At 36.8% G+C, this 71,093-nt stretch overlaps 6 protein-coding genes across 8 annotated transcripts in view; 2 read left to right on the top strand and 4 right to left on the bottom strand.

Moving 5' to 3' along the window:
* Positions 1-1,876: 1,876 nt before the first annotated feature.
* Positions 1,877-23,913, top strand: kif20a (kinesin family member 20A). Of its 2 annotated transcripts, none has more exons than XM_067375823.1 (19): positions 1,877-2,039; positions 2,358-2,541; positions 5,388-5,510; positions 5,609-5,728; positions 5,898-6,036; positions 6,133-6,308; positions 7,251-7,356; positions 7,865-8,077; positions 8,223-8,334; positions 9,297-9,371; positions 9,537-9,680; positions 9,786-9,954; positions 10,061-10,210; positions 11,062-11,201; positions 11,306-11,408; positions 16,017-16,266; positions 16,387-16,478; positions 19,213-19,350; positions 22,918-23,913. In XM_067375823.1, the coding sequence occupies exons 2-19, from the start codon at positions 2,368-2,370 to the stop codon at positions 23,263-23,265; spliced, it is 2,772 nt and encodes a 923-aa protein (XP_067231924.1). In that variant the 5' UTR covers positions 1,877-2,039; positions 2,358-2,367; the 3' UTR covers positions 23,266-23,913. The 2 variants fall into 2 exon arrangements, with proteins under 2 accessions (XP_067231924.1, XP_067231926.1); XM_067375825.1 differs by lacking the exon at positions 22,918-23,913 and adding an exon at positions 21,068-21,247.
* Positions 23,914-23,971: 58 nt separating this feature from the next.
* cdc23 (CDC23 (cell division cycle 23, yeast, homolog)) lies at positions 23,972-38,481 on the bottom strand. The gene is made up of 16 exons (XM_067375826.1): positions 38,343-38,481; positions 37,589-37,661; positions 37,218-37,355; positions 37,090-37,132; positions 36,905-37,010; positions 34,466-34,598; positions 34,174-34,351; positions 32,942-33,039; positions 30,903-30,984; positions 27,396-27,549; positions 26,340-26,459; positions 26,179-26,254; positions 26,023-26,084; positions 25,846-25,924; positions 25,575-25,694; positions 23,972-24,263 (listed from the first exon to the last, which is right to left on the bottom strand). The coding sequence occupies exons 1-16, from the start codon at positions 38,450-38,452 to the stop codon at positions 24,096-24,098; spliced, it is 1,740 nt and encodes a 579-aa protein (XP_067231927.1). The 5' UTR covers positions 38,453-38,481; the 3' UTR covers positions 23,972-24,095.
* Positions 38,482-43,046: 4,565 nt separating this feature from the next.
* Positions 43,047-50,379, top strand: zgc:56585 (uncharacterized protein LOC393297 homolog). Of its 2 annotated transcripts, none has more exons than XM_067375981.1 (8): positions 43,047-43,177; positions 43,338-43,444; positions 45,459-45,582; positions 45,736-45,842; positions 47,569-47,665; positions 48,372-48,448; positions 48,562-48,725; positions 49,350-50,379. In XM_067375981.1, the coding sequence occupies exons 2-8, from the start codon at positions 43,349-43,351 to the stop codon at positions 49,498-49,500; spliced, it is 816 nt and encodes a 271-aa protein (XP_067232082.1). In that variant the 5' UTR covers positions 43,047-43,177; positions 43,338-43,348; the 3' UTR covers positions 49,501-50,379. The 2 variants fall into 2 exon arrangements, with proteins under 2 accessions (XP_067232082.1, XP_067232083.1); XM_067375982.1 differs by lacking the exon at positions 43,047-43,177 and adding an exon at positions 45,146-45,196.
* A 22-nt stretch (positions 50,380-50,401) lies between these two features.
* Positions 50,402-63,700, bottom strand: wdr55 (WD repeat domain 55). The gene is made up of 8 exons (XM_067375980.1): positions 63,639-63,700; positions 63,338-63,480; positions 55,487-55,587; positions 54,058-54,145; positions 53,758-53,937; positions 52,707-52,806; positions 51,592-51,761; positions 50,402-50,743 (listed from the first exon to the last, which is right to left on the bottom strand). Exons 1-8 carry the CDS (start codon positions 63,675-63,677, stop codon positions 50,404-50,406), a joined length of 1,161 nt encoding a protein of 386 aa, XP_067232081.1. The 5' UTR covers positions 63,678-63,700; the 3' UTR covers positions 50,402-50,403.
* On the bottom strand, positions 56,430-63,327 carry zgc:113019 (uncharacterized protein LOC550590 homolog). The gene is made up of 2 exons (XM_067375979.1): positions 62,742-63,327; positions 56,430-59,050 (listed from the first exon to the last, which is right to left on the bottom strand). The coding sequence occupies exons 1-2, from the start codon at positions 62,980-62,982 to the stop codon at positions 57,834-57,836; spliced, it is 1,458 nt and encodes a 485-aa protein (XP_067232080.1). The 5' UTR covers positions 62,983-63,327; the 3' UTR covers positions 56,430-57,833.
* A 5,842-nt stretch (positions 63,701-69,542) lies between the features above and the next one.
* Positions 69,543-71,093, bottom strand: part of chm (CHM Rab escort protein) — a 97,305-nt gene continuing 95,754 nt past the window's right edge. The window contains exon 15 of the mRNA XM_067375819.1: positions 69,543-70,328. Within this exon, the coding sequence (XP_067231920.1) occupies positions 70,059-70,328 (270 nt within the window). The 3' untranslated portion in view covers positions 69,543-70,058. The remainder of the gene's footprint in view (positions 70,329-71,093) is intronic.

Below are 71,093 nucleotides of genomic sequence, written 5' to 3' on the forward strand. Positions count from 1 at the left end.
AGATGACAGAAGAATCAAGACAAAGAACATAATCCACATAGACACCGAACAGGAACAGGAATCACGAGACTGGCACGCCAAACAGGAACAGGATGGTAGACACAGCACAGAGACATCAAACAACAATCTGACAAATGAGATGAGATATGAGTGAGTATATATAGGGTGAGCAAATGAGCTGCAGCTGGTGCTGTGATAGGTGTCAGCTGGAAGCGCTGATCATCCAAGTGGCTCAGGCACGCCCACAAACACACACAACAACAAAGACACGAGACAAGCAGGAAACAATGCATTCAAATACCGTGACAGCAGTGTTATGAAGAAACGAGAATATTTTTTGTGCACAAAAACAAAACAAAAATAACTTTATTTAACAAATTTGTCTCTCCCATGTCATTCTTATAGGCTGTTTATGTTAAGCGCTTCCAGGTTCTACGTCAGAACGCCAACTCAGTATTGGCTGATGCTGTACATGTGAGCAGCACGACGCATGCGTGTGATGTTGATGCAGGATAAGTCATTTTGTTTTTTTGGCGCACCAAAAATATTCTCATCTCTTTATAATATTCATATTGAACCACTGTACTCACATGAACTGATTTAAATATGTTTTTAGTACATTAATGGATCTTGAGAGAGGAAATGTCATTGCTGGCTATGCAGGCCTCACTGAGCCATCGGATTTCAACAAAAATATCTTAATTTGTGTTTTGAAGATTAACAAAGGGCTTACATGAGGGTGAGTAATAAATGACATTATTTTCATTTTTGGGTGAACTAACCCTTTAATTTGGGTCCATATCAATTCTCAGTTAATCGTGCACCTGACAACTGCCCCCCTTCGATATCCCTTGTCAGAGCACAGCATCCTCTTCTCCATGACCCACTTCAATTGACAGCCAGGTAACGATCATGTTTGCCCTAAACTTTGGCACTGTTTGTCACTGCTGTGAAATTAAACCACTTAAAACATCTCAATCATCTCATTTTTTGACGAACTAACCCTTTAAATAAAAATTAAAATATAAAATAAAAAAAATAAAAAAATGGTTTCCAAAAAGACCACTTATATAGTCAGATGCCAAAAGGGCATGTGCTTGAGCACTACTTGAGGTCTATCTGCACTTTCAGAAAAATTTTGCAAAAAAAATTATAATAATAATAATAATTTTTGGTGAACAACAGCTTGACACTGAGGCATTCCCCTCAAAGAGACATCTTTGTACCTATTTTACCTCTAAAATGTTAGTACTATTATTCTAAGGTACTAATATGCACCTTTTAGGGGTAGATAAGGAACAAGGGTACTGTGGCATTGCCCCAATGACAAGCTCCTCTAAAGTTATAATTTGTGCACATTTTTTTCTGACAGTCTGTGCACGCGCCTGCTGCTTCTGATTCCTGAGCATTGATTGGACGAACGCAGCCTGCGCGACTGTACAATCATATTTTTTTCCTGAATATACATTTCGGACTATAATAAAACAGGTGAGAATAATCTTCACTAACCCTAACGCGTTTTTCGTCAGCATTTGACATTTCACAACCACCGCAAAGGGATGTTCAACCGCAATGCAACGTACATACAGAGGTTTTAATTTTAAATAAATTTAAAAGGCTGAACTATTTAACTAAAAACTTTAAACATGATTTAGAAAAAAAAATCACAAAGTAAAAAAAAAGTGTCAAATTATAAATTATGGAAAACCGCCGCTGGCAACACCCAGAACCGGCTCTGTCAATCAACAGCCAAGTATTTCCTCCGGCGTATCCGATTGGCTGGCAAGAGTTGCTCTGGTGCGCGGTGATTGGTGGAGCGCACTGACCGCGGTGTTCGAATATGTTGTTGTCTCAGTAACCGTTGGTGAGCTATGCGCTGTGCAGGTGAACAGATGAGTTTAGTTTAGTTTAGTTTAGTTACAGTACTAACTGTGTGTTCAGGTTAGATGTTCTGATTTTCGGGAGCTGTAGGAGTAATTTATACAACTGTAAAATCATATTTGGATCGTATTTTCCTCCAGAGGACATCTTAAATCAAGGTAAGAATGTAAAAGTCTTCAAATATGCGGTGCTAGCTGCAAAGAGCAAACACAGCTTCCGGTTAGTCAAAAAAATGTTTCTTTCCTGTCGAAATGCTGTTTTCTGCTCATCTATTCTCGTCTTTTGGTGTTAATCGTATCATAGTGTCTCATTGTTTAACAACCAGCACAAAACAGCGTCTTTGAACGCGAAGTGTAGCTAGCTGGCTAGCCGATTGACTTTGTTTATAAGTAGTTTCCGTTCATAAACTTACTGAGAGTAAATATCGAATTACCCGTTTATTGTGAGTATATAATTCTCCATGTTTTCATTTCTAGGTTTGTCATAATGGCTCTGGCGTCTCCATGCGGGGTTCTGTCTGATGAGGATGAGTGTGGTGCTGTCTTTGAGTCCACAGCTGCTGATATCGGAGCTCTCTTGAGATCTCGGCGGTTTGTGTCTCCTCTGCCAGAGATCTCCGTCATTACCCCTGCTGCAGATTCCCAAACACCCACTAAAGAGGTATGATAGTCAGTAGACTTATGCTCTGACAAGTAGTCTTCATGTTTGGAGACTCAGTCAGGTCTGGCATCGGTGATCATGTTTCTGTCGACTGTAACTTCAGAGCTGAAAAACTAACTATGGATTGTCAGATGCTGACTTTTTAGTGATAGTCCTTTTTATTATACCAGAATCGTGGATTGTGTACATGCTTTGAAATCAGATGCCCACAACATAACGATTCATCACATCATGTGGCAAGCTATTTGAATAATTAAAGGGTTAGTTCACCCAAAAATGAAAATGTCATTTATTACTCACCTTCATGGCGTTCCACACTCATAAGACCTTTGTTAATCTTCGGAACACAAATTGAGATATTTTTGTTGAAATCGGATGGCTCAGTGAGGCCTGCATAGCCAGCAATGACATTTCCTCTCTCAAGATCCATTAGTCCACTTTTAAATAAAATTTTCTTCATAATTTACTCACCCCTATGTCATCCAAGATATTCATGTCTTTCTTTCTTTAGTCGAAAAGAAATTAAGGCTTTTGATGTAAACATTCTAGAATTATTGTCCTTATAGTGGACTTCAATGGCCTCCATACGGTTGAACGTCAAAATTAGTTTCAGTGCAGCTTCAACGGGCTTTTAACGATACCAGACGAGGAATAAGGGTCTTATCTAGCGAAACGATCGGTCATTTTAAAAAAAAATACAACTGTATAAACACATTATCGCCTTGCATGTGCTTCCGCTTTCCGCATTCTTGAAAAAGCTTATGCCGTATGTCCTACGCCTTCCCTATTCTACTTGGGGCAAAAAAACGAAACTGGCGCCGCATTCGTTCCTTATTCCTCGTCTGGTATCGTTTAAAGCCCTTTGAAGCTGCACTGAAACTGTAATTTTGACCTTTAACCGTCTGGAGGCCATTGAAGTCCACTATAAGGAGAATAATCCTGGAATGTTTTCATCAAGAACCTTAATTTCTTTTTTTTTTTGACTAAAGAAAGACGGACATGAACATCTTGGACGACATGGGGGTGAGTAAATTATCAGAGAATTTTTATTTAAAAGTGGACTAATCCTTTTAATGAACTAAAAACGCATCTAAATCAGTACATGTGAGTACAGTGGCTCAATATTAGTATTATAAAGCGATGAGAATATTTTTGGTGTGCCAAAAAAAAAACAATAACGACTTATAGTGATGGCTGATTTCAAAACACTGCTTCAGGAAGCTTCGGAGCGGTATGAATCTTTCATGTCGGGTCGCATGTCAAACGCCAAACTGCTGAAATCACGTGACTTTGGTGCTCTGAACTGCTGAGTCGACACAAAAGATTCATAATGCTCCGAAACTTCCTGAAGCACTGTTTTGAAATCGGCCATCACTATATAAGTCATTTTTGTTTTTTTGGTGCACCAAAAATATTCTTGCCACTTTATAATATTAATATTGAACCACTGTACTCACATGAACTGATTTAAAAATGTTTTTAGTACATTAATGGATCTTGAGAGAGGAAATGTCATTGCTGGCTATGCAGGCCTCACTGAGCCATCAGATTTCAACAAAAATATCTTAATTTGTGTTCTGAAGATGAACGAAGGTGTTACGGGTGGAATGCCATGAGGGTGAGTAATTAATGACAGAATTTTCATTTTTGGGTAAACTTACCCTTTAATGTTTTATATGTGGTGTTTTTAATGTTTTAAGACAAACCATGTGCAAATTCATAAGTCAACACCATTGCTGAGTATTTTCTCTTTAAAACTAAGTAATAAATGACAGAATTTAAATTTTTGGGTGAACTAACCCTTTAATTCTTAACTTACTAACATCTATTGTTATGTTACTAGTACTTTTTTATTTTTATTTGTGTGACATATATTTGTACTGTACAAGCACTTATTTGAGTAGTGACAAGTAACTTCCTTTGTTACTGGTTACAATTTTATTGAATTCTACCAAGTAAATAAGTTCATTTCAAGCCCTGTAAACAGCTTTAGGCTGTCGACACTAGATGCAAAGTTTTCTGCATCACAGAAACTATTAATTCGGTGTTCTTAAATGTTAAATCTGCTTGCCATACTTGCCCCAGGCTTACGTTTACTGTTTGTTCAGTCAACTCTTATGTCTCAGATGGTCATATTGCCAGAAGCGGCTCCTTCACAATCATTCTTTTCATTAAAGACAGCTGTAAGTAATATGTTTTTCCTCCGGTCAACACAAACTGCTTACTTAATGGTTAGTTCCTCACCTCAGGCTTTGTTCAGATTCAGGCTACATCTACATTAATCCAGATACATTTGAAAACGGTGTTTTAAAATACTCCTCGTCCGTACTAACATTTTGAATCTTGCTCATCCATGCTGACACATCTGAAAATACTTAAATCTCCTTACTCTCACTTCTGGCACAATCTTTTTATTTGCAAAATATCCCACTACTCACTTTTGCCTCAGGACAGCATTTGCAAGTAAATTTTCTGTCATCTTTGCAGGAATGTAATATGGATATTCTACAAAGGAACATTTCTTTAACAACACTATGAAAGTAAATAGCAGCCACAACAATGCCGGTATAACCATAGATATTATTTGTATGAATGCATCACTTGACTAAACCTGTCATAGTTTTCAAATACCTCAGTATTCACAGTCCACGCTACAACGCGAAAACAACGTTTTCAAATGTATCCATTTGGAAGAGTGTTTTCAAAAAGCTTCGTCTTCATTGATCAACACGTCTCCGTGTGGACGGAAGGCCAAGATGGAGAGAAAAAGATTTTTATTTTTTTTTCCCAATGTAAACCTATTGGTGTGGACAAGTTCTCAGTTCTTTCATTTGTGTGACTGGCAGCCTGTGCAGGTCAAGAGTGATGTCAGCAGAAGAGGCAGCGCTGATGATGGATCAGAGAAGCTGAAGGTTTTCCTACGGATCCGTCCTCTTACCGAGGCAGAGAAGGAGCGGGGAGAGGAGCAGGTAAAGGAATTTGACAGACTTGTGAAACACTTTTTAAAGCAAGGAAAGACTTGGTTGACAAACATTGACGTCTTTATTGCTCTGTTTGTGCTGTTCAGGGTTGTGTAAATGTGCAGTCTGAGGGCAGTCTGCTTCTCAGAGCGCCAAAAGACTCCCGCAACATGAAGAGTGCTGAGAGAGGGGTCTCTCAAAGCCTGCACAAGTTTACCTTTACCAAGGTAATGCATCCACTATTAAGGAAATCATCAAATATAGCATTAATATAGCATAGAAATGTTTCACTGGCCAATACAATAATGTTCTTAGACTTCTTACTGAAAAGCTTCACCCTAGATGCAGCATCATTTGAATTTTTTTTTTTTTTTTTTTTTTTTCCCTTTTGTGCAGATTTTTGGACCACAAACCCCTCAGCAGGAGGTTTACGATCACACCATAAGGGAGATGGTACGAGATGTTCTGCATGGAGAAAACCGCCTCCTCTATACTTATGGTGTGACCAACTCGGGCAAAACCTACACCATACAGGGTAAGACGGCCACAACACAACAGACTGGATTTTAGCGTGTTTGTTTGGTGCATGTATTTATGTTATAAGAGTACTAGTGTTGCTTTGATTCAACAGGTGCTGGTGGAGAGGCGGGACTGCTGCCGCGGGCATTAGTGTCTGTATTCCTGAAGCTGTCTGGGCGGCTGTACTCCGCCATGGACCTCAAGCCCGTACTGAGCCAAGAGGTCCGTAAGCTGGATGCTGGTGAGGTCCGTGCTGAGGAAATGCGCCGTGATGCTTTGCTGAAAGAGGTAACAAAGAATTAGAATGGTTGAATAAGTAATTTGCTAAGTGATAATTAGAGATGCTTATTTAGACAATGCTCATGTGCAACCTTCTATGTGCAGATTGGCAATAGTATAGCAATAAGTGTGGAATAAAGTGGACCGTTGCTCCTTTTCTGTTTTCTGAAATATAAAATTTCTAAAAAAAAAAAAAAAATGCATCACGCAAGCAAAGTGTTTTCATGGCAAAAGTTTAGTGATTGTCAAACACAAAACTGTTTGTCTTAACCATAAGCGAGTCTGTTTTGAACTTCATTAAATCAATGTGTGTGTGCCACTCAAACCAGCAACAGAAAGGAAGCAATCATCTAAATTAGACTGTACTTTGATGTTTGGTCATCGTGCAACATCCAACCACATTTACAGTATCAAACTAATGTGTCAAATGTAAACATATGTACGTTTATAAAACGTTTTAGGCTTCTTCTCCTCATGTAAGCATATTTTATCACTTTGAGGAAACCAATGGAGGAAAAAAAGAGAATTATTTACAGATGACTGTACTGTTTACCAAAAATAATGCTGTATGAACCATTTGTTAATTATGTTCTAAAAAAAAATCGTTTGGAAATTTGAGTCTGGAAAAGTATTGAATTTTGAAATAGAAAATGTGTAAGGAACCTTGAAGATTTGTTCATCTGTGATTATCATTTGAAAGCATAACTAAACTCAAGAAACATCAGTCAATTAAGCATTTTTATGAACTTTAGCAATTAGAAATAAAATGTGGCAACCATGTATGAAAATGTGTGATTGTTATATTAAACAGAATTATAAGCTGGTGGTGATTCTTGAGATATTATTCAATGTTTCTATTTTTAAAAAAAAGACAGTAATAGTAATCCTTTTTGTCCCTCAATATTTTCAGATTTTTCTTGGACAGTTTCTAATTGTCTTCCTTTTGTTCAGGAGGAAAGCACAGGTGGACATCATTCTAGGCTGCGTGCAGGTTTGTCCTGGGACAGTGGCATCAGTGGACTCTCAGCAACCAGTCACATAGCAACACAGCTGGAGGGTAAGGAGTTATCTGACCCTGAGCTACTTCATACTTAAAAAAAATTGCAGAAATAATGACACTTGTCCCATTCGCCAGGCAGTCTTGTCCCAAACGCTAATTGAGTCAATATTGATAAGTCAGGCCACTCAAACAAAGAGATTGGAATTCATATTGGGGGGTGATGACAAATTCCAGCTTTAATTTGTCAGTAACCTTTGAGATCTCGGTAATGTTTGAGCTACATGTTGTAGTTCTCCCTATCATATCAGGTGCAGTCACAAAAGTGAAATTTTGCTGGCAAAAAAGGTCAATTTTCCATTGTATGAAGCACTGTTTGCACAGAAGTCACTTGTAGACCAAGCAGCTTTCTGTTGGTCAGCATGGCGAATTTGTGACCAATTTGAAACCCGATGCAAAATCGGTGGGGAAATCTCACTCTCACTTGCAACATTAATCCAAATGTAAAATGTATGAGATTTCTTGTAAGCAGGTGTTTTTTTTTTTTTACTTTTTTTTTTTATTACAGATTCAGATGGCATTTGTTTGGAGACAAATGGCCTGTGTCTCAGTGGTGGGGAAGACCTTGAGGAGGGGGTACAGTTCTCAGTGTGGGTCTCGTTTTATGAGATCTACAACGAATTTCTTTATGATCTCCTGGACGCTCCACCTTCACTTCAGTCCCGCAAGAGAGCCACACTACGCCTCAGCGATGACAAACACGGAAACCCATACGTAAAGGGTAAGAATCACAAAGAGCATAGAAATGACCAATTCCAATTTCTGATTTAAATATATAACCATTTATTTATTTATTTTTTATTATTATTATTTTTTTTTTACTTAGCCATTTTAATTATATTGAATCATTTATGTCCTTCCATTAGATCTGACCTGGATTCAAGTACAAAGTGCAGAAGAGGCTTGGAAAGTGCTTAAAGTTGGACAACGCAACCAAAGTTTTGCCAGTACTCACCTAAACCACAACTCCAGCCGCAGGTACCTGCTTAATGTCATCCATTCCCATTATCCTGTGAAAAATTTACTCCACTTTCTGAATGCATGTTGTTGATCTTATTGTGAACAATTCATCCATGCGTATGTTTCATTAAAAGATGTTTTGACCTTCTAATGTTTAATTAAATTGTCATAACTTGATCTTCTAGAGAAAATGGCTATGTTTTCACCCAAAGTTGCACACAAAATATCACATAAAACATTTGCAAATTGCAGTCATGGCAAAATGGATAGAGAGTCAGACACGCACCGTTATGAATGCCCTTGTGGCCGTGCGCATTTTCTTTTCTTTTTCGAATTGGCAGCAATTGCTTGAATGTTCTGGCCTTTAAACCTGTTCCTTCAAGCCCACGTTCATCTGCCTCCAATTTTGAGTGCCATGCCCACATCTCAAAATCCAATCAACAACCGATACACAGAACCAAGTCCTGCCCTACATATTTTTTTTTCTTTTTTGATAATGTTACCCTCATGATTATGTTGCAATATGGAAGAAAAGACCAGTTGTTATTTAAGTTTCATTGCGACTAAGGTGTGGTCGCATTTAACGTTGTTCTGAGAATAGTCTCTGGTAAAATCCAGTCATTTTAAAAAAAAATGTACATGATTGGGAATTTCGCGTAAGGGTGAGATGTTTCCCCAACACGGATTTTGCAACAGGTTCAAGTTGGTTTTGTGGATTTGTCACTTCTGACTTCTGTCAGCTGTGCTTTAAACATCTCCATGCCATAGACAATCAACAATGTACCCTTTTCATCTAAGAATTGCGACCAAACCTACTCTTCTGTCCAAGTTCTGCCCAATCGGAATCTTTTTATTTGGAATATATATTTAAAATTTACATGCTTTTATCTTTTCATGTATGCAAGAATACCTGAAATAAAAGTATGGTTTATTCAGTTGAAAATTAATAGAATCATGTGTATTTTTCTCTCCATTTTTAGCCATAGTATCTTTACTATCCGTGTTCTACATGTCAAACCAAAAGCAGAGCTGGGACAAGTGACCAGAATCAGCGAGTGAGTCCTTCAACATTGCTGTGTGCTTCTTCATAAGTTTTTTTTTTTTTTTTTTTTTGGTAATTTCAGCCATTTTAGTGGTGTATTGGACTGAACCCTTTAGAATTACCCTGGCAATTAAAAGACAAAAGGTTTTGATTTTGAATTATCTGCTTCTTCCGGCAGGCTCTCTGTGTGTGATTTGGCGGGGTCTGAGCGCTGTAAAACCCAACAGAATGGCGAGAGAATGAAGGAGGCAAACAACATCAACACCTCTTTGCTGACACTGGGGCGCTGCATCACTGCTCTGAGACACAATCAAACCAATAAGTGAGTGTGACACAATTTGCACAGTGTGATGGGTCATGATGGTCCACTAGTTGTCCAACAATTGTCAAAGCAATTAGGGACGTCATTACACTGTCATTGCCACAGGTCTCGTCCTCCGCTGGTTGTTCCATTCAGAGACAGCAAGCTAACCAGGGTCCTCCAGAGTTTCTTCTGTGGTCACGGGCGCTCTTGCATGGTGGTCAACATCAACTCCTGTGCCTCCACCTATGACGAAACGCTCCAAGCGCTCAAATTCTCTGCCATTGCCACACAGGTAGAAAAGATGCTTCTGTCTCTGAAAAATGTTCATACATTTCCTCTTCTGGACACCATACAACATTGTTTAAATGTCCATTTACAAATATCTTTCAAATTTTTAGCTGGTACATGGGCCGTGCAGCAAGACGCGTGTGGCATACATCCTGTCGTTGCTTCGTGAGGAGCCGGCTCATCCCAACGACACCACTTTACTGGAGGAGGATGAGGAGGAGAGTGATGAGGAAGGAGACATCACCATGTTTGATCCTGAAGTAAATCCAGTTTGATTTGGTTAATTGTAAGAGAGAATAATCGTTGGTGATAATTTCAAGGATAGTTCACACAAAAATGAAATTTCCAAACCTGTATGAATTTTAAACACAAATTAATATATTTATCAATTTTCCAAATTGACATTTTTAATGAAACCTGAAAACTTTCTTCAGTGTCCAGGTAACCAAAATGTAAAACACTCAAAAAGGTTGTAAAGGCATCATAAAACAAATCCATATGACTAAAGCGGTATAATCCAACTCTTGTGAAGAGACAAAAATTTAATTTAGGCTTTCATATGCATCTAAACAATGATTGACACGCATATGGTAAACATGGAAGCTAGTGCATGTGTCAACACACTAGAACAATAACCAATGGTGTTCTAGCGTGTGACATGCCCGAGCTTCCTATGTGATGTGCTCTATGTATGTTAATATGTGAATAAAATCCTAAATTAAATCTGTTCATCATATAAATTGATGATATCTCTTCACAAGACTTGGTTTAAACTACTCGATTCATATGGATTTTGTTTTAAGATGCCTTTTATGACCTTTTTTTTTTTACCTTAATTTCAAAGATTAACCAAAGTTTTGTGTGTTTGAAACAACATGAAGGTGAGTAAATGATGAAAGAATTCAGTTTTGCGTGAACTATCCCTGTAGATAGTAATTGTAGAAAATCGCTATGACTGTTGATGGACTATATAAAATGTCATGAAATTACTTTCTATTTTCTTTTGTGTATATCTCAGAAACTATATTCTCCAGAAAAGCATAAAAATCTTTCAAACCCTACTGATAGTGAAATATTTCATAATTCGGCTGGATTTCTTTATGTTGGGTAGGCGCTCCTGAAGGCCATTGATGTTCTGAAGCGCGAGGTGCTGCGCCAAAGGCAAGAGAAAGAGGAAATCGAGGCCCAGGTTCGAGAGGAGGTCTGCACTGAGATGATGGAGGTCATCAACCGCATGCAGGATGACTTCAGGTACCTGACTGATGATTTAGTGCATCTCTAGTGCATATGTACTGTAACACAATATAAGTTGTTGTTACAATTTAGACGTTTTAAGTTGATCCCTTCTTGTGCAGCGAGACACTGGAGACAGAGAGGGATCTGATGGAGAAGAGATGCGAGAACAAAATTAACAACCTGAAGAGCAGCCTGAAGAAATATTACAGCCAAGAGCTAGAGGTCAGTGATGTGAAGGGAGCAGTTATAGTACAGTCATCTAATTTTTCCCATTAATGTATTAAATTATTATAATTATTATTATTATCGGGCTAGTATTATCAAATTAATTACAATTCCCTAATTTCATAATGTCACAGCATAACCATACTGATTAGAGCTGGGGATTGACACAATTTTCACTATTCGATTTGATTTCTATTCACATGCTTTCGATTCGATATCGATTTATTTTGAATGTATATCAGGTACAGTACAGTACAAAAATCTCTCAACTAATGCTCTAAACTACACATGGGAGTCAGCTGGTACTACATTACTATAATATTTAAGGTTAAAATTAATTTTTTTTTATATACAAACACTTAAACTAGTTTTTTTTTTTATTTTATTTTTTTTATAAAGTTTAGAAGTACATAATCACATTTCTACTAGTTAGTTTTTTTTTTTTAAATATAAATATTTAAATTGTGGCTGTCATAACTGATTTATTCAAAAATGCAATAAATATTGAAGAACATTAAAAATTATAATGAATTTGTAATGGTGCATATATTTATCAGAATGCTGCTCTCTAGAGTTAATTTTGACTAACGAGTTTATGGTCACTGAATATGGTAGATGAGGTTAATGTGGCGTTACGTGACATCGTTCACAAGCTGTTTTATTGACGTCTTTCCGAAAATTGATTCAAATCGAGAAATCAAATGGTTATCTATTCACTAATTGTCAACTGTGCTTTTTATAAAAGATGCGTATCATTCTTTCATTCTTATACAGTTGTCAAAACACAAGACAAGACAAAACAAACAAAATAAATAAATTAAAAAGAGTAAATAAGTAAATTATTTCACCCCATTTTTTTTTTTCAGTAAACCTGTAAACATCGAAACCCAAATTTGATGTTCCTTCACTTCTGGTCTCAAAGAAAACTGAGTCAAATCTTCGGGTCCCAGGAGTTTTAACTTTATTGACAAGCAACAAAGTGAGATGCCAGCTGCACATCTGAATCTGTCTCTGGCCAGTGTGCAGTTCTTATACATTTTTTTTTTTTTTTTTTTTTTATCTGTTAAAGGTGCCCTAGAATCAAAAATTGAATTTACCTTTGCATAGTTGAATAACAAGAGTTCAGTACATGGAAATGACATACAGTGAGTCTCAAACACCATTGTTTGCTCCTCCTTATATAAATCTCATTTGTTTAAAAGACCTCTGAAGAACAGGCGAATCTCAGCATAACACCGACTGTTACGCAACATTCGGGATCATTAATATGCACGCCCCCAATATTTGCATATGCCAGTTCGTTAAAGGCATTAGACAAGGGCAGCCAGTATTGACGTCTGGATCTGCACAGCTGAATCATCAGACTACGTAAGCAAGCAAGAGCAATAGCGAAAAATGGCAGATGGAGCAATAATAACTGACATGATCATTGATATCATGATATTTTTAGTGATTTTTGTGAATTGTCTTTCTAAATGTTTCGTTAGCATGTTGGTAATGTACTGTTAAATTTACCGACGTTTCTTACTGTATTCACGGAGACGAGAGCCGTCGCTATTTTCATTTTTAAACACTTGCAGTCTGTATAATGCATAAACATTCTTTATAAGTCTCTCCAACAGTGTGTAATGTTAGCTTTAGCCACGGAGCACTATCAAACTCATTCAGAATCAAATGTAATCATCCAAATAAATACAATACTTAAGCGGTTAGACGTTGCATGACGAACACTTTGTAAAGATCCATTTTGAGGGTTATATTATCTGTGTGAACTTTGTTTATGCTGTTTAAGGCAAGCACGAGCTATGGGGCTGGGTAGCACAAGATTTAAAGGGGCTGCAGTCTGTATCGGTGCAAAGTTAATGATGCCCCAAAATAGGCAGTTAAAAAAATGAATTCTATGGGGTATTTTGAGCTGAAACTTCAGACACATTCAGGGGACACCTTAGACTTATATTACATCTTTTGAAAAGACGTTCTACGGCACCTTTAAATCACAACAAAGTGGCATTCTCTGGTAAGATTCACCACTACAGATCTTTCCCATGATCTCATTTATAGGTGCTCTTCTCCCTTTCCCTTTCCTGGAGTCTCCCAAGTACTCCCCAACATTTTCACCACAGTCACATCATTAATTAAACTGCAGGTGTTGCTTACGCAAGAAATAATTCATTTGTAAGGGTTGCCGACTGCCAACTAGTCTGCAACTTTTGACTTGCTCCCTAATGGTGGAATTCTGCCAATTGAGGCTAAATGAAATACTGTATCAAAGACAGTCATCACTCCCCGGAGGCAAGAAGCCTTCACATGACACCTTTTAATAATGATCTTATTCATTTCACAGCCACCTATTGTCTGGTGGAAAACTACCAGCAAAATATGCTTGGTGGCCAATCTAACTTCTCAGATACATTTGACCTTGTAATCAGTCACGTAGGCCATGAGGCCTCAAAACACTTCTGGCTTTTATAGTAAGCGAACTAATTCTACAATTGTTTTCTATAGGATAGATAAAATATTTCATCATGTGTAGCACTTTGAAAAAAAAAAATGCAATGCAAGATTTTAAGTAATACTTTTTTAAAAGTCTAATGCAACCAAGACTGATCAAAAACACAAAAACATTAATATTGTGGTATTTAAAAAAATGTTAAAATAGAAAAAAGTTACCTTTTAATATAATTTATTCCTGTGTTGCAAAGCTGAATTTTCATAAATTGTCACATGAACCTTCAGAAATCATTCTAATATACTGATTTACTTCTCAATAAACATTTCTTATTATCAGTATTAAACCGTAAGTTTGAACAATTTAATTCATTGTTGCTGAACAAGTGTTAATAACACTTAAAAAAAAAAAAAAAAGTCTATATGCAGGTGCTGGTCATATAATTAGAATATCGTGAGAATTTTTTTTTTTTTTTTTGTAAATTATTTTTAAAAATGAAATTCATATATTCTAGATTCCCTACATGTAAAGTAAAACATTTCAAACGTTTTATTTTTTTATTTTTTTTATTTTGATGATTAGAGCGGTACAGCTCATGAAAGTCCAAAATCCAGTATCTCAAAATATTAGAATATTTCATAAGATCAATCAAAAAATGGATTTTCAAAACAAAAGTTCAAGTTCTTTAAAGTGTGTTCATTTTTACACTCAATACTTGGTCAGCAGCACATATTACAGCAAATGACTTGCTCCTAGCACAAATTACAGCATCAGTGAAGTGTGGCATGGAAGTGATCAGCCTGTGGCACTGCTGAGGCACTATTGAGCCTTCAGATCATCTGTATATTGTTGGATATTGTTTCTCATCTTTCTCTTGAAAATATCCCATAGTTTCAGGGCTCAGGCATGTTGGCTGGCCAATAAAACACAGTAATATCATGGTCAGCAAACCACTTGGAAGTGGTTTTTGCACTGTGGGCAGGTGCTAAAGTCCTGCTGGAAAAGGAAATCAGCATCTCCATAAAGCTTGTCAGGCAGATGGAAGCATAAAGTGCTCCAAAATCTCCTGGAAGATGGCTGCATTGACTTTGCACTTGATAAAACACAGTGGACCAACACCAGCAGATGTCACGGCCCCCCAAATCATTACTAACTTCAGAAACTTCCCACTAGACTTCAAGCAGCTTGGATTCTGTGCCTCTCCAGTCTTCCTTTAGACTCTGGGACCATGATTTCAACGTGAAATGCAAAATTTACTTTTATCCGAATAGAGGACTTTCGACTACTGTTCACTGTCCAGTTCTTTTTCTCCTTAGCCCAGGTAAGATGCTTCTGACGTTATGTCTGTTTCAGAAGTGGCTTGGTAGTCCTTTTCCTGAAGATGTCTGAGTGTGGTGACTCTTGATGCGCTGACTCCGGCTTCATTTGACTCATTGTGAAGCTCTCCCAAGTGTCTGAATCGGCTTTACTTGACAGTATTCCCAAGCTTGTGGTCATCCCTGTTGCTTGTGCACCTTTGCCTACCCAATTTCTTCCTTCTAGTCAACTTTGCATTTAATATGCTTTGATACATAACTCTGTAAACAGCCACCACTTTCAGTAATGACCATCTGTGACTTACTCTCTTTGTGGAGGGTGTCAATGATTGTCTCCTGGACCATTGCCAAGTCAGCAGTCTTCCCCATTAGTGTGGTTTCAAAGAACAAGAGATACCCGGAATTTATACTGTAGGGATGGTCATTTAATGAAACTCAAATGTAAATATAAATATTTTGAGATACTGGATTTTAACACTTTCATGAGTTGTATGCTCTAATCAACAAATAAAAAAAAATCTCTTTGAAATGTTTTAATTTACATGTAGGGAATCTGAAAGTTTCATTTAAAAAAAATAATAATTTACAATATAAAATTATTAACTTTTTCACGATATTCTATTACTATATTCTATTATATTCTTTATTCTATTAACATATTGTATTACTACTATTAATATGACCAGCACCTGTATAATATATTCACTTTTATATATTTGTTTTTAAATACAACAGTGTGAGTGAACACTATTGTTTCCAAAGCTGATGTTATTACTATACTGATCGAGGATAAATTAAAAGATGTGATTTTAATAGTTTTAATTTTATCATTTCTTGAAGGAGCGAGATGATGAGATCAGAGAGCTTACTGCTGCTCTTAAGGAAAAGGAAGAGGGTAATATTGCCCCAGCTCCTGTTTTCCCACCTCTGAGTGACGTCAACGGTCCCCGGCGCTCACGGCGCTTGGCTTCAACGCATAAACGAGACACGGATCATGAGAGCGTGGAGCTCATGCAGTGTAAAGCCGAGCTGGATCAGTGCAAAGCTGAGCTGGACCTGAAACAAACAGAACTGCGTCTGAAAACTCTTGGTAAGTTTTGCATATGACATTGGATAATTTTCAGGTAACTGTGTAAAGACTCAATTTTACAAGTAAAAAAAATCAGTTTACCTGACACTTTTCTACAACTAAATCTACACTCTTCTTTAGAACTGAAGCGTTTCCAGGAGAACCTCCCACTGACGGGCATCACAGGCAACCTGACAACTACAGCTGAGAGGAAACTGGAGGAGGGTCAGAGGGTCAGTGCTTTCGTTTTTCACTGGATGTGCTAGGGTGTTTAATTCTTTTTTTTTTTTCTCTTTTTTTCTCTCAATGGTTTTGCCATGTAACTGACTGTATGAACTACTGAGGTGCGTTCACATTTATTGTTACTCTGCTAAATTTTGCATACAAAAGTACAAGTCATTTCAATAGGAATTCGCTCAAATTCGCTGTGTGGAAGATGCTTGGTTTCTGCATGAGTGGTGCTTTGTGCATCACTACGCTCTAGACAATGAACCTTTTTTTTTTTTTTTTTTTTTCCTGCAAAATTTTGCTAATGTGACTGCTTCAAGGAATTTGGCAAATTCTGGAATAATCAACAGCAGGGCTGTACAACTAATCAAATCATGAAATGTACTAGTTTGAGATTATTAAACCACAAGGTTTCTGTGGCCCTGTTTACACCTGTTATTAAGATGCGTTTTGGTTGATCGGATCACAAGTTGGCAACGCTTAATACAGGTGTAAACGGAGTCTAAAACATTTTTTTAGCTTGTCCACTTTTAACCACTTGCTGAAGTAGTCAAACTCATTTGACTGGATTGCTTTCATAGTGTAAATGCTCGTGTGGTTGAATGTATTGACCACAACTGACCTAATGTGTAAATATTATGGGAAGTGCTCTAGCCAAACGGGATTTATACTTTGTGCTCATTTTGTTTTTCGCCTTCAAACCAAACTTAGAAATCAGGAATGGTGAGAACATTGTTGGCTAAAGATCTAACACATACTCACCGCATTCGCTGTGATTTTGCAGCTCACAGAGCAGAAACGAAAGCGGCTGCTCTGTATATTTTTCCTCGCTCCTATGTTAATTGCAAAAACTTTTGGTACGCACAAAACAAGGGGTCCGAGACCGCTGAAAAGATGGGTCTTGGTCCACTTCCAAATTAACACTGATGTGGTTCGTATGATATGAACGCAGCATTGACCAAAGACATGTAAACGAACCAAAAACAGGAAGATGAGATCCAAAAAAAGGACAAACTTCACGCATATTGTATTTTTTTTTTTCGTCATAGTCACGAGTTTGCCCATCACAGGCATCAGATGCGCGTCTCCACGCAGCTGATCATTTGTGTGTGTGACAGAGGGATTCTCGCCGTGGTTTTGACTCCTTTAAACGTTTTATGAGCTCTTCACGAGTTCCCAGCTGGCCAAAATACCATCACATGCAGGCTACGCACATACAAGCGCATTTACCTCAAGCGCATTTACCTCAGCACACAGCATTGTTTTGGATGTTATATAAGTTCCGTCTCAAAATAGGCAATACGTCATAAAATCCGACCAATGAGGTTGTGAATGTATCCCTATTCCTTTAGGTTCGTTATTTTTTGGTTCAGTGTTAAAATTAAGATCCAAGAGATCTCGGACCAAATCTGGATCAACCAGCTGAGAGCAAAGTGACACACATCTGATACAATAAAGCAGTTTCCCCTGTATCTCTCTCTCCAAATTAAAGCAGTTTAGAGTTAAAGAAATTTAGAGACAAAATTGCTCATCTTTTGCTGCTATTTATTATATTAATATTATTATATGAAAAAATTATGTATAATTCATGTAATATATTTATATTATATTAATTTGCAAATATTACTTTGCTTTTAAATTAATACATGCATTTAATATATAAAGCTTTTAAACAAATTAAGCTTGCGTGTATTCATTTGAGCTCTTTGTGAACCTATAAAAATGATTAGGCCTATTTCTTTGATTCGTGTGCATTGATATAGTCAGAGATTGTCTTTCAGCTGCCTTCTCAAACTTTTGCTGCAACAGCAGTGTTTATTCCTGCCTTGTAAATGCATTTAATTTCATGATATGTTTTCATAATGATCTCCTAATCTTTAGAAGAGAAGTGTATTACGCCATCTCTCTCGCGAGAAGTGAATCAAACTGATGCTCTACACGTTCAGCTGTTTGCACGTTTCACACTTTCAGGTGCACACGCTTCAGAGTTAATCTCAAACTCACTGGATCAATCCTGATTTAGAGAAAGTTTATACAGAGTGTTGTGAGACTGCTGAACCTGATTTAAATCAGGTTAAATTTATCTGGATTTGTCAACTCTAAACCTATTCTGAAACTCAGAATGTTCAGCTAGCTTCATACAACAGGCCACAGGAAGCGCATTTTAATACCAGGCATAAACAGGATCTCGGAGTCAAAGAGTGGCCAACTGCACGTACTCAAACACGTGCTGCTTGTGGTGTTTTCTGCGATTGTAGTCTCCCTGTCTGGGACAGTCCACGTGAACTTCATCTCCATAGCTGCCCTTCTTTAGCATTTCACCATTTCATTTGATACTATTGTCATATATAGCACAGAAATTCTGATGTCTTCACTTAAACCTGCCAAGATGATGATGAAATATTTTCAGCCTACTACTGTATAGTAAAATGTACTTAATAGAAATGTATTATACACTTAAAGTAATAATGTTTTTAAAACATAGAATTTATAATTTCATGTTCATTGATGGTACATTGAGTGGAAATGTTGCTAGCTAATAACTGTTCCTATTGTAGACAAAGTCCCTCTGATGTCTTCCTCCAGGGGGCGCTTGATGGTACAAAGTCTAATCCTTCACTGTTGACTATTTACATGATTGTGTTCTTTTTTTTTTTTTTTCTGCTATACATGAAAGGGAGAAATGGATTATCCCATATATGGGACTGCGTTATGAGTGTGTTTGTGTTTTGTGTGTAGAACCTGAAGCAGCTGCGGGTGGAGCTTCAGACGTTGGGCATCAAGCTGCAGTCAGGAGAAAGAGCATGCTGCCGCAACACAGATGGAGAGAAACTCCGTCACGCTCTCTCCTCAGCAGACAGCAAACTGGCCAAACAGGTAATGAACACGAATACACGGGAAAGATGTGCCAATTTGTCACATTGTGTTTACATAATTTCACCCAACAGTTTGAACATTTACATTTACTATTATGCTTTTTTTTTAACCTTTCCTTTAATGTGTAATGTAGCTGTTTGTGTATGTAGACAATCTGCAGTGTTGCAGAGCTCAAAGGGGGTTTGCTGTTAATGAGGGTATTCAATAGGGCTGGGTATTGAGACAAATTTCAGTTTCAATTCAAAAGCTTGCAATTTGATTTCGATTCAACTTGATTTGATATCGATTAATTTCGATATGTATCAGGTACAGTACATGGCAAATTTCCTCAAGGAAAAAAATCTCAACTAATGCTGTAAACCATACAGGGAGTGAGTTGGTACTACATTACTATAATACTGAAGGTTAAAATTTATATGTATACAAACACTTTAATATTATAAAAAGTTCCTTGTGTAATTTAAGTTATTATACTAACTTTACAATTGCATAATGTTTCTACTTCAATTTGTTTTTTGAAATATAAACATTAAAATGGTGGCTGTCATAACTGTCTGATTTATTCAAACATTAAATATTGAAGGAAAAAAAAGTACCATGTAGTGCATATATTTAGCAAAATGCTCCTCTAGAGTTAACTTTTCTAGCTGACTGATTAACATAAATAGCTTTTGTGAGGTAAATTTAACATTTAAGTGGCATTGTTTACAAATAGTGTTTTGACTGCTAAGAGATGTAAATAAAACAAAGCGTCCACCAAAGCGTTTTTTCCCCCGCGGCTGGCGTATTTGTTCAATTGGAGCACCATGTTTTTAAAAAGGCAGGAGCATAAGGAGGTGCTGAGCGTCTATTTCATGCTGAGCACTCAATGTTTTTTACCGGTCGTCTCGAGTTGAAGAATGTTCAACTTTTGGTAAAAAAAAACAAACAGTGCTCATCACTGTTACTTTGTACACAGTCGTCCAATCACAGAGGGGGAGGGGTGGGACAAATACCACACAAACCAACCGCCACATTCTGCTTGTAGAACGTCAACAGATGGCAACAAGAAGCATAATAACGGAACAAAACAATTAAAATAAAGAGCCAGAGCAAATACTTTAACATTGCATCAACATTTTTATATAAAAACAAACTATCTGTGAAATGAGATGCTAGTAAGACTCCTGCTATCATCTGGCTAAAAAAAAACCTTTGGTGAACACACAGCCTAATTGAACGATAACATGACATGATATGGATTTCAGTAAGATATACTGTACCTTCAGATGTTCATTCATTCATTCATTCATTCGCACTCCACGCTGCTGCTTAGATTGCTGAAGCGCTTCAGTTCAAGCGTTCACACCACATTAGAGTGCCAAATTGTTTGAATTTCATAATGGACAGAAATTAAAATGAGACTTTTTCATATCAAACAGCACAAAGCTTATTGTGATTTATTGTATGGGAGGAGTGCTACAATGTTCTGTTCATTCATCATCTGAAAACAGCTTAGACTAGAAGATCAAATCTTGGGATTTAAGAATCCATATCGGTTCATAAAAATGAGAAAAGATTAAAATAGAGGAATCAAATTATTATTTATTTAAACCCAGCCCTATTATTCAACACAAGTTGACATGTCTGCCTGGAGAGTTGGTCTGTACCACATCAACACCTTTCCCTCTTTGTTTCTCCCTATATTCTCTCTTTAACCCCTTTCACTCTAATTTAGACTTTGACCATATTTACTAAGAACAAAATCCAAACAATGACATGTGAATGATGCACAAGATTCACACACATCCCTTTCTCTAAACTACTTCCTCTTAATTAATTTACTAACATGTTCCTGACTTTAACCATATACAGGTGCTGGTCATCTAATTAGAATATCATCAAAAATTTGATTTCTTTCACTAATCCCATTCAAAAAGTGAAACTTGTATGTTATATTCATTCATTACACACAGACTGATATATTTCAGATATTTATTTCTTTTAATTTTGATGATTATAACTGATAACTAAGGAAAATCCCAAATTCAGTATCTCAGAAAATTAGAATATTACTTAAGACCAAGACAAAGAAAGGATTTTTAGAAATCTTGGCCAACTAAAAAAATGTAAACCTGAAAAGTATGAGCATGTACAGTACTTAGTTGGAGCTCCTTTTGCCTGAATTAATTACTGCAGCAATGCGGTGTGGCATGGAGTCGATCAGTCTGTGGCACTGCTCAGGTGTTATGAGAGCCCAGGTTGCTCTGATAGTGGCCTTCAGCTCTTCTGCACTGTTGGGTCTGGCATATCGCATCTTCCTCTTCAGCAAACTCGCCTGACTTTAACTCCATAGAAAATCTATGGGGTATTGTGGCCAATTAAGAACAGGGATACCATGGTCCTTAAACCAGGTACTGGTAGCTTTTGCACTGTGTGCAGGTGCCAAGTCCTGTTGGAAAATGAAATCTGCCTCTCCATAAAGTTGGTCAGCAGCAGGAAGCATGAAGTGCTCTAAAACTTCCTGGTATATGACTGCGTTGACCTTGGACCTCAAACACAGTGGACCAACACCAGCAGATGACATGGCACCCCAAACCATCACTGACTGTGGAAACACTGGACCTCAAGCAACGTGGATTGTGTGCCTCTCCTCTCTTCCTCCAGACTCTGGGACCCTGATTTCCAAAGGAAATGCACAATTTACTTTCATCAGAGAACATAACTTTGAACCACTCAGCAGCAGTCCAGTCCTTTTTGTCTTTAGACGCTTCTGACGCTGTCTGTTGTTCAAGAGTGGCTTGACACAAGGAATTTGACAGCTGAAACCCACGTCTTGCATACGACTGTGCGTAGTGGTTCTTGAAGCACTGACTCCAGCTGCAGTCCACTCTTTGTGAATCTCCCCCACATTTTTGAATGGGTTTTGTTTCACAATCCTCTCCAGGGTGTGGTTATCCCTATTGCTTGTACACTTTTTTCTACCACATCTTTTCCTTCACTTCGCCTCTCTATTAATGTGCTTGGACACAGAGCTCTGTGAACAGCCAGCCTCTTTTGCAATGACCTTTTGTGTCTTGCCCTCCTTGTGCAAGGTGTCAATGGTCGTCTTTTGGACAACTGTCAAGTCAGCAGTCTTCCCCATGATTGTGTAGCCTACAGAACTAGACTGAGAGACCATTTAAAGGCCTTTGCAGGTGTTTTGAGTTAATTAGCTGATTAGAGTGTGGCACCAGGTGTCTTCAATATTGAATCTTTTCACAATATTCTAATTTTCTGAGATACTGAATTTGGGATTTTCCTTCGTTGTCAGTTATAATCATCAAAATTAAAAAAAATAAACATTTGAAATGTATCAGTCTGTGTGTAATGAATGAATATAATATACAAGTTTCACTTTTTGAATGGAATTAGTGAAATCAACTTTTTGATGATATTCTAATTATATGACCAGCACCTGTATTTATCTAATAGGTGTGATTTGAAAATAATTAATGACAGTTAATTCCAGTTTCCACCTCATCTTTTGCCCTCTGGCGCCTCTAACCCTGTTCGCTGCCCTCTCCTCCCTGTTTTCTTCATCTGTAGGACCAAATGCTGGTGGAGCTGCACACCAGCCTGCAGCTGGTCAAAGCAGAACTACGCAAGAAAGACGAGATGCTTGCACAATATCACAGAACACAGCCACCTCAGCCTCCCACGGCACCCGGCTCCTGCAAAAAGAGGGGCTGCGGGGTAGCGGTAGCTTATGTGGAAAACCAGCCTCCCGAAAAACGAGCCTTCTTCCGCTCGTTGTTCCCCTCCCGCACACCCTCAAAGACCCCATCGCGACAGACCCGGCAGCGAGCAGAAGTCACAACCCCATACGCCCGTGTGTTGCGCACACGGCAGCCTTCTCCTCCATCCACTCCCATCCAGCTCAGAGTCAAATATTAAGAGCTGTTCACTGGGAGATATAAATGCTTCTTGGTTTTCAGTCTTTAGATTTCTGTTTTTAGACAAGTCATCTTTTAATATAATCACGGGGCCTTGTTGATACACAAATGGGCCTTATTTTGATAAGAGTGATTCTTTTTTTCTGAAAACATTTTATGGGTATTTGGGCATTTATATTTGTGCTCAAGGTTTTTCATTGTAAAAGCATGGTCATGTACTACTGTCATTTACTGTTTTTATTTTTTTTTTTAAATATGTATTATGCAAACCAAATCAAACTGTAAATACAAGACAAAGATAAAATTAGTGATTCCAAATAGTAAACCTGCATTCCATGTGTTTCCCTAATGTATAAGATACATAAATCTGAGCATAACCTTGGTCCATTCCATGCTTTGTTAGTTCATTTTAAAATGTCATGCTTGCTGCTTTCTTTTGAAGTTTGGGAGTGATTCTTTAGGCATTCAGTGTTATTGTCACCAAATAAGCATTCTAGTTTTCTTCCGTTTGTCATGTTTGTAAGTGGCCAAATGCACAGATTTAAGCACTACATTCTTGCATTAGCTACTCATTTGCACATTTTGCTCGAGTTGGGTTGGAGATGTTTGTTTTATGGTTTGTCACTTTTGAATGTTTAAGTGTTTTCCCTCCACTGTATAATCAAGTTTTGTAATAAAACATTCAACTTTAATGTTTTAGCATTTTATTTAACACCACCTTTGTCTGTACAAGCAGTTATTTACAATGAGGCATGTGTAAAGATATGAACTGATGTTACTCTCAGCATCAAAATTTAAAGTTTGTCAGTAGAAAAAAACTACCCAAATGTGTTAGGGTGTAACAGATGACAGATCGAGTGGTGATACCCTCCTAACTGGTGTGGTGTTGTTGGACAGCGGGTTGAAGACGCAGGGTAAAGACAAGTCTGTAGATGAAGGCTCTCCTTGCTCCCGCACCGCAGAGATTTGTCTTAACAAAGCCTTGCCTTCCTCGCGGGCCTGAAAAGCAATAATTAACAAACAAGTTTGACGCTTTGATGCAGAGGTGGAGCTTGAGTTTCCAGTGAGTGCAGGTGAGAACGCAAGCTCCAAATATTCTATATTGAACAGCTACAAAGAGGAAATAAATGACCAGAAATTGGTAGACTAAAAGGTATAGTAGTCCTTGCTGTAGGATATAACCAATATGCACAACTGTTGCCTTAAAGCTGGAGAATCTCACGCAGCCAAAATGACGAGTGTCAGTAACAGTGTTCAGTCTTACATTGTTCAAACCGGAGTCGGAAACTGACCGGTAAGAAGTTATGACTTTTAGAATGAAACTGGATGTTTCTGAATAATTAGTGGATACATTTATCTACTGTGAATTTGATTCAACTCAATCGACTAGCATGTGCTGTCATGTTCCTCTTTTGTGTGAAACTCGTATGAACACCCACTCAGAGCCATACACCCCAGGCTAAAGTTTATGATTGGTCTCAAATGCTGTGAATGGCCAAATATTTTTTCCAAAATATCGCTCTGACAAAAACACTCTTTTTTTAGCAATAAGCTTGCCAGGGTCAATAAGCTTGCAATATGATCGCCTTCCTATGTCACAGGGGGAGTGAAATCTGAGCGGCTCATTTTTTTCACATGCTTGCAGAGAAAGACATGCCAAAACAAAGTTACTGGGTTGTCCTTTTTCACGTTTTCACGGTTGGTAGATGCACCAGGGACCCGATTATAACACATTTAAGGATTAGTTCACTTTCAAATAAAAATTAACCCAAGCTTTACTCATCCTCAAGCCATCCTAGGTGTATATGACTCTTCTTTCTGATGAAAACAACCTGTGAAATAATATCCTGAAGCATCCAATTTTTATAATGCCATCATAAAGCTTGGATGCATCAGGATATTTATTAATATTTTTCTGATTGTGTTCATATACACCTCAGATGGCTTGAGGGTGAGAAAAGCTTGGGCTAATTTTCATTTGAAAGTGAACTAATCCTTTAAATAGATCACGCTGAATGAATGATAGCGTGATCATATAATGTGGATGACGTAAAAGAACAGATGCTGCATTAATTGCATTAAATATTAAACTGGACACATTAAACAGCCCTATTTAAAATCACTTCAATCTTAAAAATGTTTAAAACCTGCAGACTTGAAGCTTATTAAAATTACTTTCTGGCTAGGCTTTCTCAAGTCAACATCAAATTCTGCACTTCATTATCTAGCTAGAGTTAACTCATCTGAAATAATAGTTTAATGAACTGTGATGACAGGAAGACTTGAGTGGATTGGTCAAAAGCAACTCACGTCGTTATAGTCGCAGCAGCGCTGAGCGCAGAGAGACGCCTCATCGTAAAGTTTGTTCTTGAAGTAGTACTGGCCTAGATAACGCAGAGCAGTGCTCACCTCAGCATGCTCCAGCTGCTCCTGAGATCACAGAAAACACACATCTGATCAGTCTAAAGTCAGATATTTCTTCTAATCATGTGACTAACAACATCCGTGCCACTTTAACATCAAATCAGATTTTAATGTTACTGTGCATGATGTGCAAAAAATTGGAAATCAAGTAACTTACACCACATGAGAAAATATCCTGGATGTAGATTATGTAGCACTGTGCAGCATCGTCCGATTCATTCAGTTGTTCGTGAAGCCTAAAAACAAACACACACCATTTCACCAAAACAGGTAACACCACCACTACGGCCATTACTACTCACACAAACACAATCCTGAACAAAACCTCACTCACTTTGCCAGCTTTAGAAGAGCCATTCTCTCCACATCCCCAACAGAATAAGCCCTCCAGTAACACTGAACCCACAAAAACAAAGATAATAGAATCACTGGACCACAAACTCACATTCTGAGAGGAAATGATCTATGCTGAATAATCATAACAGTTTACCTTTTTGGCCTCAACTTGCTGAGACAGTTTCTCGTAACATTCACCAAGAGCTACGAGCATCCGCGAGTCATTAGGCCTGATACAAACACAGCATTAGTGAACTTTCTCGGGTCGATATTGCATTAAACAGACTAAATGATTCATGTACATGATGCACTCACCTGAGTTGATGGGCCTTCCTGTAGTAGTAGAGCGAGTAGAAAGGCATTTTGAGGATCTCGTAGGTCTGTCCGAGTCCGTACCAGGCACGGTAGTCCCTTTTGTTCACTTCAATTGCATGCCTAAGAGACAAGAGAGACAATGTATTAAACTTGTAGACTAAAAATGTAGCACTTCTTAACATGACTTCAGTATGATTTTCTGGTCAAAAAATATTATATATATGTATATATAAATAGGAATTAAAAATAATTATATTCATTTTATTTATTTTATATGATGTTGTATGATTAGTGTTATTAATATAACACACACATATATAAAGTATATACATATATTGGGAGCGGGTACAATTTATGTTTTTGAAAGAAGTCTCTCACCAAGGCTGCATTCATTTCAGCAAAAATATATAATTTTGATAGGCTTTCACTGTACAAGGTGAACAAAAAGGAAGAAAAACCTGACTATCCTCCCACAATTATTATTATTTAAAATATTTTATTAAATTTAAAAAAACAATCTTACGATTGTAATCATAGATACAATTGTACTGTAAAATTAAAAATAGAGTATTTAATAATCATAATAATAATAATGTTATATTATAATGCAATATATGTTATAAAAGATATACTGTATATCATCAGAATTATTATTGTATTTTTATTTTATTTTACAGAACAACAATAAAATTACAACATTTACATGTACGTACAACATTTATGGTTGTCTTAATTTCTTTGCTTTCAAACGTTAAACCACTGAGCTTTTATTTTGGCAGAAAACATGCAAATGGTGCCGCAAACTCTGAGGCGCTGTCAGAACCAATCCGTGCATGAAATTATTAGAAAATATAACATTTTGCAGTTTATTTAATAATTGTTTAAGCCAAATTCGTGATTTCAATCATTCTACAGTCACCATCATACAATAACACCAAGTACCCCCCAGTTGATTTTTTTCTCAAATGTACGCAATTCACGCGAGTCATACTTCTCAGGTCAGAAAATACAAAAATCCATATAAATATGAAAAAAAAAAAAAAACATCCCTGGTACCTGTAGGCCTGAATGGCAGCGGATGTGTTTTTCATCTCCATGTACTCATGACCCATGAGGGTCCAGGCCCCTAGACAGCGTGGATTCAGCTTCAGAGCACGCTGAAAATACAAGGCGGCTTTCTCATGCTGAGACCGCAGACTGTAGTAGTTACCTGTGAGCACACAACAAAACAAACAGTTTTCAGAAGTGACTTTATGGCTGATGTTGTTCAATTTCAAGGATATATAATGAAAGTGACATGTGAAGGCCAAGTATGGTAAACCATACTTGGAATTTGTCCTCTGCATTTAACCCCTCCAAGTTAGTGCGGAGACATTAGGAGCAGAATCCACAAATTTGTCATCCACCGCCACCCACCCGCACCTCTGATTTTCTCTGACTGTCACACTACAGTTATTCAAATTCTCAGTGTTAAAGGGTTAGTTCACCCAAAAATGAAAATTCTTTTATTAATTACTCACCCTCATGTCGTTCCAGACCTGTAAGACCTCCGTTCATCTTCAGAACACAAATTTAGATATTTGATAAAATCCAATGGCTCAGTGAGGCCTGCATTGCCAGCAGGATAAATAACACTTTCAATGCCCAGAAAGGTACTAATGACGTATTTAAAACAGTTTATGTGACTACAGTGGTTCAACCTTAAATGTAATGAAGAGAAGAGAATACTATTTGTGTGCCAAAAAAAAAAAAAAAATAAAAAAAAATAATGACTTTAATCAAAACACTGCTTCATGACGCTTTGAAGCTTTACGAATCTTTTGTTTCGAATCAGTGGTTCGGAGCATGTATCAAACTGCCAAAGTCATGCCCCCATTGGTAAACCATTGAAATTTCAAAACACTTATGATATAACAAAGCTTTGTATACTGAAATCAGGTGACTGGCAGTTTGATTCACTCTCCAAACCACTGATTCAAAACAAAAGATTTGTAAAGCTTCAAAGCTTCATGAAGCAGTGTTTTGAAATCACCCTCATGTCGTTCCACACCCATAAGACAAAAAAAAAAAAAAAACACTTTATCTAGTGATGGGTGAGTAATGAATGACAGAATTTTTATTTTTGGGTGAACTAACCCTTTAAGTGTTTCACAGCCATTACACATCACATACCAAACACTTGATTGGTCCTGGTTAACTACTAAAACACTCCCACATGGTAGGCTACTTTTATTTCCTTCCCTTTGTTTTTATTCTCTTTTAAAATTTCTCTCAGATCTGTTTTGCCTCCATTTCTGCTTAACAAGTATCTGCAAATTAGTGCCTTACAAAAATTATGCTATAAACACTTGTGTTGGAAAACACTCTTCTCATAATAATGTCAGTTAAGTTTTTGTTGATTGTGTGTATATTTTAGTTTAAACTGTTGCGCTATTAAGCAATTTCTCATATAGGTTTTTCATCTCTCATCCAGCCGCAATGAATTGGAATGTTATTTTTTATTACTCGACCTGCGGATTATCCACAGCGCCCCCGAATATAATAACAACCGCAATCCACTCATCACTAGTGGACACACAACGGGAGCAGCGGGCAGTCATTTTTGCTGTGGCACCCAGGGAACGATTGGGGCTTAGGTGCCTTGCTCAAGCGCACCTCAGTCATTTCCTGTTGGTATTGAGAGTCGAACCTGTGTAAGATAATGCCGGACTGTCAGGACCAATAGAGGGCTACTCTTTGAGAAAACAAAGGAAATTACCATTTGAACTCTCTCTTGCAAAATTAGCATCCCCATCCGAGTCAATCACACCTCAGCATTGCCTTAATCTACATTTTCCTTCCTTCACCCCCTCTTCCCCCATCTCTTATCTCTACATATGGAGATGACCTGAAATTCACCCAAAATCTATATGGTTCAATGTGAACAGTTATCATGCAACATTATACATGTTTGGTATCATTTGAAATGTCTCAGTGCGACTGGTACAAATGTCTCATTCCCATAGAAGTAAACTAGAAGGTAATAGAGGTTTGAAGATTTTAGAGATAATTTGCTCTCTGTAATGGGTGTGTCCACCTTCACAGGGTCTTTCATGCAAATGGCTTTCTTTCCCTAAAAGGAGTAAACTACTCAGTCTAGGACCCTGATTAATGCAAATTCCCATTGAGAACTCATGTTTCCATTTGAAAGAAATTTCTGTCTTGGTCTGAGTATTTAAAGAGATGTTGCAGGAGGCTCGGGGCTCGATCCTGTGCAGATGAGCCCACATCGCACAGCAATGTGCATTTTTCTTTCACTCTGTTTCTGAGCATTTGATGTTTGTATCGATCATCTTTGAGATGATTATGTAATTATGTAATTGGCATGATACATTTACCTGACTAATAAATTGTTACATTTGACTTGATTCTGACTTACTCTGAAATTATTGGCTCTAGTAGATTACGTTAAATCCATAACCCCACAAATCTACGCTCAGGTTAGTAACGGACTAAAGTACAGTTTAGGTGGAGAAGTGGGGCACACCAACTGATATTTTAGAGCTCTGACTAGCACATTGGCATTAGTTATACTTAGACTGTGTAGGCTAATAATGGCTTTTTTCCTTTTAGAGTGTTGCTAGATCAATCTAAACAGGGTGGGCCTCAACCTCTGGTTATGGTGAGATTATTCTAACTAAGTGTCTGTGGGTAAACCACTGCGTGATTATGTAAAGTTACCACTAGAGGAAGCTAAATTGGTCAGCCTGATTTTATGGTAATGGTCATGGCCCCTAGTTAAAAGTAATCTTACCTTAATTCGGTGAGTTCAGATCTATGGGGACTAAATAAACGTATTCTAGAATGAGCAAAGTGGGTACGGCCTCTAGAATATTAGTCATCGCCTCTGTCTAATGACCAAGACTGACGAGATTGTGCGTATGAGATCGTATGCCCGGCCGGTGTGAGACTCAAAGCGTTATAGGAATCCGAATGAACGAGCACAATAAGAGTAAAGAGTTAAATAGAATAATCAAATGTATAGCTAAATTGTTATACAAATGACCAATAATCAGTAGACATTCTAAACTAAATTCGAGGTCATAATAAAATGGAGTCAGATAAAAGTTAACTTGGAATTAAACCACTCTGCCACACTGAAAAGAAACTGTCCCCGCCCTGTGGGAAACCGCCGTTGGGGAAATGGGCGGGCCTTACACCTGCAACCTTCAGGTTACCAGCCTGACTTGCTAACCATTAGGCCACGACTGCCCCAGACTAGTTTTATTATAGACTATTGCCTTACCAAAACTTGTTTAACTGGAAGGCACAGTTTTATACACAAGCACTTCCATGGAAAACCACCTGTTCAGATCACCGATACAGATACGGACCATAGTGTCACTTAACCAGACTTATGACTATCGACACAACATTGTGTCCACTTTACATCCCCCCCCTAAAAATCGTGCACTTAGAAAATAACAGTTTGTCTGCCATGTCCACATGTACAGTGACTAACCATAGTTCATTTAGAATTCTCAAATCAAACTGACTCGATTCACTGCTCTTTCTCATCCTCACCTATGACACAGCATGTTTCCACTCTGTACTTATCTATTTCCACCAGATTATGGGCCAGATAACTGAGCTCCGGCTTCATGCTCTGAAAAATAAGACAAACAAACAGAGGAAATTAACACAAAATTATCTACTACAACTGGCGCTCATTTATACTTGCATTATCATATTATCCTGTATTTTTCATTGTTTGATATAATTGTTTATCAGCAGATAATCAATCATTAATATTTTACTGTAATATAATCTGACCCAAAAACCCATGTGACCCTGAACCACAAAACACAAGTCATAAGTAGCATGGGTATATTAGCAATAGCCAACAATACAATGTATTAGTCAAAATTATCGATTTTTCTTTTATGCCGAAAATCATTAGTATAATAAGAAAAGATATTTCCATGATGTTCCATGAAGATATTTTGAAAGTTTCCTACCATAAATATATCAAAAATATTTTTTTTTAGTGGATATGCACTGATAAGGACTTCATTTGGATGACTTTAAAGAAGATTTTCTCAATATTTAGATTTTTTTGCACCATCAGATTCCAGATTTTCAAATAGTCATCTCAGCCAAATTGAGCACGTTTACATGCACACCTGTAAGATAACTCACAAATATCAGCTTATTTTAAAATAACTAGTTTTCCCCATTTACATGCAAACCAGTAACCTGACAACTCAAGTAATAAATCGGGTTATTGCCCTGTAGTGATGTCATAAAATAAACATTTGTGCATCTTACTCCGAGTATTTCATATGTTATGTCAGATGTGATGTTAAATAAAGCTTGCAACATGTCATCAGGAAACTTACAGCTCATATAGTATTCTTTCATGCAGTTACAGATGCAGCGTTTTGACTGAACCACATCTACTTCTGCTGCACGAGAGATGAGAACACATTTTTACAATTTTCTGGATCTTGAAAGAGTCTGCATTTGTGATATTTCCTTCTTCCTTTCCCGCAAAACACTCACTCTGTCTGGATGCATTTAAATCTGCACTAAGGATGCATTTCTGTCACGTATCACACATACGTACTTCAATAAGACAACAGAAAACAGGTTAATGCATTTGCATGCCGCGCGAAATCAGGGCAAGAGGCAAAAAACTACCTGTACTGACCGGTTTATGCTTAAGCCATTTATATCCTTACTCCTATAAAAGAAAATGGTTTACCGCATTTACATGACCACGTTCGTTGTCGGCTTATTAAGCATAATCGGCTTAATAGCCATGTAAACGCACTGTCCTATCCTAACACACCATACATCAATGGAAAGCTTATTTATTCAGCTTTCAGATTATGTAAAAAAATGATGACTGGTTTTGTGGTCCAGGGTTGTCTCTAGTAGGGATACAGCAACAGCTGGAAGTGAGGCAAGATTTCAGGATAAAAGAACAGTAAATTAATTTGCTACTTATCAGATTGTGTTTTATTAACGACTACACCTACCCTTACAATAATGCAAATACAGTAATTAAATTACCTAATATTTATTTTGCACATGCCCAGTGTCCGTAGCTGTATCCCTTCTAGTCTTTAGCGTGGTCCAGGGTCACATATGGTTCTGATATCCTGCAAGATCTTCCATCACAGTCCAATCCCCTTGGACCCAAAAGCTATTCCACTGGCTGAGACAACTTTGTATGAGCACTCTATTCTTTGCCTGATTAGAAATTATAGAAAATCACTTCATGGTGCATTTAATGTTAAAGGCACAATATGCAAGTTTCACTAAAACCAAATAAGCTTTTATAAACAAAGCTTCTAAATATCATATTAAACATTTCCATTTTTGTCAATCATAAGAAAGAGGTGGCTTTAAGCTTAATAAATTGGAGAAGTCCTGCGCATGTCAACAGACAAAAGTCTGTTGTTTTCACTGGAAGATCAAGTAATAACCTCATGACTAAAACATTTACATATCAGCACATATATACATCAATAACATTTAGAACATAAATTTTGAAAATAGATAGGGTGAATTTTCATTTCTGGACTTTGAAACTTTAAACTTGATCGGCAGTTTCTTACCCTGACATAAAGCAAGTTGGAGAAGGTGTCCATGTTTTCGATGCGAAAAGGATCCTGTTCCCGGAGTTCATTAAACAGATATAAGGCTTGATCAATATCTGGGAAAAGAAAAATTGGCAACACTTAACAATAAGGTCCCATTAGTCAATGTTAGATAATGCATTAAGTAAGATTTACTATCAATGAGCAATACATTTGTTACAGAATTTATTCATCTTTGTTAAAATTAGTTAATGTTTGCTCAGGTCCACTAAAAATTAAGAGATACAACTTTATACACTTTACAATAAGGATCCATTTGTTGACATTAGTTAACTACAAGTGTATTATATTATAATTATATTATTTATTAAAATTATAAATTAATATAGCAATATTACACATCATTGTTTATACTATATTATTATTAGTGCTGTCAACTGATTACTTTTTTTAACTAATTAATCGCAATTTTTTTCTGTAATTACAAAGTTACATTGGAGTTTTTAATATTTTTATATTGTAATAATTTTACAGTTACTCTTCAAATTAATGTAGAAACAACTTAAAGACAGTATATTTTAAACGTTTGTTTAATGGCATATTTTTTATGAATGAAGGCCAGTTTGCTGATACTAATACTGGTACTGATGTCTATGAATTGATTTAATTTTTTTTTTTTAGACAATCAGCAGCACAGTATAACTGAAAGCTATAAGTGTCATATTTACCTGTGAACTTCCTATCTGTCCAATAGATATGAAATATACAGAAATTGAATAAAGTTATCAAACACAAACACTGTACAGTCTTCACTGCATAAATTATAAATTAAATGCAGATTAATCCTTATTAAAGCAACAAATTTCTGTTACTTTTGTTCTTTGATTAACATTAATGACAGACATCACGACATTCACAGACAGCGTGTTCTTGTTTGTCTTGTGGTGCTTGAATGGTTTAAAAGCATTTGCGTGAATAAGAGCGTGATCATATCACGCTGGCCAAGTTATGAAAGAAAAAAGGGATGCTGCCTTAATTGCGTTAAATATTTTTAACATTAAACTGAAAAAAAAAAAAATCACATATGTTAATTTTGACAGTCCTAATTACTATACATTTTAAATAAATTATTATTTTAAAATCTGAAAAAAAAAAGGCAAAAGGTAGTAATATGCTTAATCAGTAAAAGCATAAAAGAATTTCCTGATTTAGGGATATATAATTTGCTGTTTGCTGCAAATAACGGTCACCTCGTATGTTATGGTAAGCCACGGCGATCTGGGAGATGATGTAGGTGCTCTTGGCAAATCCTGCTTCCATAAGGCTCTGATATTTCTGCAGTGCCTCTTTGATCATCTGCAGTTCAGTGTACATGTGTGCCATGAAGAAATCCCTCACCCAGCAGTCTGGCAGAGACAGGGACTTCAGCTGAGAAAGACAAAACAGAAAAGCTATTTCAGTATGTTTGAGAGTCTACTTCAGTGTACCTGCAATGAACTGTAAAGCATGACAGAGCACAGTTGGCTGGGAAAAAAGACATACCATTTCAATGTTGGTGATGAGATTGCAGAGCTCCAGCCATGATCCCCAGTGCAGAGGGAGAGCGTGTGTTGCAGCGACAAAGATATCTACTGCCTCCTTCAGCAAATCCAGTTTCCGAAGAACCACCCCATAACTGGTGAAAAACAAGATTAGATTAACAAAAAGTTAACAAGCAGTCCTAGATCTCTTTTTATTTTATTTTTTTTTAAACTAGTTGTTTTTAAATATTTTTCTACTATTTGCAAACCAGACCTGCGACCCATTTTTTGGGGTCACAACTTTTGAGAACCAATTTGATACCAGTGTTGGGGAAAGTTACTTTTAAAAGTGATGCGTTACTTATATATATATATATATAAATAAATAAAAGTAACTCATTGTGTTTCTTAGTTACTTTTTATGTAAAGTAATGTGTTACATTACCTTTACGTTAATTTTCCTCACCTGGTCTATGCAAATGTAAAAGCCTTTCACACCATAATATAAGCCTCAGGCTGAAGGAAATGTAAATTCAAGCCTTACAGTAGTGGGCACAGCTCAAACAAACCTTTTGGTTGTGCTGCCGTTCTGGATTACAGAAGAATGGTATGAAGGAAAAGAAAGTTCAACACTTACTTCAGCAATACAAAAAAAAAGAAAAAAAGAAAAACACACAAATGTGATGTTTATCTAAAGTCATTTTTGCTTATTAGTATGGTTGAATTGGATCATTGAAGGTCAGCAGCAAAACATTGGTTAATAAAGTGTGATTAAAGACAAAGTAATTTGTATTATTTAACATATTTAATTATTGCAGGTTTGCAGTTGATGGTTTTTATTCATTTTGAGGAATACTGAATCTGGTTTTGTGCAAGCGAGATGAGTAAATGTATGCTCACATTTAGTCTAGAAGTACAATAATCATCAAATTTACTCAACACCTCTGTACCGTAATCAGGTTTCAATCAGGATTTCAACATGGGGAAAAGAGGAATCAGTCAATAAATGGGAAAATCGAGTAACTTGAGTTACTTAATTGAAAAAGAAACTAATATTCTGTTGTAAATTTAAAGGGGTCATGAATTGAGAAATCAACTTTTCCTTGAGCTTTTGACATATAAGAGGTCATCGTACTATAAGAATATTCTATAAGTTTCAGAACTGAAAACTTCTGTTAGTCCAATAAAAGCTTTTATTGACACCAGGCCCAGCGAACGACTCGTCCCAGAATGTACCCATTTATGAAGTATGGCCTCTGCAGAAATCCCGCCCACTGGCGTGTCAGTGAGATGAAGATGAGGAGAGAAGAGCGATACACAACTAAAAATAACATTACCTTTCAAAGGATCCTAATGCTAGGAATATGAATGTCTCAACAATGTGAATGTCTCAGTTGAGCATTATTTATTTGTATGTGGTATTTCACTGTGAATTATTTCATTTGGCAGGCTTTGCAAACAGACTTTTAGGATATGGACTCGACAGTAATGCAACAACATGTAAGTAACTGTGTTATTTCTAATGCTTGATCTGATATGTAATGATTCATGTACAGTCAGATGTTGTTTGTCTAAGTGTCAGTAAATCAAAGCAGTGACTAAACGGTCAGCTTCACGTTGTTTCTCTTAATAGGAAGACAATAATCTGTTATTTAAACGGTGATTAAATTAGAAACAAGTAAATCAAAGAACGCCCCTTTTACAATCGCAGGAGCTGTCAATCAAAAAGCACGAGTTTATCAGTGACTGAGTTCTGGACTCGCACCAAAACTCCGTTTTATTCAACAAATCTCTTAGTTACATCGCATTTGCACTGTTGTGATGAAAGCAATCGTAGTGTGCAGAAATTGAGTTTCAATGACGAGATCGCTGCTTTCATGCGCTCAACAACTGTCTGTGATCGGCTACAATGTTCATCACTGCAAACTCTTATGGCACGATCTAAATATAATGCCATAGATCTAAATGTAATGCTATAATCAACACTTTTCACGATTAGTTCACCTTGAGAGCTGTAGTAAAAACGTGCAAAAAGTTGGCTGTTTATATGTCAAGCACATGATTGTTTATACCACATTTGTCTGCAAATAAGATAATCAAAAGTACAAATCATTAAAAAAAAAGTGCTAAAAGTTTTCAAAAGAGATACTAAAGATGTAAGCCAAATCACAGCAGTGGGCGTTTACACTGAAGTCTCACAGCAGACACACCTCTTAAAACAGAGCGTTCAAATAAGAGGGCTAAAATCAGGATAGGAAAAATGCCTTTTTTTCCTAAATTTTGACAATTTTTGATGTAAAAAGCAATCTAACGTAAGTGCACCCCAGGAAACAGTATAAATCAATAAAACAACACAGTTCATGACCCCTTTAAAAGTAATGCGTTAATTTAATAATTACTTGAAAAAGTAATCTGATTAAATAACTCGAGTTACTTGTAATGCATTACATTTGATACATACAGATAAAGGGCAAATCCATCCAGCTCTCCTGCGCTATGTTTTTTGCTCAATTCCACCCGAAGTTCTCGCAGGGCTTCGTTTCGGACCTGACCCTTTTCCAATGGACCTGCAACCAAATACATGCTTATGATAAGAGCAGTGGAGACCATCTTTGCTGGAGGATCGGTTTAAAATGTTTCTCTTACCAAGGCTATCAACTGTCTCGTCATCTTTCTTCTTTTCCCCTGACTGAGAGAATGAAAAAGTATTTAAGTTCTTCCACATTTCAACCCCAAAAAGAAGAGATTTACAAAACAATAGTGAAACAGCTTACCAGGTAGCGTGAATACATATACAGGAAATATGCTTTCTGACTCCGGCAGCCTCTGAGAAAATATGCAGCTCGATCATATTCCTTCAGGTCAAAATATGATTTTGCCAGACAAAGAGCATCCAAATCTTGGGCGTCCTCCTGGTAGAAAGGGAAAGGCAGTCAATGTTTAAACTTGCATGTCTTCAGGCAAAACAGATTATCGTCTACACCTTTTATTAACATTCGTCTCAATACAAATTTAACAATTTCCTCGTGCTCTGAAAACATCTTATAGCCAGCTCTCAACTGTTTTATACCAGAAATGACAGAAATTCTCACTATCACAGACATGACAAACATAACTACACCAGACCAAGAGACTCCAGACTGACCTCAGTTAGCTCCGGTGGTGGAGGGATCTCATTCAGAGGAAGGGGATCCAAAGAAAACGCCAGTTCAGATGCCCTTGAACACAAATGACAGGTATATTGTCATTCATATATATATATATATATATATATATATATATATATATATATATATATATATATGTATGTGTGTGTGTGTGTGTGTAAACTAACATAGGATACATTTGGTAAACATTTAACAATATATACTGTAAATTGTAGACAATAAATAAATACATTATTAAATAACACAATATATCAAACAGCACAATACAATATAAAACACAACATACAGCACAGCGTTGAACGGTGAAGCACACAGTAAATGTCGTTATCTACTCGTCCTGTACCATGGTAATACTATAGTATATATATATATGGTGCTGAATGACTGTCATATTTAGTCTTTACATGGTACACCAAGGTCTTTCAAAGAATATAGTTGTGTCACTGTTAAAGGTAACGTTACCACTGTGTTACCACAGTATGTCAAACAACAAGGTATTACCATGGTAGGTGTTACTGTATGAAAGGCTAACATGTTATAGACGCGCCTAAATCACGTGAAGAAACACTATCTATGTAGGCAGATCACTACGTTTTAAGATACAGCCATAATTTCTGTTTATTCTATTGTGTTAGCTGTCATGCTAACTAACTGTCACCCAATAAGACCGTGCAATTAAATAACTGGCTGTGTTCTTGATATGTGTTGAATTATAAATATAACTGCTCTTACCATTTCACGCTGTGGACGAGTCCTCTTTCCTTACACTGCGCTACAATAGAAATAAGTTGCTTTTTAATTTGAACCAAGTCACCAAACTCACTGCTGCGGGTAGCCGCCATTTTTCATAAATACGTCATGCCGACGCAAGCACAGCGCAAGAGCTGATTGGTCAGTGATGGATCAAAGAAGACCCTTTTCGTACTTCAAAAACTAAATGAAATGTTATCTTGTTGACTGGCTTGTAATGAAACATCTTATGCCTTTTTATTCGGATACGATGGAATTTCATGAGGGAATCGGTAAGATGAAAAATAATAATAATGATTTAATTTATTTAAAATGACTTATTGCATTATATTTCAAATAAGTGATGCGGCACTTAATGTGAAAAGTTTTTTAGTGATTTTTTATCAAGGTAGGTTGATTTTAATCATATTTAAATAACATAAATTCTGAATTATAAAATTTATTTAATAATGCAACTGCATGCAGGCCAGAGTTTTATTGTAAAATACTCATAAACATACAATGGTGGTCAGAATTATTGGCACCCTTGATAAATATGATCAAAGATGACTGTAAAAATAAATCTGCATTGTTTAACTTTTGATCTTTCATTCATAAAATTAGCAAAAATCTAACCTTTTATTGAAGGAAAAGAATTTAAAGTGGGGGGAAACTAACATTATGAAATAAATGTTTTTCATTTATTGACAACCAGCACCCTTTTATTCAAAACTTTTTGCAACCTCCTTTTACCAAGATAACAGCTCTGAGTCTTCTTCTATAATGCCTGATGAGTAGAACATCTGACAACAGATCAGATCAGGTCAGGGGACTGGGACGGCCATGCAAGATCGAGCAGTATATGGCTGGAGGATGCTGAACTTCGGTTGCGCCAAGAGGGTCCTTTAGGATGGACTGGGCAGCTGGGTCAGATGAATCTTCACAGGTTCCTTTGCAGGCTGGCTGAGGAGCCGTGGCGTGCGGTACAGGCAATGTCTGCCGATGCAGCGGTCCTTTGTGGACAGGGCTGCGCTGCTGTAGGAGCCGTAAGGGTCAGATGAAGTCCCTCAATGCTGGGCCCCTTTTTGCAGCTACAGTGCAGCTGGAAGCAATGTAAAAGGTTTTGCTCGTGAAAGCTTCACCTTAAACGTCTTGTAGTCTCTTTCCTCGTCAGGTCAGAAACTCAGGACGTGGAGTGTCTGTTAATGTGTGATTGGCAGTGGCGCAAAAAGTGGGTATGCGCTATATGCGGCGCATAGGGGCGCCGCACCATGGGGGCGCCAAAGCGATGGTTATTTTATTTTTTATTTTTTTAAATAATAAAAGTTATATAAATTTATATAAAAGTTATACATAAAAAAAAAGTTATATAAATTTTAGAGGACTAACAGGCTAGAGTAGGCGCCGGTGCCCTCATAAGATTCCATCATAGAATTTAGACATAAGGGTAATATCGCGAGTGGGCGGGGCGCAGCGCTGAGTGAGCAGCAGTAACGTTAGTGAGTTGTAATTGAAACTCGAAAAAGATGGATAAAGCAAAAAAGCTATCGGGGGCTAAAAATAGAAAAAGAAAGAGGGAAAAGGAAATGACATGTCAAGGGATGCGACAGCAGCTAAATAAGTGGATGGTGAAAGGCAACAGGTAGGATTTAAAATGTGACGTCTATGCTTGGAGGCTTGCAAATACGTTATTCATGTTAACAGATTAGCTAGCATTTGCTAACACTGGGAATGTAGCAGACAGAATATGTAGCTAGCTTAGAATATGCAAAACCGAAGTTGCTGAGCTGAAAACTGAAAAATATAAGGTAGCATGTACAATAAATGACAAGAATCTGGAAAACAACTTTAATATCTCTGGTTTACTGTGGAAATTATGCATATATTTGCTACCAAACATGGAGGCTTGCAAATATTAATGTTGACTGACAAGTGTTTACTTACTTACTGCAAAATAATGTTGCTGATATCTACATTTGGATTTTGGTTAAACCCTTTGGTACCAATCCCATTCATGACACATCTCAATTTTATTAAAGTAAAATGACAACTGGTAAATATAAGGTAGCATGCATAATAATAATGACTAGAAGCTGGAAAACATTACTTATGCAATAAGGCTGGTTTATCATGGAAAGAAATATTTTTTTTTTTTTTTTTTTTTTTTTTACATATGTGTACATATATAATTATGGTAGGCTTACAGTGGCTGTCTGATATACTTTAAAATAAACATTTATTATTTCAAACCCATACATGATGATGTCCAGCACACTTATTTTTTTTAGAAGTGGGGGTGGGGGGGGGGCGCCAAAATTTTTTGCTGCATACCCCTCTAACACTGGATAGTTGCACCCCTGGTGATTGGCCACTGTTATCTGAAGCAGCCCTGGTGTTGCCCACCCTAGTGTGGAAATCATTTGCATAGCATAAAGTACAGTGTTAAAATAGTGTCTTTAACATTTTACAAAACCTCATTCAAATTATTAAAGGCATCGTAGGTAACAGATAGACACCAAACACGATATGAAATGGTTAAATCATTGTCCATGCATTTGTTTAACTGTTAACAGGTCTGTCCCATGACCTGCTGCTTTAACAGTCAGTAACCATTAACATAAACTGTGCTTTGCATGAAGATGGAGTGGATGTGATGCAGTTTAGATCAAATTAAGACCTCCAAACATAGGTATGAATGGATTAAGATAGATCTCTGTGGCCTCTCTTTATTTCAGTCACTGCTGCTCCATCCAGGGGGTCCTGAAGGAATTTTTTATGGCAGTCCATGCCTAAACCTTAGGAATGAGTTTGGTGGTTAGAGTCAATGTGTCGTCCAATGAGAAGTCCTCTCCTTGGTTTTGGTGGGTGCAGAAGGTCCCCCTTCCTGCTCTGGAAGAGGTGTCTGGTAGTTGTCCTAACATCTTATCTGATGTTGCTGAACATTTGTTTATGTTCATTCACCAAAGATCCAATCACGGTGTGGCACATCTTCTTACACACCAGCAGTTAGAGAGGGGCCCTTTTGTAAACTGCTCCCTGGAATGCCATCTTGACTGGTGTTCACAACAGGCCACTCAAACTCTCCTCCTTACTGTGCATTTTCATTTTATTTTCCTTCAATGAAAGGTTAGATTTTTGCAAATTTTATGAATTAAAGATCAAAAGGATAAACAATGCAGATTTATTTTTATAGTCATCTTTGATCATATTTACCAAGGGTGCCAATAATTCTGACCACCATTGTATATTCACATGCATAGCCATTGACATTGGTGTGTGAACAAAACATATTTAAGCATGTAAATTTCCATAAACAGGTGGTTTATGGAAATTCAGATGGTTTATCCAAAGCAGCCTCTTAGACCGCTTTAATCTACCAAAATGACTGTAGGCTACTCTTCCTTACTCTGCCTTTAAAGTTCCGTCTGTTGTTCATTATGATTACGGAGCCCCTTGTTTGCCCCTTTCCAGGAACTGGAACATAATCACGCACAGCTGAGGTTGGTCAGGTTCTGTGGTTGCAGTGAGATAAAAATGAGTACCTAAATTTTAGTGTCATTATAACCCTTGTATCTATATTGGTTTGTAAATACTGACAGTGTGTATATAACAGGACACATCCCTGAACTTCAATAATTAAAGTCAACTTTACAAAAAAAAACAAAAAAACAACAACAACAACAATAATCTGTTAGTCATCAGGCAGCATCCTCCTCCATAGCTTGAATCAGATGTGTTGGAGGAGCTTAGTTCATTAATAAGGGTTGAATTGAATGCAACCAATGTGTCATCGCTGGAGGAGGATTTCAAAGGTTTTGTGCATGTAAAAAATGACTTCATCTAGGAAATGATTACAACACGTGTGGTTTACAAGATTGTGAAAGAATAATTACAGGACAAATGCGGTACACATGGCTTTGCAGCAGACAGATGATCTTAAAGGGATAGTTCACCCAAAAATGAAAACTGTCATCATTTACTCACCCTCATGTTATTCCAAACCTGTATGAATTTCTTTCTTCTGCTGAACACAAAAGAAGATATTTGAAAAATGTCGTAATCATGTAGTTAATGGACCCCATTGACTTCTATAGTATTTTTTTCCTTATGGAAAGCAATGGGGTCCATCAACCAATCAAAATATCTTCTTTTGTGTTCAGCGAGAAAGAAAATCACACAGGTTTGGAACAACATTTGGGTGAGTAAATGATGAGAGTTTTCATTTTTGGGTGAACCTCCCCTTTAAGTGGGCAAAACAGTGTGTGTGTTTGTACATGTTTGGCTATAGACCGACTTGTCTTCTTTTACATATATTGTTATATTATGACAGCCGGCTGGTGAGGACATACTGGTCCTCACTAGTTAAATCGGCCAAAACATGTTTTTTATGTATGTTTTGTACCGGTTTCTGTGATGGTTTAGGGATAGGGGTTAGGTTGTAGAAAGTATCGTTAACCTGAATATGACATATAATAAAATCAGTGAAAGTCCTCACTAAAATAGTAACACAAACTTGTGTTTATATATGTGATAGGCTATAAAATGTTCTTTTAAATAGATCAAACCTTCAGTTTAATGTTGAAAAAACTGTGATCTGTGTGACTGATTAGCATATCTGATAATAAAGATAGATATAGAGCAAGTGTTAATCATCAGGATGTTGAATATGACACATCATAACACATTTAGCCTAGCCTACTAAACAAATGTGTCTTTTGTTCGCAGGCTCGTGGAACCGCCGCTATATGTTTGTGAGTTTTTGTGGTTAACTCCACCCCTTCACCCTTGCCTCTTTTAGTCAATAGTTAGTCACTACTAGACGCTGTTCGGACGCACAGGTAAACGATGCAAATTTTTGTTTTTTTGGTTTTATGAGGAAAAAGTTTGTATAACAGCAATGATTTCATGTAAAACGTCAGACAGTCGTGTTTTGGAAGCGTTCTAATCTTGTCGCGTCACTCCTTTGCCTCATTCAGTTTAACGCTGTTTCTTTCTCAGGTGTGTGGCTAATGATGGATTTAAAGGATAAAGTTGCTGTGGTGACCGGAGCAGCTCAGGGTTTGGGCAGAAGCTTTGTCGAAATACTTCTGAAAAATGGATCAAAGGTAGCCTAATATAAAATATAAATATTTTTTTAATTATTTAAAACGTTTTTTTGTTCGTATTTGTACAAACGCCAAGTACAGCAAATTAACCATCTTATTAATCATTTCAGTGCTTTGAAGACTCAAAGGCTTTCAAGTGTTCTTTTTTAAGTCAGGGCGTCCTCGCGCCGCTGTGTGTTCCACGTAAAAGCGTTCCAGATACGAATGCGCGTCACAGAATGACAAATATAGCCTATGAGTTCACTAGGTAGGGAAAAAAAAATCGAAAAGTCTACTGTGGATATATTAAAAAACATACACTGGATCTTAGACAAGCCAAAAGTTCTGTTTTGAATACACCGCAGAAAGAAAAAAAGGGCCAAACACCAGTCTCGTTCTGGATAGCTGGCTGCTGGGAAAGTTGAAGTGATGCAGATAAATTATTAATTATGCAGTCGGTGTCCTTTCGTAACGTTTGAGCTTTTATAAATCTATGTAGATTTAAAAAAAAAAACATTAGTGATTAAACAGGCAAAATCATTTCTGGAAAAAACAACAAAGCAACAAAGTTGAACCTGACATTGCAAACACACTCGTTACATAAGCAAGTATTGCGCATGGTAATAATTGGCTGCGATAAGATTGGCGTCAAATGGGGTCAAAGTTAAAAAGCGTTATGGTGACCTGTGATAGTATAGACTACCAAATTTAGTGACCTATCGAATTCTGTGACCGTAGTAGGCGTTGTTGTCACCGAACTGTTAAATCCCTGTCATCAAATTTGATTATGTTGTATGTGCGCCTGAACAGGGATTGACTTTTACAGTTCATTTAGATACTAAGTCCTGTCACTACAAGGGTTTAATTCGAATTAGAGTTCATGTTGTTATTCCTTCAAAATGTTTTGTTTTCAAAAGTAAGGTTGACCCATAAAATGGGTACACAATTTAAAATCTTTAAATAAATTATTCTATTACTTACAATCTAAAAATATAGATTATAGATAAATACAAAACATTAGCTTTTATTTTCATTTTTTAAAGTCCCCCGTAGTAATTAATTTTATCCTTTAAAAATCATCTTTGATCACCAAAAAGACACATTTAAACATTTTTTCATGTGAAAAAACATCATGCCTTAAAATAGTTTGAATGTAACTCTACACCCTCGCTTTATTTAATATACGTGGATATATGAATATGCTAATTAGCCCCGCCTCCACTCACTCGCACTCACTCAGAGATCCACTAGATCAACTTACTGAGGTAAACGCTGCACAATGGTATTGCTTTTTTACCACGTTGGACGCATAACTGTAATTAATGATTAGCCTTTTGCTTGACTACATTATCAAACAGCTAATAATGTGTTGCTAATGTTACACAAACCATGTTCCCATTTGTGAGTCAGACAACTGCCTTCTAACTATCAGTATCCTCAGAAACACTTTAAACACCTTAACGTCAGTGGAGAAAGGCATATAGTTCATCATAACAATGTAATATACATCATACACCCACTATATTGCTAAATCTACCCGATTTTTCATATCAACAGAAAAATATACCGGGATAACCTGGCTTCTTTTGAGACTTCAGAGCGGTCATAGTTAATGATATGCTGGAGTCCACCGGCCTGTTGACGTGATTGGTTACAAGGCAGTTTGTGATGTCAGAAACACCACCGATTTCAAACTGCTTCATTGTCTTTTTTTCACTGCAGTTTTAAAGAGAAAATACTCAGCAATGGTGTTGACAGATGAATTTGCACATGGTTTGTCTTAAAGCATATTAAAACACCACATATAAACAACATTAAAAACTTGATTTTCACCACAGGGGGACTTCAATCAAATCAATCATTAATATATATATATATATATATAAAATATATTAGTATATAATATGGCCAACAAGTTATCCACTTTGAGAAAAAAAAGATGAAATTAAAATTGAATGAGGAAAACTAAACTTTACTATAGGCTTCTGTATTGTACAGTACTGTACTATAATAGCTTACTTTGATTTGATTACAGGTGGCTATAATTGATGTGAATAAATCAGTGGGAAATGAATTGAAGGCCACACTTGATGAGGAGTATGGACGTGACAGAGCTGAATTTTATGCTGCCGATGTCTCATCGGAGGAAGATTTTAAAGGTCTTTCAACACTTAAGATATGTTTTATAATCTGGAAATGATTACATGACCCTGTGACTGATATGTCTTAGCAGAATCAGTTACAGGACAAACAACTTCACATAGTAACACAGTGAAATAGATCCCATGAATGCTTCACATTTTCTTTTACAGGAGTTTTTGAAAAAATTGTAGAAAAGTTTGGCCGCATAGACATTGTGTGCAACAATGCAGGGATCATCAATGAAAAGCAGTGGGAAAAGACTATTGCAATAAACCTGGTAGGAGTCTCCGTCTGACTGTCTGTCTATCTATCTATCTGTAAAAATAAATGTAATTTTGATGAGGCTGATTTGGAAAAACAAACAAGGTGTCTTTAAAAGGTTTATATTCTTGCAAGAAGGTCAAATCAAACATTCAGAGATGCTCTGCAGTGTCAATACACAAAAAGACAATAGGGTCTGGCTGCAGACGTAAAGGATTAGTTCACTTTCAAATATAATTTTCCTGATAATTTACTCACCCCCATGTTATCCAAGATGTCCATGTCCTTCTCTCTTCAGTCGAAAAGAAATTAAGGTTTTTGATGAAAACATTCCAGGATTATTCTCCTTATAGTGGACTTCAATGGGCACCAAATTGTTGAAGGTCAAAATTACAGTTTCAGTGCAGCTTCAAACGACGAGGAATAAGGGTCTTATCTAGCGAAATGATCGGTTATTTTGGGAAAAAAATGTAAAGGTATAGAAACATTAAGATAAGCTTTAACCATAAGCTTTATATAAACAAACGATCGCCTTCCAAGTGGTTCCGCCAAAACCGCATTTCTGTATTCTCCAAAAAGCTTACGCTGTATGTCCTACACCTTCCCTATTCAACTTACGGAACGAACGCAGTGCCAGTTCCATTTTTTTCGGTAAGTAGAATAGGGAAGGCGTAGGGCATACAGCGTAAGCTTTTTGAAGAATACAAAAGTGCGGTTTTGGCGGAAGCACGTGCAAGGCGATTATTTGTTTATATAAAGCATATACATTTACATTTTATTTTTTTGGAAATGACCGATCGTTTTGCTAGATAAGACCCTTATTCCTCGTCTGGTATCGTTTAAAGCCCTATGATGCTGCACTGAAACTGTAATTTTGACCTTCAACCATTTGGTGCCCATTGAAGTCCACTATAAGGAGAATAATCCTGGAATGTTTTCATCAAAAACCTTAATTTCTTTTCGACTTAAGAAAGAATGACATGGGCTTGAGTAAATTATCAGGAAAAATTGATTTGAAAGTGAACTAATCCTTTAAGGGGGGAGCGGAGCTCCACTCAAGGGCGGAAATACGTCACCTCCACTAGTGGAGCTAGCTACAGCTATGGCCGTTGGGCATGCGCACATCAATGTTGCGTCATTTAATTACTGTATTTGCATTATTGTAAGGGTAGGTTTAGGGTTGGGGTAGATGTAGATGTTAATAAAACACAATCTGATAAATAGTAATTTTACTAATTGTTATTTTATTGTAGATTTTGCCTCACTATGTTATTTTAACACAAGCCATCAAAACATAGATTACGCCTAGTCGTCATGCAACATCAGTTAACACTGGTGAGATAAAATTATTTAAGTGGAGGGGACGTATTTCCCGTTTGAGAGTGGAGCTCCACTCGCTCATGGTCTGCAGCCAGACCAACCACCAAAAAAAGGAAGTCACAGTCACATAGGCCACCTCAGTCCTCCACAGTGGATGGGTAGGGACTTCTTGTTAAACAAAGCAACTCCTTACATGGTATTTAGTTAAACTGCAAGTGTTGCTTACACATAGAAAAAGCTGCATATAGATTTCACAAGGTTGAGCCTCAAAAAACACATTCACAAGATAACCAGAGGGGGGTATTGACCCGTCTCACACCCGTTTGGTTTCAGTTCCTGTATATTAAACAAAACACCCTGCACAACTGCACAATCGTTCAATCTATTTTTTCCTTATCTGAATGTTTTGTTTGTCATTTCAGGGTGGAGTGGTCAGGGGCACGTATCTTGCTCTAGAACATATGAAGAAGGAAAATGGTGGTAATGGAGGAGTCATTGTCAACGTTGCATCGATGGCAGGTTTGATACTGTCTCTATAAATAAATAAACAGAAGTGGAATTTAAAAGACAGGATAAAAATGTTGTAATGAATTGATTCTTAGATGTATAAACTACCTGTGAAGTTAAATGGATAGTTAATCTAATTCCTGAATTCTGTCATCTTTTACTCATTTGAACAATCAACACCTTGATGTTCATTCACAACGGCGTTCAAAAAGTCGCTTTCCAAAACCTTCACCCTCTCTGTTCCTCTTTGGTGGAATGAGCTGCCAACCTACACACCGCGTGTGTGAGAACATTGTGTCTTTCAAGAGGCAGCTAAAGACACACCTCTTCCGCAAGCACTTAACCACCTCACACACACGCACACACAAAATATTATATTTCTATTATTTTTATTATAATAAATCTGTCATTGTTTATTGCGAATATTGTTAAACTCTTTGACAAATTATTTTTGTTCCTCTTTTGTATGTTGCTTTGAATAAAAGCATCTGCTAAATTATTTAAATGTAAAATTTATCTCATGTTATTTCAACCTTTCTTGTGGAACACAAATTAAGATATTTTGAAGAATATTTCCAGTTTTTGTCCAGCACCATACAAGAAAGAAAACCATACAAGTTTGGAACAGCATGAAATATATGAGTAAATGATTTTAATTTTTGAGTGAACTATCACTTTAAGGACATGCCTTGACTGAATCTTTGCATTTTGGCTGCAGGTCTGGGGCCTTTGCCAATGGCGCCCATCTACACAGCAACTAAACATGGCGTGGTGGGATTTAGCCGTGCTATGGCAGTATGTATTTTGGCTTCAGTTTGGGTGGCAAAAAAATAATGCATAAAGCATTAAAACCTTTTAGTGGAAAAGAATGTCTTTGACACTTTTCTTTAATTGCATTTGTCAAACAGGCCGTTTCCAAGATGGTTGACTATGGGGTGAGAATCAACATCCTCTGTCCGTGGTTTGTGAAGACCAGTCTTCTGTCCTTCTTGAATTCAGAAGAGCATACTGGAAATTTTTTTCCATTGAAGGGTTTAACGGAGAGGATGATGGAGAACCACGGCTGTCTGGAGTGAGTTAACTCATTTATCCTTCCTCCCAGGAGAGAGATACATAACAGACAGAGCAAGACTATGAATTCAAAGGGTTAGTTCACCCAAAAATGAAAATTCTGTCATTAATTATTCACACTCGTTCCACACCGGCAAGATCTTCGTTCGTCTTCGAAACACGAATGATGATTTTTGATGAAATCCAAGAGCTTTCTGATCCCTCATAGACAGCAATGCAATTACCACTTCCAAAGCCCCGAAAGGTAGTAAAGACATCATTAGTTCATGTTGTTCAACCTTAATGTGATGAGAAAACAATGAACAGCGTAGGAGACTGACAGGGAAGAGAAGAAATTGTTGGATAAAGTTATTTTTGTTTTGTTTTTGTGCACAAAAAGTATTCTTGTCACATCATAACATTAAGGTTGAACCATTATGGGGGATCAGAAAGCTCTTGGATTTCATCAAAAATATCTTAATTTGTGTTACGAAGATGAACGAAGGTTTTGCGGGTTTGAAATGACATGAGGGTGAGTAATGACAGAAATTTCATTTTTGGGTGAACTAACCCTTTAACATAAATTTAAAAACATTTATATACATGACAGGTTTTGTATAGTCATGTGATTGTAATTTCATTACAGGGTCGATGCTGTTGCCAAGGCCTTTCTTGTTCTTGTGAAAGATGAGAGCAAGAATGGAGAAGTTCTGATGATTGAGCCTGAGGTAGCAGCTTTTGTCTCCTTTCCTCAACGGGGCAAAGACTTTCCATCTACACCAGTCAGTCTAGAGTAGCCAGTCAGCTTCTTCCTCTGACACTGGCGTACCTGTCTGAGCCCCTGGATGGGTTTTAATTTGGCATTAAAGCTTTTGCCAGAGCTTGTATGCTTTTATCTGGCTTGCCAATCAAGATATTTTAAGAAAACCCACCCAATTCAATACAAAATATAAACCTGAGACCTTCTGCTATGAATGGCCTTATAAAAAGATACTTTTGACTAAATCAACCAGTATAAGGATTAACTAAAGACTAAAAGATCTGATTTATTCTTTGGTGCTTTTTTTTTTTTTTGATTGTTACAACCATGAATTTCAGCATTTCCTTTGGTATACATTTGCTTTTATGGCACCATATACTTGAACTGATGAGATTATATATATATATATATATACACACACACAAAAAAACATTTTTGTTAAAATTTACCTCAATCACAAAATATTTTGAATATGTAATTCTCTTTTAAAATGTAAGTATTTTCAGTAAATAAGCTACTTTGTGTAATATCATGGTTGTGTTGAAAGTTCTTTGGTTTTCCTTGGGTGAAATTCTGATCTCTTAGAAAAATGAATAACAAATATCCTTAACTTAGACATATTGGATTTTTAGCACAAACAGTGCTGAACAAGTTAAATACTTATGTTTAGAAAAACAAACAGCAGTAAGTGAAATACTAAAATACTGTAGTAAACTTGTCTTGTATACTTTTACCAATAAATGTTTTTGTATTAATTTATTAAGGAGCTGTAACTCGAACAAGAACATGACAGCATTGCAAATATTCTGAAATTGTGGTAGGCTAAAAAAAAAAAAAAAAAACTAATATACAAACATAAGTGGAACAGATTCAGATGTTAATCTGAAAATATACATTAATTATACAACAATACTGCAAATGTTATTGCAATAAAGTATATTCAGTCACTTCCACTGTCACTGTCATCATCGCCATCTTCCTCCTCTTCTTCTTCTTTACCGTTTTCCTCAGTTGTGTCTAAAAGGCCGGCAAAGAAATTCTGTCCCGTATCAAAAGCTTTATTACTCAGAGCTTTGAGGCGTCTGTCTTTTTTCTTTCTACGTCGATAATCGGTGACTATCATATCGGGTATGCTGGTGATGTCCCAGAATTTGATCAGCTCGTCATGAGCGCAGCTCGCCAGGAAACGTGCGTCTCTAGATCGTGCAATCTCCTCTATGGCTTCGCCGACATGCTGTCCGATACTGCCCACCACACGGTTGGGCAAGATACTGATGGCTCTGCAAAATAAAGTATTTAATCATTTCACTGGATGTGTCACCCTGAGCTGTCTTTCTTAAAGACCTCCAGTGGTGAAAATCAGGTTTTTTATGTTGTTTTAATTGTCTATCTAGTGTTTTTAATATGCTTTTAGACAAACCATGTGCAAATTCATCAAGTCTACATCATTGCGGAGTGTATTTTCTCCTTAAAACTGCAGTGTATCAAGGACAGACTCAAACACGTGGTTTGAAACTGCTTCTCTTTCCTACCGTCACATTATTAGCTGTTTGATAATGTAGTCAAGCCAAAGGCTAATCATATCAATGACTGTTATGTGTACGTTGTAGAGAGCGATACATAAAACGCATTAACATTCTGATACATCAACTTGTAGAGGAGCCTGTATAATTCACTCTTCCTCTTCTTCTGAATCAGTTTCTGGTTCAAACATATATGGATGAATTAAACCAATATATCCACTTGTCATTGAGTAGCATTTACTACAGTAAAGTTGACTGAGTGTATCAGGTAGTCTGAGATTGTGTGACTGAGTGGAGGCGAGACTAATCAGACTAATTTGCATATTCATGATACTGCGTACAGTTACATTCAAGCTATTTTAAGGCATGAAGAAATTATTTCCACAGAAAAACACATTTAAATGTGTAATTTTGATGATCAAAGATGAGATTTAAAGCATAAAATCATTGACTGCAGGGGGACTTTAAGGGCTTATTTCGTTCATCAGCTGGAAAAAAAAGAAATTCTGAAAACCAATCTGAGATTTTTCATGTGGCCCGTTCACACCAAGAACAATAAATGTAACAATATTAGTAACAAAATATCTGTTCCAAAAGTGCCTCACCTGATCACCCCGTCAGTAGAAGCAGCACACAGTACGCTGTCTGTAATGGGGACGATACAGTCCAAAGACTCGGCCTGAACTGCAAAACGGTCACTGGTGGCACCAAAACCATTCCAGTTAAAAATGTATACTGTGCCCTCACTGGATCCACAAACAACTTTACGGCCTCTCTGTGGCAAAAAAGAAGAAGGGGTTGATTAAAACTACATTACACACTTTATTTTTAACATTAACAGTGGCCACATCCATTTTTACTAGGGCTGGGACAATACTATCAACGCATCGCAATCGTGGATAATTTCTGATATCCTCCAAATGTATCGCAAATCGATTCTGAGCTTAGTTTTTAACCGCATGCTCAAATGCTCACGTGCATTGTCACATTTGAAATTCTTGCACTGCTCTGCTCTGCTGTACTCCATTACGCAGCGCTCTGTATGTTGTTAGGATGACAAAAAGGTTTAAAAGTTACATTTTTAGCCTGGTCTGCCTCAGCACCAGTCAGTGTCAAAATGATTGTGATGGCCAATAAAATCAAAGTGGGCGGGGTTTACTGTTCACAGAAACAGATAGTGAATTCCAGCGTGAAGCGTAAGTATAACATTGAAAGAGTGAGGTAAAATGTAAATGGCGAAACATTTAATTCATCAACTTATTTACAAAAGAAATATCAAATGACTGACAGTAACATGCAGTGATGCAGCAAACTACTCAACTTTTTCTCAAATATGGCCGTTTTGAATTGAAAATTTACGTGATTCATGTAATTCCTAACTAAGTGTGACGAGACCAGAAATGTTTTTGACATATTAGGCATACAAATAAAAGTGCATGTGTGCATATTTTAATGGAAAGTAATGTAAATATTATTTGCAAATAGTTCAAAACTATTATTTCTCAACTAGAATTAGACCTAGAATTTCCTTCATTGTTCTATTTCTTTATGCTTTAAAAAATAGCCCCTCCCCCTTTGTTCAAGACATGGTTACAGCCTTGGTTTGTTCAATTCTCTAGTTCACAACACTGTAAACAAAGTAAAAATAAAGAAAATAGCCGAACACGTCCTGTCTAAAACGTTTTTGTTAATTAGCAATACTGACATTGTTTAGACTCACTTTCATAATAGAAACAGAGGTAAGATCTCCATTTTGGAATTCAGAAAGCAGTTCAAATCTTCGTCTTTTTATATTGAATACACCCATAGTGCCATCACCACTGAAAAAAAAGACAAAAAAAAAAAAAAAACATTGTAATAGATATACAGCCATGAAAAACATCAGATTTTGTCAAATTTTTAAACATTAGATGGATAAGTATTTGCACACCTTAAGTAGGAAGAACATTGCATTACATAAAATATTATGGCAAGTGTCCTTTTTTTTATTTTTTAAAGAAAGCATAAAGCAAAAAAGAAAAAAGAAAAAGTTAATTAGTGCCTAATTCCAAATCCAAAAAGGCATGGAAAATAAATAACACATTCTGCGGAGCCCCTAGAGGGATGGGATTTCACTTATCACGTGAAGATAGTAAGGAGAGATGACTGACAGGACAATGGCAGAGTGGCATTAACATGGATATTTAAAGTTATAAATATGGATTTTTCTTACAAAAACACATTGCTTCACTGGAGCTGTATGGATTCTTTTATGATGGATGGATGTGCTTTTTTGGGCTTCAAAATATTGGTTATTATTCACTCCCATTATTGGCCAGGATATTTTTTAATATAACCCTGATTGTGTTTGATTGAAAGAAGCAAGTCATATACACCTCAGATTGCTTGAGGGTGAGTAAGTTATGGGATGATTTTCATTTTTGGGTGAACCAACCTTAGGTTTAGATGTCACCTATAGGACAACTGCAAAATTACTACACATACAGTATCCGTCTCTTTACAATGCACTCTACAATTTCTCCGTGTATCTATGAGAACTTAAATTTACAATGCTTTCAGGAAACAGCCTGTAATTCTAAGATGATTCGTGCAACCGTTTCTACGATCTACTTAGGCGATGCTTTTGAGAAACGCAGCCCTGAACGTTACAGAGAGACTGGGTCCCGCAATAATATAAAATATGTGAAAAATGTGTTTTTTCAAGCATGAAAACCTATTCTAAAAGACCCCAAATACAACATCAATGCATAACAGGTCCCCTTAAACAGTACCTGGAAGTAAGCAGTGTCCTTTTAGCCTCGTCAATGGCGATATCACTAATATAATCCTCATGGTGCTTCAGATCCATAAACGATGTTCCTTTCCTCATATCCCAGACCTTCAGCGTTCCCTCATCATCTCCTGTCGCAAATATATTCTCATCAACCAGCAGCAGGGCATTGATGGGGACCCTTAAAAATTATCAAAAACATCAATTACTTTGCTGTTCAAAGAACATTTCAGCTTTACTAATACGACCAGATTAACTTTTCAAGAATGGCTTTATAAAAATGAAGAGGAATATCAGATACCCGTGAGCTTTTGGGATGCGCGTCACTAGTTTTCCAGCCTCCACATCCATGATGTGAACAGCCTTGTCTTTAGACACGCTGAACAATTCTGAAGAACAGAGAGGAGAGAAATCACTGGTAATTTCTATATAGAAACGAGTTTGCAAAACCCAGAAATGAGTTAGCATTTTAGCACTTTCGGTTCCATCATCTCAAGCCAATGGGTTTTTTGTTAAATCGCTAAAAATAAGGTCTGTGGTTAACACAAGCTCGATATTTTCACATTTTATTTTCCGACATAAAATACATCAGTAATACCGCCCATGTGATTTTTTTTTTTTTTTTTAAAGCTTTTACACGTCATGAAAAGGGGCTAAATGGCACTACAGAGGTTGTCAGGGACATTAAACTCATCTACACACTACTAGTCCCCTTTCACAGCCTCTTAAAGTGACGTGATGTGTAGCCAAGTATGGTGTCCCATACTGAACACACACACACACACACCCGGAGCAGTGGGCAGCCATTTTTGCTGTGGCGCCTAAGGAGTGGTTCCTCGCTCTTGCAAACTCAAACTTTCAGCAAAAATGTTTTTTGAATAATAATAGAGACCTGTTGGAAAGTTAACTTGTGGTGACATTGACGTCATGTGACTGTAGTGTAGTTCGTTTTTAGCCTACACTTAGCTTCTTCAAGTTGTGTTCATTTGTGAAGATTATTGTGATGGACAAAACGTGCAAGAATCAAACTTTTGTTGGTCACAGACCTTTTTTTCTGAAATAATTTGTAAGCCAATGGGAGAACCCTAGTTAAAAAAAAAAAAAAAAACCTATACCAATCTATATTTGAAATACATTTTATACCAAGTATACTTCAAATCCATTAACATATTTATTGACATATCACTTCAGACTTACTGTTATAAAACTATAATTAAACTTTATTTGAAGTATTTCTTAATTGCACAATGCACATTTCCTAATTATGCCTAAAAAGTGATTTGATATCACTATTAATAAGGATTGTATGATCTTTGTATAATATCAGTATTTAAAAGCAAGATATTTAAAGTGTACCTAAAGTATACTTGTAACAGTTCCACTTTAGAACGAGTTGTTCTAAAGTTTAGAACGAGTTGTTCCAATTTAGCAGCAGTTTAGTATACCAAAAGTACAATTGCATTGTATATTTATCCTATTGGTTTTCTGAAACAGAAATATAGGCCTATCTATCTATCTATCTATCTATCTATCTATCTATCTATCTATCTATCTATCTATCTATCTATCTATCTATCTATCTATCTATCTATCTATCTATCTATCTATCTATCTATCTATCTATCTATCTATCTATCTATCAAAAAACGTCCTCCCTGCAGCACTCTCTTGTCAGTGTTGGGGAAACTCTAATAAACACTGTAATGAATGTAAAAGAAGCAGCTGCTCACTCTGTCCATCACTGGAGAAGAGCACTTTCCTGCAGGACTTGAGATGATGTCCTGATGACCACAGCTCTTTGTTTGCTCCTTCAGTGCAGGAGTATGAATACCTGCAAACCAGAGAGAGATGAATTTATGCTGAACTGCACCAGTACACTCCTGTCAATTGTCTATTTAGATTTGATTAACTGTATTTCAACAACATATTAACTAGAATCCTGCTCCTTTTGATCACCAAATTTCCAAATTCCATGACTTTTCCTGGTGTTACCAAATAAGAATTAAAGAGTCACCATGAAATCAGTCTTTGATTGAAGTCTTTTTTTTTTTCTCCATGTGTCCTCGAACTTCACTTAATTTGTTCCCTTGTTGTAATAAACCATGGCCATGTTCAACTAATTTGTTTCCTTGTTTTTATTTAAATAATATAAGGGAACTAATTATTACAATGTGGAAAAGATTTAGTAAAAAGAGTAAATTATTATATTGTGAATTGTGCGTACGATTTACTTGAAACAAGGAAACGAATTAGGTCTACTATTGTAATTGAGGAAATTTATTCAAGAAATTCATTACAAATAAGCAAAATTTAATGTCAGAGAGGGATTTGAGTGGAATTTTTTTTTTTTTTTTACCAGTGAGCGCAAGCGATACATGAGTAGAGCATTCGCTTGAGCATCTGAGCGGAGCGCACACGCATAGAGCAGAATATTGCTCTGCATGAGATCGACCAATAGCAAACCACAACCATCCAATCAATTCCCCATGGACACAAGTCCTGCCCTACATTTTTTCTTGTTTGAGAAGCAGTTTCACTTGAATAAAAGTCACAATAGGGAAGAAAAGACTACTGGCAACTTCCATTTCATGCCAAATTTAAAACATGTTACATTTTATTTGAATGTGTCCGTGTCACAGTGTAATTATATAATGAAGTACTGAGTAATATTCATTAACTACATGTCCTTACTATAGGGTTAGTTCCATATAGTTATGCATAATTTAGTTATTACTATAATAACTACATGTAACATGGGCACTGTAAAATAAGGTGTTATGAAAACATTTGAATTACCATATTAAAAATTGTAATAAAAGTTTTCTAAAATATTGTTTAAATATGCAAATGATGCATTATCTAATTAGATATGGAGTGATTTACATACATTTCCAGAACAGAAAACATTAGATGAAGCAAGGTTAAAAATTGTTTCATTTTGTTGACACAGAAGAGTCTATTTTTACAGAGTGGATTTTGGAATAAGCCGGTCTCAAAGACAAGGCTTAAGCTAGTCCTAGACTAAAATGCATGTTTGAACTGTTTTAACTAAAAGCAACTTGTACTGACATATTTTAAGATATGTCAGTGCCATTGTTTTGTCTCAAGATGCACACCTGTAATGTTTTTTTTTTCAAGTGTATGTTTATAAAAGTTAATTGAACTAAGGCCTAATCCTGTCTTAAGCTAAGCCCTGTCTGTGAAACTGGGCCCATATCACTCAATGAATCAGAAAATTCTGTCAACAGCCAGAAAAAATAAAAAAAAAATAAAAAAAATAAAGCATTTTCACCATGTTTTTAGGAATAAAATGTCATGTAAATCAGGCAAATGATTTTAACAAACCCCTCTGTAAAAAGTTTTAGAATATAGAAAGGAAACCAGAAAGTCTGGTGTATGTAAGAGCTACTGAAGAGGAAACTTCTGGCTCAGTGCTGGCATTTTCTTTCCATTGTATGTAAAATATATGTTAGTGAAATAAAATAGGCCAAAAATCTTTTTTTCAGTTCAGTTATATTGCCTTTTGGCTGTATTGTTAGTACTTTAACGTTACAATCGCTACAAAAATTCTTTTGTGCCAACTGCAGTCAAATTATTTAATAGGGAATTGCTTAAATGAAAGAATAGGTAACGTATGTTGTTTTATCTGGCTTGTGGTTTTAGCAATTTTTTTATGTTTGTACTGTTTATGTGTGTTAATGTTGTACTGGCTTTGTCATGGCTGTCCAAGATGAATTTCTCAGCAATGGGACAATAAAGTATATTCTGTTTCTGACAATGCCACTTTACATCTTACACCTGTTGTATTTGCACTACAGGAAAACTGTGAACCTTTAAGTATAGGTTTTTATTTTTTTATTTAACTTGTTAATTATTTACCTTTTTATGTGTTGTCAGTTGCTTAAAGGTTACACACTTTACCTATTTTATGTTGTCTGTTACTGTGAACTGTACACATTCACCTCCCCATGTTATGATAAATAAAGACATACAAAAATAATAGCACTTTGTCATTTATTATGGTAACAGGTAACATGAATAACTGAGTTAACTCTCAGTTCTTACATAGTTAACATTTTATGTCATGGTTTGAGGTTTCATAACAACGCTGGGGCACATATTAGTCAAAGCACAGCATACAGTCACAATCTTGTCAAGGAAAGTCATGTCCTCGCCTTGACACGGGAGTACCATGCTCACTGGTACGGTTCCATTTAGTATGATGTACTTTGTGCGTACACATCCAATCAACCTCTCCACATGGACCCTGAGGTGAGCTATCTGCCGCATTTCCTCTACATCTTTTGCATCTAGCTGGATATGTCCGCTTGCAGGCGTTTTCACTTCTGCACACATGAGTCCATCAAATCCACGATTTGCCAACACCAAGTCCCCAGGCAAGAGTTTATTAAGAAGGCTGCTATTTTCAGTCACATGCTCATCACTGACAGGACCTTCCAACCCATGGGAAATGAAAGCGATAGCTCCTCGTGGTGTAATGCCAATGAGATACTTTAGGGTGTGCTTGTTTGTGTAGTGGGAAGATGTCTGATTTGATGCTCCTCCAACGTTAATTTCCAAGCAGTCCACGATAACTGCTACTCGACTGCCAAAAGCCTCTACAAACTGTGGCGGCATGGTGGCTTGCAAGCAATGTCTCTCTGGCCAGTGCACCAAAGGGTTGAGACGTGTAAACATGGTCTCTATGGTATCTCTGAATGTGGTGGACACAGCAGTTCGATCTACGGAGAAGAGGTATGCAATGTGCTGGATTGGCAGGTTCAGTCTCAGGCGCATCAGGGTTAAGAGGAGCATCTGAAAAGGTGAAAGTTTGCCTACTGGCAGGTAGGGAAGAAGTTGTGTCAGTACACCCATCAGAACAGCAAAACATGGAAGTCCAGTGTAGTACGTGACCTTCACATCATCATCTTTCAAAAATTCCTCATCCATCTTCTTTTGGGAGAGCTCTTCCTTCAGTTTCCTGTTCTCCTCCAACAAGCGCTTAATTTCAGCATGACTGCAGCTGCAAAAACTACATTCCTGCTGTTCTTCAGTGTTGTATTTTGGGTCAGCTTTAACCATCTGTGAAGCATCATCTGGTGGTTCACTCTCATCCATCTCTGTTTTCAGGCCAGCTTGATCCAGAGGTGCAGCATTGTTCCCCTTTAGAGCTTGCCGTCTCTTTGTACTCCGGTTAAACCGCCCAGGGTCCGTTGGTTTAACTTCGGTGTGCCCAAGATGTAATGATGGCACCCAGTCGGGATCACACTCTAGCATTTCATAGGCTGGTTTGCCTAAAAAGACAAGGCCGAATTTCTTGGATTAGTTATTTAGCTATTCGCCCAGCTATTGGTGCAAATGCCGCGTTTCCACCACAGGAACTTTCCCAGGAACTAGGGATTTTGGGGTGGTACTCTGTTTTAACCACAGGAACCAGGGTCTAAATGAAATTTCCCCCTCTACGTTTTCTTTAAAGTTTGATTCATTGAACTGCTTCCTTGCCTTTTTCTCCAAACTACCTCTAAATTAGTGGAGCTGCACACCTGTTTGTGATTATCAGAGTAAACATAGCTGTGTGAGATTGTTACTTTTGTTATCTGATGAAGGCCTTGGATGGCCGAAACGTCATGTTTTTTTAAGTAATAGCTCTTAAGAGTGAGTGTTGCCCCTTTGTTTAGCTCAATTGAATTTTGATTTTCGGTTGCAACTCCCTCTTGTATTGGTAGTGCACCTTTTTTCATATTCGTTAAATTTCCCCCTCAGAAAGTCCCTGCTCACGAGGTAGTTCAGAAATTTTCGGGGGTGGGATTTGGGCACTGAACATGCTGATTGATCGAATCATGCAGCATTTTGATTGGTTGACTCCACGCAGCATTTTATTTCAACCACCACTTTTAAAAGTAAGAGTTGTTTTGGTTTTCGAATCAACAAAAAATACGACAGATGGACTGATGACGAGGTTCAGGCTTTATTAAGCTTATATGCGGAGGACGAAATACAGCGGGACTGGAAAGTCGCACACAGTCCTAAGTCACTGGACTAATTTGTCTAATCTTCACGGTACTTCAGACCACCAGACAGCAACAGGTTTTGGGGAATAAAAGTTCCTGGGAAAAACTGTTCCAGTTAATTTCAGTGGAAACGCGGCTAAAGTTAGCTGTGTAGCAACACCACCACCATAGCTGCGCCCCAATTCAGAGGCTGCGTCCTTCAAAGGCCACATACAGCGGCACAGCGAAGGCTGTCCCAATTCAAAGGCTCTTTCAAATGTGGCCTTGAAATGCGTCCTTTGTTTCCCAGGCAATGAAGGATACAACAGATGGGCTGCGTCCAAAATCTTAGGCAACCGACTTGTTGCCTCGCTGCCTTATCAGGCAATGACTTTGTGGCAGCTGTTGCACACAAAGGTACCTCACGACACTGATTTCAGAGAGACTTCTGGGGCAGGGTAACGGTTTAATGATCTACAGCAAAATAGAGCGAATGTTGGTGATAACCAAGCAAATATTTAAAGGGTTAGTTTACCCAAAAATGAAAATTCTGTGATTTATTACATACCCGTAAGACCTGTGTTTATCTTCAGAACACAAATTAAAATATTTTTGATAAAATCTGATGGCTCAGTGAGGCCTCCAATGCCAGAAAGTTAATTTACAATTTCAAATGCCCAGAAAGCTACTAAAAAACATATTTAAAACGGGTCTTGTGACTACAGTGGTTCAACCTTAATATTATGAAATGACGAGAATACTTTTTGTGCGCCAAAAAAAAAAAAAGAAAAAAAGAAAAAAAAAAGACTTTTCAACCATATCTAGTGATGGGTGATTTCAAAACACTCCGCACAAAAAGTATTCTCGTTGCTTCATAACATTAAAGTTGAACCACTGTAGTGACATGAACTGTTTTAAATGTCTTTAATAGCTTTCTGGGCTGAACTTGCTGTCAACGCAGGCCTCACTGAGCCATTGGATTTCATCAAAAATATCTTAATTTGTGTTCTGAAGATGAACGAAGGTCTTACAGGTGTGGAACAACATGAGGGTGAGTAATAAATTACATAATTTTCATTTTTGGGTGAACTAACCCTTTAATTACTTAAACAGTAATTTCTCTCTAGAAATGACATCAGAAGTGGAGAACATTGGTCAAAAATGTACATTTACAAAAACTGACCACCAACATCAACTTTCAGATGCCATCTTTATTTTATAGCTCAACTGTCACAGAATGGAACGCAGGATTGTGGGATATCATAGGCAGCGAAGGATACATCTACGATGAAGGTATCTTAGGAGACAGGAAGCGAAGCCAACATTGGATTCGGACGTGCCTTGATGCCCTCCTACCTCGGAATGTGTCCCCCAAAGACAGCATTTTTCAGTTTTAGGATGCAGTCATGAATCCTTCGCGGCCTAACCTACCCCAGAATTCATTGTGTGCAAGTGTTGATAGGATTTTTTGAGATAATTTGATGAATTACATTTTTAAATTGGGTCTCAATTTTTTTTTTTAAATTTAAATTGGGTTTTGAATATCGAATGATACAAAGGTGAAAAAAACAACAACAACATTTTTTTTGGAACGGTTCAAACATTGACATATAAATACTAAATTAACCTGTTAACTGTCACCCCCACTTTTTTTTATAGACATGAAAATGCACTATCCAAACTTAAATGGTTGTAATTCAAGAATACTTAGGAATATAGACATAAGGCTGGTCTTGTTTTAAAGATGAAATTTGGCAGATTATTGTAGACGTGGAAAAACTTACGCAAGTTATAGAAGTTTAGGTTTATGAAAATTTAAAAATATAATATTTTATATAAAATATATATTTTACAGAACAAGTTTTACTCTAAAACTGCAAGGAAATCAAAGCCAAAAAACTGAACAAGTTTTGTTCCAAATTTCAGGTTGATATCTCAAAAAATGAGCTTTCAATAAGATTGTTTGTGCGCAGTACCACACTTTTTCACTAGATGACAACCAAGCTCCATTACTGACCATATAAAGGCGCCTCCATTTCCAAATATGGTTTTAGTGATCTGAACCATATATTTCCATAATTTTCATACAATGTATGAAGTAGACATCCTATACAGAAGTAGTATGGGAAGTTTGGCAGAATTTGATATGAATTCAGCCTCTAATAAACAAAAACAACACGTATGTGGGTTATTAAAAACATTTTTAGACCTTTTTTTCCTCAAAAAATTTAATGGATGTAATCTTTTGAACTCTTGGCATGAAAACAAACATGTTTCAACCAGTCTTTAATGATTTTTCATATTCATCGCCATTTCAAAATAAAGGTCTGAACATGCCTTATGAGTATGAAAATATGCTTGTTGCACAATGATAAATTACTGCTCCTCTGTAATTTATTTTAAAAATCAGTCACCAAATATGAAAACTACAGCTTTCAAATAATATAGTTTGTCAAGATTAGTTTAAGTTTAGAACAATTGAATATTACTGTTTTAAATATGTAATGGCTGTGGGCCAGTGACAGTTAACAGGTTAAATGTTACATACATAAGTATCTAATATACTGTGAATGTGTTCATTATCTGTAAATGTTTATTCTGACTAAACCTATCTGTCTTTATATATACTTTTATTGTTCTCAAATGTTTGTGTCTCTTCTTGTTATATTTGAGTGTGTACTGGAAGCGTCAATACCAAGGTAATTCCTTGTGTGTGCAAGCACACTTGGCAATAAAGCTCTTTCTAAATCTGATATAGTTTTATACTCTTTATCATGTACACAAATAGAAGGTCAAAATATTTAGACAAGATGTGAACGCGTTTTTTTTTTTCCAGACAGTTGAATTTAACTTTCAGAAAGTCAGTCTGTCACAGTTGCTAGGCGACAAGAACAGTCCTCCGTAAGCACAGCCTCTGAATTGGGACACAGCTCATGTTTGCATAGCAAGAGCTAACAAAAAAAAAACAGTTAAATGTGTTTTATTAATAACTTACCTTTATGAAAATGCCGCGAACAAACCAACATGTGTCGGGGAATGTTGTTGAAGGTGATGTTTTTCCGTCTCACTGCTGCTACCCACGCCATGCGGCGCCGCTTTGTTAACTCGGAAATCTGAGTTCCGGCATGTTGTTTCCAAGTAGGAAAGCTGAAAAATCTCATGCCAATTGCAATACGTTTCCCACGCCGGTCGACATTGCGACTGTGGCAGTTAATTACACAGCAAGAGTTCACCATTTCGACGTGTCTTAGCTGTATAACACAAACGTTAACGTCTACTTCCGTGTCCTAATGTCCCAACGTGCATTGCGCAGCTGACGTCACGTCCCATGAAAAGTGTCTTGAACTACTAATCTAACATTTATAACTGTGGTAACACAGAAGAATGAATACCTGAAAAACATATGTATTCTCTGTCTTGTTAGACGGCGTAAATAGGTTTTGATCAGATTAATATGTTTACATTTAAAAGGGCTCAGTTTGTAATTACTAATATTGTTTTACACACGCAACATTCGCATTCGTGGGACCCCAAACAAACACAGTAAAGTCTAATGAGGATTATAGATGCCTGAGAAATAAACAAACGTACAGGTATATATCTCCATCAATGTCTCCAGCTGCAAGGATGTCTTGGTTGGGATGAAATGCGATTGTGTTACCAATCGCCTCTAGTTTGATGTCTTCTGGAGTCTCACGGATCTTTGGTGCTTTGGGTTCTTCTGCAGTCTCCTCCTGTAAACACACAAGCAGGCAGCACTGCGTTCAGTTTATTACCGTTTAAAGTGCCTTCTGCGACTTAATTCTTAGGCATTTCGGTTTATTTTAAATGTATGTTCAAATATATTCCGATAAACTGAAACGCTCGATATAGTAAAACACAAAAAACTTACTTGTTCATACGAATCCTCGTGCTCTATGTAAGTCGCCATCTTTATTGCAGGCTAAATATCTCACTTCCGCCCCCTGCTGCACTGGAGTGGTCAGCAGCGCATACATTACATGCTGACACGTTTTTTTTTTTTTTTGTTTGTTTTTTTTTTTGTTTGTTTTGCACACTGTACAGCTTCTGTATACATAGTATTTTTTGTATATTTTGCATCAAAACCTCTACATTATTCTATTTTGTTTTATTCACACATTTATTAATAGTTATATTTATTATATTCTATTTTATACTATTTGTGTGTATGTTCTTAATTTTTTGTTTTTGCACTGTTGGAAGAGGAAAAATCTGGATTTTGTTATATTTTTCTTTTTAAATTGAATTTTCAAATACAATTTGAAATTCCACTATTTATTTATGAATTCATAAATGTATTTTTAAATGATGTATTTATTAAGTGTTTTATGTTGTTTTAGTAAATCCATTTTTAATTTGAACAATTTATTGATGGATTAATATTTCATTTATATAATTACTGCTTTAGATTAATTCTAGACTTACTTAGATTAATTAATTAATTTGTAAACACATTAATGCACATTTTTATTGTAGGCATACAATTAGTTATTATCTAATGATATGCTGTATTACTATTTCCGTGACACTTCTGGTCCTCTATAGATGTTGAACCTTAAAATGCAGCCATAAATGATAAATAAATAATAGTTATTACAATGGACATTATTTATTTTTGTTATTTAATTTCTTTTTAATCTCTGTTTTCCTTTCAACATTATAGGAAAAAAAAAACAATTATTTTGTGTATTTACAAGAAAATAGCATAGGAAAAAAAACTTTTATTATAAGTGAAAATCAAGCCTTTGTGATAAATGCATTCAAAATTGAGCTCATGTAATGACATAATGTAGCCACTAGATGTCAGTAAAAACACATTGAAGCTTTTCGAATCTGAGGTGGCGCGCCTTATTAAGACATAAATGCTTGTTTCTTCGTTTCTTCAGCCGTGGGGATGTTTGACTCTTTGGACTTGAAAAAAAAAAACACACTTTTAGATTTTTACATTTTTAAATGTTTCTAATTTTAAATAAACAAATCAATGATTGATGAATTAATAACAGTATTCTGTGATAAAAATAAAATAAAATAAAGATGCCATACATATAGCCTAATTAAAAAAAAAAAAAAGCTCCTTTATATGCTAATTTCATAACTAGTATTTTATGTATCTTAAATGTTTACAATTAAATAAAATTTCCTGTTTTTGCATATCTTGAGAAAATTACAGCTCTGATTACATACTCTGTTCAGAAGTGAATTTATCTTGATTGAGTCGTGGCATCAGCTGTCGTTCCACAACACCAATGTTTTCCAGTACACCACTGAACTCCTAAAATAATTAAACATCTTTATTTGCGGTTTGTCTATTTGTAGTGAGTATATGGGTGGTCTAAACATGCCTAAGCATCCTTTTTGGAGTCCTAGATGTTTGCATTCCTTCTCTTACACCTCTAGACAGCACCTTATTAAGTGTCCTTCTTGAAGATAAAATCAGATGTAGCCACAGGCATCTGCTAGGTTAAAAAAATGTTTGTGTCTCAATCCTTAATTTGTTGAGAAACATTTTACAACTCCTCAGAGTAAGTCCCTGAAGATTCCTCACTGAATGCACCCCATAGTGCCGGAGAAGCACGGCCCCCGCTAGGTGTCTTGCCTGTGGCACATTCTACCCTTTTGCGTTTGAATGTCAAGACTCTCCATGCAGAAAATTGATTCCCAATGATGCTATTGAGCAGGCAGGTCACTCAAGAGAGAAGAAAATAATCTCATGCCCCCAAAACAATGAGATGAAACCAAAATGCTGGAGATAAAGGATTGTCATGAAATTACGAAAATTGAGGAAATCGATCACAGAGCATGAAGCAGATATATGGACATTCAATAGGTTTAAACCTAAAGAAGGGCATGTTTGAGATCTCAGGTTCTTGTGTCTCAGCTGGGGGAAATTATCAGTAGGTCACTCTCAGGAAATGATATCATTTGTGTGTCCTCATATAAATTAACTGTATACTTACATTATTTTAGAAAAGGCTAAATAAATAATAAAATAATGTTTTTTATTGGGAGAAATTTCCTTAACAGTTGTTTTGTTCAACTCTGTTATAATGGTTTGATCCAAAGGAACAACAGTTTTTTGTTCTCTGTGGTTCAAACAGAAGTATGTTTCTATTAAAGTTTTTTTTAATCATTATTTGATTATGTTTATAGTTACATTGGCTTCATAAAGCTTAATAGTTCAACACTTTTATGGGATAAACACCATTTTTAATCTCCAGAACACAGCCTGTGAATAATATGGTGTGGTGCAATGGTACTTGCCGTGAGTCCAGTATTGGATGTTACATTTAGAATTCCAAACTTAAAGTATTGCTTTATCCCAGGATAGTGATAAAGTAGTTCATCATCACAGGAACTTGCAATGCAGCTTCAATTTATTAAAATCATTATTGGATGTTTCTGTGCTGATCTTCAACCCTAGAACATTTTTGGTTGTAACAGGGTTGTCACAAAGCACATTTTAAAGAGAAAAGGCATGAGTTATTTATATTTAAATAAATAATGTGTGATTTATTACAATAAACTCAGTAACCTTTTTAAATTTGCATACATGAATTTAAAACTTGCAGTAACAGGGTTGAAATAAAGTAGTGCTTTATGACAGGATAGTGATAAAGTAATACATCATCACAGGAACTTGCAGTGCAGCTTCAAAATAATGCTGTGAGGACATTATTGGACATTTCTGCTCTGATCTTCAACCCTAGAACATTTTTCGTTGTAACAGGGTTGTCACAAAGCACATTTTAAGGAGAAATAGCATGAGTTATTCATATTTAAAAAAAAAAAAAAAGTGTGATTTATTACAAGGCACAATAAACTCAGTAACCTTTATAAATTTACATACATGAATTTAAAACTTGCAGTAACAGGGTTGAAATAAAGTAGTGCTTTATCACAGGATAATGATAAAATAATATGTCATCACAGGAACTTGCAATGCAGCGTCAAAATAATGCTGTGAGGACATTATTGGACATTTCTGCTCTGATCTTCAACCCTAGAACATTTTTCGTTGTAACAGGGTTGTCACAAAGCACATTTTAAGGAGAAATGTAATGAGTTATTTATATTTAAATAAAAAATAAAGTGTGATTTATTACAAGGCATAATAAACTCAGTAACCTTTATAAATTTACATACATGAATTTAAAACTTGCAGTAACAGGGTTGAAATAAAGTAGTGCGTTATCACAGGATAGTGATAAAGTAGTACGACATCATAGGAACTTGCAATGCAGCTTCAAATAATGCTGTGAGCCCATTATTGGATGTTGCTGCGCTGATCTTCAACCCTAGAACATTTTTGGTTGTAACAGGGTTGTCACAAAGCACATTTTAAGGAGAAATGGAATAAGTTATTTATATTTAAATAAATAATGTGTGATTTATTACAAGGCGCAATAAACTCAGTAACCTTTTTAAAATTGCATACATGAATTTCAAACTTGCAGTAACAGGGTTGAAAGGAAGTAGTGCTTTATCACAGGATAGTGATAAAGTAATATATCATGACAGGAACTTGCAATGCAGTGTCAAAATAATGCTGTGAGCCCATTATTGGACGTTTCTGTGCTGATCTTCACCCCTAGAACATTTTTGCTTGTAACAGGGTTGTCACAAAGCACCTTTTAATGAGAAATGGCAAGAGTTATTTTTATTTAAATAAATAATGTGTGATTTTTTACAAGGTACAATAAACTCAGTAACCTTTTTAAATTTGCATGAATTTCAAACATGCAGTAACAGGGTTGAAATAAAGTAGTGCTTTAGGGTCAGGCTAAGGGTTACTAACGACACATAACTTCAAGCTTAAAAGTTCAACTCTGTTATGGGATAAAGACCATTTTTTAATCACAAGAACAACTTGATCTTTAGGCCTTGAACATTTTGTATGAAGTAGGGTTGACACAAAACACATTTTTCAAAGAACAAAATGCATGAGTTATTAATATTTATTTAAATTTCCTGTATGATTTATTACCAGGCACAATAAACTCAAGTCATCTATTCAAATTTATGTATATGAATCCCAAAATTACAGTAACAGGTTTGAAATAAACTAAGGCTTTATCACAGCAGGATAGTGATAAATTAGTGCATGATTCACAGGAACTTGCACTGCAGCTTCAAAACACACTGCATTTTGCATTCTAAGCCTACATGCATGCGCAATCATGCATCCTACAAAATGAGTAAATTAAACCTAAGACTGGTTTATATGTGACACACATCACTCTTGACTTGACTCTAAACACTCGTCAGTGCTGTCAGGGGTGTGCTTACTCCCAGCCGCCTAAAAGAATCAGCACACTTCCTCTGGTCTGGGACTAACCTGGGCCATGTGTTCAGCAGTAATTCTTCCCCTCCAGAATGGGTAAATACCCTCAGCAGAGCCCATATCAAATTCCACGGAAACAAAGACAGCAAGCGCTGTGAGGGACGACTGCGCACTTGCAGCCATAATGAGCCATCTGTTCAGCCATGGCAGTGCAAACCAAATGTCATCAAACTGTGCTCCTTCTCTCCCGCCCGCTCTCGCTTCCTCACCTCGCCTTCATAGCAGATGAACCGCACTCAGAGAGCATCACTAATGCTCGGCGTCACAGTTTACATTGGAGTTTTGCAGTGAAATCTGTTTGTATCAGTGACAGACGATGTCAAGTTCAATACAGTAGGGTGGATGATCACCTTAAATGTATCTGAGGGGAAATCTATGGGACTTCTGAGTAAAATGTTTAGGTGCTAAAAGAACTAATATATATATACATAGGCAGCAAGTGAATATTTTGTCCTCAAAGTTGATGTGTTAGAATCAGGAAAAATGGGCAAGTGTAAGGATTTGAGTGAGTTTGACAAGGGCCAAATTGTGATGGCTAGACGACTGGATCAGAGCATCTCCAAAACTGCAGCTCTTGTGGGGTTTTCCCGGTCTGCAGTGGTCAGTATCTATCAAAAGTGCTCCAAGGAAGGAACAGTGGTGACAGGATCATGGGCGACCAAGGCTCATTGATGCACGTGGGGAGCGAAGGCTGGCCCGTGTGGTCCGATCCAACAGATGAGCTACTGGAGCTCAAATTGCTCAAGAAGTTAATGCTGGTTCTGATAGAAAGGTGTCAGAATACACAGTGCATCTCAGTTTGTTGCGTATGGAGCTGCATATCTGCAGACCAGTCAGGGTGCCCATGCTGACCCCTCCTAAAGCTCCAACAATGGGCACGTGAGCATGAGAACCAAGGAGCAATGGAAGAAGGTGGCCTGGTCTGATGAATCACGTGGATGGCCGGGTGTGTGTGCGTCACTTACCTGCGGAACACATGGCACCAGGATGCACTATGGGAAGAAGGCAAGCTGGTGGAGGCAGTGTGATGTTTTGGAAAATGTTCTGCTGGGAAACCTTGGGTCCTGCCATCCATGTGGATGTTACTTTGACACGTACCACCTACCTAAGCATTGTTGCAGATCATGTACACCCTTTCATGGAAACAGTATTCCCTGGTGGCTGTGGCCTCTTTGAGCAGGATAATGTGTCCTGCCACAAAGCAAAAATGGTTCAGGAATGGTTTGAGGAGCACAACAATGAGTTTGAGGTGTTGACTTGGCCTCCAAATTCCCCTGATCTCAATCCAATCGAGCATCTGTGGGATGTGATGAACAAACAAGTCCGATCCATGGAAGCCCCACCTCACAATTTACAGGACTCGAAGGATCTGCTTTACCACACACACACAGACACACACAAATAATGCAGACATGATACTAAAATACATCTTCAATTAAATGTTTAATGGCAGCAACCATTTCTGCATGATACATTTATAGCCATTAGAAATACATATGGATGTGATGACACAAAACAGACTTGAGACATGAAAGCATTTAAATAGACATTTGAAATACAAGTTCGTGGCAAACGAGTTTTGAGAAGCTCCTCACCAAAATCAGTGTGTTTGTCCTCCATTCAAATAACTGTAGAATATATAATAGGCACCTTGCTTGAACCATGCAAAATAGTGAATACATATGAATACATTCTGAAAAAAAAGAGCATTTTGTTTTTTAAAAAGTAAATTCATAAACCGCTTACAGTAACCGGTCAAAATTAAACATTGTAAAGGGTATTGAGTGTGAAAATGCAAAAGAAAGGCACATAAAATATGTATATATATAAAAGGGTTGATGAGAACTTGGGTTTTGATGCCCACTCAGAGCAGAACATGAAGTATTTTGGATTCCATATGCTCAGTGAAATGGTGATTGTAGAGGAAATGAAGGAATGTCTCTAAAGGGGTCATTCTTCAGAAGGTGGGGTCATGTCCAGCGGTGTCTCCTGGGTAACACTGTCCATCTCTGAAGGTTCAGAGCTCTCAGTTGATGGACTCTTCTCATGGGCGGCACCTTCTTCCTTAGCCTGGCTTTTATCCGTTTCTGTGTTACTACTCTCATCAAACCCCGGCCCTTCAGCCTGCGGGCCGTCACCGTCGTAGATGATGTCCTCTGGGTTCGGTGCAGGCGGACAGAAATCTTCATCAGGGAGGAGATGATGAAACACCGATTCAGCCTGCAAATAAAACATATTTTTGTCTAAATCAACAAATAACACCCTATAATTTAGCCTACGGCAATATCTGATCCATAGGACCAGGGCTTGACATTAACTAGCCATTAACTGTGGCTAGTGGCTTTCCAAAGATACTGGCCACAATTTTGACATCGATACCAAGGGGAAAAACTGCCATATATATATTTTTTTTAATATTCTCTCATAATTTGGCAACAGGTATATTAGGCTGCTGTCACTTTAAGACCTGATGCTCAGATCCATTATACTGTTACATATGCGTTTTCTTTCTCAACTGTTTACATTCACTTAAGACATAACTGAATATAGCCGCGTCTCATTTTGAAGGCTGCATCCTCCGGAGGTCGCATTTGAAGGCTGCATACGTCATTGAGGCGGTATCATTTAAGAAAAATAACCATTGGAGTGCAAAGAAAGAAAGAAAATACAGTATTTTACACCTCATGAGGAATAACCATCAATTTTATTATGGTTACTTTTCTTAAATAAGACATCCTTGATGATGTATGCGGCCTTCAAATGCGACCTCCGGAGGACGCAGCCTCCGAAATGAGACGCAGCTTATGTTTACGTGAATACTTGCCAAGACCGACATTATTTTGTGTGTATTTGAATGTTTAAACGCAATAAGCAGCAAAAAGAACTCTATTTAGTACTGAGAGTTGGCTTTATGTGCGCGCACTTTGTGAGCACAAAATCTGCAGGAATGAGTAAAATTATGCGCAATACGCTCAATCCCACACC

The sequence above is a fragment of the Chanodichthys erythropterus genome, chromosome 22 (assembly GCF_024489055.1).
Source record: "Chanodichthys erythropterus isolate Z2021 chromosome 22, ASM2448905v1, whole genome shotgun sequence".
Taxonomy (NCBI): Eukaryota; Metazoa; Chordata; class Actinopteri; order Cypriniformes; family Xenocyprididae; genus Chanodichthys; species Chanodichthys erythropterus.

Excerpts from the sequence above, each read along its gene's own strand:
- kif20a (XM_067375823.1), top strand. The coding sequence starts at position 2,368 with ATGGCTCTGGCGTCTCCATGCGGGGTTCTGTCTGATGAGGATGAGTGT. Across the intron at positions 6,309-7,250 it reads GTGATGCTTTGCTGAAAGAG|GAGGAAAGCACAGGTGGACA; the intron begins GTAACAAAGAAT and ends CCTTTTGTTCAG. Across the intron at positions 9,372-9,536 it reads CAAGTGACCAGAATCAGCGA|GCTCTCTGTGTGTGATTTGG; the intron begins GTGAGTCCTTCA and ends TTCTTCCGGCAG.
- cdc23 (XM_067375826.1), bottom strand. The coding sequence starts at position 38,452 with ATGGCGGCTACCCGCAGCAGTGAGTTTGGTGACTTGGTTCAAATTAAA. Across the intron at positions 37,011-37,089 it reads CGAGACAGTTGATAGCCTTG|GTCCATTGGAAAAGGGTCAG; the intron begins GTAAGAGAAACA and ends ATTTGGTTGCAG. Across the intron at positions 34,599-36,904 it reads GATGGATTTGCCCTTTATCT|TTATGGGGTGGTTCTTCGGA; the intron begins GTATGTATCAAA and ends GTTTTTCACCAG.
- zgc:56585 (XM_067375981.1), top strand. The coding sequence starts at position 43,349 with ATGATGGATTTAAAGGATAAAGTTGCTGTGGTGACCGGAGCAGCTCAG. Across the intron at positions 43,445-45,458 it reads TTCTGAAAAATGGATCAAAG|GTGGCTATAATTGATGTGAA; the intron begins GTAGCCTAATAT and ends ATTTGATTACAG. Across the intron at positions 45,583-45,735 it reads ATCGGAGGAAGATTTTAAAG|GAGTTTTTGAAAAAATTGTA; the intron begins GTCTTTCAACAC and ends TTTCTTTTACAG.
- zgc:113019 (XM_067375979.1), bottom strand. The coding sequence starts at position 62,982 with ATGGTGAACTCTTGCTGTGTAATTAACTGCCACAGTCGCAATGTCGAC. Across the intron at positions 59,051-62,741 it reads TTCGCGGCATTTTCATAAAG|GCAAACCAGCCTATGAAATG; the intron begins GTAAGTTATTAA and ends TTGTCTTTTTAG.
- wdr55 (XM_067375980.1), bottom strand. The coding sequence starts at position 63,677 with ATGGCGACTTACATAGAGCACGAGGATTCGTATGAACAA. Across the intron at positions 63,481-63,638 it reads ACGAGGATTCGTATGAACAA|GAGGAGACTGCAGAAGAACC; the intron begins GTAAGTTTTTTG and ends GTGTGTTTACAG. Across the intron at positions 54,146-55,486 it reads CTTCTCCAGTGATGGACAGA|AATTGTTCAGCGTGTCTAAA; the intron begins GTGAGCAGCTGC and ends TCTGTTCTTCAG.